The sequence below is a fragment of the Salvelinus namaycush genome, chromosome 5 (assembly GCF_016432855.1).
Source record: "Salvelinus namaycush isolate Seneca chromosome 5, SaNama_1.0, whole genome shotgun sequence".
Taxonomy (NCBI): domain Eukaryota; kingdom Metazoa; phylum Chordata; class Actinopteri; order Salmoniformes; family Salmonidae; genus Salvelinus; species Salvelinus namaycush.
The window spans coordinates 1447013-1519101 of NC_052311.1; the positions used below are offsets into that span (position 1 = coordinate 1447013).

Consider the following 72089-nt stretch of genomic DNA (forward strand, 5'->3'; position numbering starts at 1 on the left):
TCGTAAATAGGGGGCGCTGTAGCTAACAAACAAAAACAAGGAAAGCCATGTGCTCAGGGAGAAACAAAGCAACAACAAAGGACGAGGAGTTAGCTAAATAAGTAGCAATAACATATTCGTTTCACGTTTTAATGAGACAGGCATGCAACGTTACACTTCTATTTTCATTTACAGATGCATGGCTGAGATTCCATGATGCTAACGCATTTAGCCTCAAAAAGCACAAAGGCATTGCTTGCAATGGACACAGGCGCTAGCTAGCTGTTATATAAGCCAAGAAAGCCGTCCACTGTCAACCACATTTTTGTAGTGTGCGTGTTGCACAAAAGAATCAAGCTTTTCAAATCATATTTCGCAAATATGCTAGCTATCAATAGCCAAATGCATAAAAGGAACATGATTAGCGTGATAGCTAACCTGCCTAGCATCGTTAAATGTTTTCCATTTAGCTAACTGAGAATGTTTAACTAGCTAGCCACCTTAAGCGAACTTGCTTTAGTCTCAACTCAGAAGACTAGAGATGCACGGACTGAGGTTATATACCCTATGGCTAACTTAATTGGTTAACGTTCGCAGGCTGTGTTATGCTAGTGGATAGCCTATTTGCTATCTAACGTTATTGCACAGTCCGTCCAGGTGTCTAAATAAATACAAGCTGGTATATTATTTTTCTAACGAATGCTTCGTTTAGAATGATTAATTACGATAAATGTAATAGGCACCTTTCCTTCACGCGTGTTATTGTCACGGAGCGCCTTGGATAGCGTTGTTTTTGACGAAGCCACCTCTCTTCTGCCCGAGTGTTAAAAACACCAATCACAAACTGTAGGCGAGGCCGAAACCAAGTATGCTTTATAGCTACATTGTATCCCAAATAAACTATTCACATCCTGTGGGGATAGGAATTCTTGATCACAAATACATACAAATCAAAAAGACATATAGGTCTGGCACAGACACAACTTTGATGCTGAAAAACTAAACTAGGTACAGCTTTTAACCTCTTTAGGTTTTCCCTTTTTTTTCTCAAATTTTCGTCTGAAATGACATTCCCAAATCTAACTGCCTGTAGCTCAGGCCCTGGAGCAAGGTTATGGATATTCTTGGTACCATTTGAAAGGAGACACTGAGTTGAGTGGAAATGTGAAAGGAATGTAGGGTAATATAACACAATAGATCTGGTAAAATATTATACAAAGAAAATAAAAAAACTTTATTTTGTATTTTTTGTTAAATGCAAGAGAAAGGCCATAATGTATTATTCCAGCCCAGGTGCAATTTAGACTTTGGCCACTAGATGGCAGCAGTATATGTTTGTTTTTTAAAGACTGATCCAATGAACCATTGCATGTCTGTTTCAAATTTTGTATCAAGACTGGCCAAATGTGCCTAATTTTTATATTAATAACTTTTAATGTTCAAAATTGTGCACTCAAACAATAGCATGGTATTCTTTCACAGTAATAGCTACTGTAAATTGGACAGTGCAGTTAGATTAACAAGAATTTAAGCTTTCTGCCAATGTCAGATATGTCCAGGGACATTTTCTTGTTACTTACAACCTCATGCTAATTGCATTAGCCTACGTTAGCTCAACCGTCCCATGGAAGAGACACCGATCCCAAATAAGTTTTGAGAAGAACTAGACCACGTGTGTCAAACATTTGGTATTCAACGAGGTCTGGAGGACTGCACTGAAAATTTGTTTGATTTCCTCGCTGTCAAAATGTGCAAAATATTGTCCTCTACCCATTGTTTTTGGCATTTTCAATGCTCCCTGACTGTCTAGCTTTTATTTCAGTGATTATTAGCGAGTTGTACATGGTCAAGAAACAATGAATGTAGGTCGATTCTCATTTCTACACTGTTTCCATTTGTGATTTCTAAAATCAAATAAACTTTTGTCACATGCGCCAAATTCAAACAGGTGTAGACCTTACAGTGAAATGCTTACTTACAGGCCCTTAACAAACAATGTAGTTAATTAAACAAAAAAAAGTAAGAGATAAAAATAACAAATAATTAAAGAGCAGCAGTAAATAACAATAACGGGGCTAAATACAGGGGGTTCCGGTACAGAGTCAATGTGCGGTGGCACCGGTGTCGAGGTAATTTAGGTAACATGTAGGTAGAGTTATTAAAGTGACTATGCATAGATAATAACAGAGTAGCAGCAGCGTAGAAGGGGGGGGGGGGCAATGCAAATAGTCTGTGTAGACATTTGATTAGCTGTTCATGAGTCTTATGGCTTGGGGGTAGAAGCTGTTTAGAAGCCTCTTGGATGTAGACTTGGCGCTCCGGTACCGCTTGCCGTGCGGTAGCAGAGAGAACAGTCTACGACTAGGGTGGCTGGAGTCTGACAATTTTTAGGGCCTTCCTCTGACACCACTTGGTATAGAGGTCCTGGATGGCAGGAAGATTGGCCCTGGTGATGTACTGGGCCGTTCGCACTACCCTCTGTAGTGCCTTGCAGTCGGAGGCCGAGCAGTTGCCATACCAGGCAGTGATGCAACCCGTCCGAATGCTCTCGATGGTGCAGCTGTAAAACCTTTTGAGGATCTGAGGACCCATACCAAATCTTTTCAGTCTCCTGAGGAGGAATAGGTTTTGTCGTGCCCTCTTCACAACTGCCTTGGTGTGCTTGTACCATGTTAGTTTGTTGGTGATGTGGACGCCAAGGAACTTGATCTCTCAACCTGCTCCACTACAGCCCCGTTGATGAGAATGGGGGGTTGCTCGGTCCTCCTTTTCCTGTAGTCCGCAATCATCTCCTTTGTCTTGTTCATGTTGAGGGAGAGGTTGTTGTCCTTGTACCACACGGTTAGGTCTCTGACCTCCCTATAGGCTGTCTCATCGTTGTCGGGGATCAGGCCTACCACTGTTGTGTCAGCAAACTTAATGATGGTGTTTGAGTCGTGCCTGGCCGTGCAGTCATGAGTGGACAGGGAGTACAGGAGGGGACTGAGCACGCATCCCTGAGGGGCCCCCCGTGTTGAGGATCAGCGTAGGGGATGTGTTGTTACCTACCCTTACCACCTGGGGGCGGCCTGTCATGAAGTCCTGGATCCAGTTGCAGAGGGAGATGTTGAGTCCCAGGGGCCTTTAGCTTAGTGATGAGCTTTGAGGGCACTATGGTGTTGAACACTGAGCTGTAGTCAATGAATAGCATTCTCACATAGGTGTTCCTTTTGTCCAGGTGTGAAAGGGCAGTGTAGAGTGCAATAGAGATTGCATCATCTGTGGATCTGTTGGTGCGGTATGCAAATTGAAGTGGGTCTAGGGTTTCTGGGATAAACGTGTTGATGTGAGCCATGACCAGCCTTTCAAAGCGCTTCATGGCTACAGACGTGAGTGCTACGGGTCGGTAGTCATTTAGGCAGGTTACCTAAGTGTTCATGGGCACAGGGACTATGGTGGTCTGCTTGAAACATGTTGGTATTACAGACTCAGACAGGGAGAGGTGGAAAATGTCAGTGAACGCACTTGCCAGTTGGTCAGCGCATGCTCGGAGTACACGTCCTGGTAATCCTTCTGGCCCTGTGTAACTGATGTGAAATGGCTAGCTAGTTAGCGGTGGTGCGCGCTGATAGCATTTCAATCGGTGACATCACTCGCTCTGAGACCTTGAAGTAGTTGTTCCCCTTGCTCTGCAAGGGCCGCTGCTTTTGTGGCGCGATGGGTAACGATGCTTCGAGGGTGACTGTCGATGTGTGCAGAGGGTTCGAGCCCAGGTAGGGGCGAGGAGAGGGACAGAAGCTATACTGTTACACCTGCGGCTTTGTGAATGTTGACCTGTTCAAAGGTCTCACTCACATTGGCTGCGGAGAGCGTGATCACACAGTCGTCTGGAACAGCTGATGCTCTCATACATGTTTCAGTGTTACTTGCCTCAAAGCGAGCATAGAAGTTATTTAGCTCGTCTGGTAGGCTCGTGTCACTGGGCAGCTCGCGGCTGTGCTTCCCTTTGTAGTCTGTAATAGTTTGCGAGCCCTGCCACATCCAACGAGCGTCAGAGCCGGTGTTGTACAATTCGATCTTAGTCCTGTATATGTTTGATGGTTCGTCGGAGGGCATAGCGGGATTTCTTATAAGCCACCGGGTTAGAGTCCCACTCCTTGAAAGCGGCAGCTCTACCCTTAAGCTCAGTGCGAATGTTGCCTGTAATACATGGCTTCTGGTTGGGGTATGTACGTACAGTCGCTGTGGGGACAACGTCCTCGATGCACTTATTGATAAAGCCAGTGACTGATGTGGTGTACTCCGCAATGCCATCGCAAGAATCCCGGAACATATTCCAGTCTGTGCTAGCAAAACAGTCCTGTAGTTTAGCATCTGCTTCATCTGACCACTTTTTTATGACTGAGTCACTGGAGCTTCCTGCTTTAATTTTTGCTTGTAAGGAGGAATCAGGAGGAGACGAGTTTGATAAGGTCTCACCCCCTTCCTGTACAAAGGACCGAAGACAGCCGTTTAACAAAGTGACTTTAACATGTTTTGCATGTCTTAAATGTTTTACCTTTGTTAAATAATTTGTACACATTTTAAATGGCTTTTACAGAATTTTATGTTTTTTACAAGAAAAAGTACTTTTATTCATGGTTGTTTCTATTGTTTTTAACAACATGTACTTTTTAACAAATTTAAATGTAATATTCAAATACTGTGTTTTATGCTTTTTTGCCGTTTTTATGTGTATAAAATGATGTGCAAAAATATATGAGCTGTTTTAAAGGAAATGCAACAATAAAACTTTTCCAAAAGAAAAAAAACATGCAGTCCACAGAGCTACTATCTGCTAGTACTCATTGCTAGGTAGTCATGTTAGCACACCCTGCTAGGTTAGTCATGTTAGCACACCCTGCTAGGTAGTCATGTTAGCACACCCTGCTAGGTAGTCATGTTAGCACACCCTGCTAGGTTAGTCATGTTAGCACACCCTGCTAGGTTAGTCATGTTAGCACACCCTGCTAGGTTAGTCATGTTAGCACACCCTGCTATGTTAGTCATGTTAGCACACCCTGCTAGGTTAGTCATGTTAGCACACCCTGCTAGGTTAGTCATGTTAGCACACCCTGCTAGGTTAGTCATGTTAGCACACCCTGCTAGGTAGTCATGTTAGCACACCCTGCTAGGTTAGTCATGTTAGCACACCCTGCTAGGTTAGTCATGTTAGCACACCCTGCTAGGTTAGTCATGTTAGCACACCCTGCTAGGTTAGTCATGTTAGCACACCCTGTTAGGTTAGTCATGTTAGCACACCCTGCTAGGTTAGTCATGTTAGCACACCCTGCTATGTTAGTCATGTTAGCACACCCTGCTAGGTTAGTCATGTTAGCACACCCTGCTAGGTTAGTCATGTTAGCACACCCTGCTAGGTAGTCATGTTAGCACACCCTGCTAGGTTAGTCATGTTAGCACACCCTGCTAGGTTAGTCATGTTAGCACACCCTGCTAGGTTAGTCATGTTAGCACACCCTACTAGGTTAGTCATGTTAGCACACCCTACTAGGTTAGTCATGTTAGCACACCCTGCTAGGTTAGTCATGTTAGCACACCCTGCTATTTAGTCATGTTAGCACACCCTGCTAGGTAGTCATGTTAGCACACCTTGACACCTAGTCATGTTAGCACACCTTGACAGCTAGTCATGTTAGCACACCTTGACAGCTAGTCATGTTAGCACACCTTGACAGCTAGTCATGTTAGCACACCATGGGAGTTAGTCATGTTAGCACACCTTGCTAGATAGTCATGTTAGCACACCTTGCTAGATAGTCATGTTAGCACACCCTGCTAGCTAGTCATGTTAGCACACCTTGCTAGCTAGTCATGTTAGCACACCTTGCTAGCTAGTCATGTTAGCACACCTTGCTAGCTAGTCATGTTAGCACACCTTGCTAGCTAGTCATGTTAGCACACCTTGCTAGCTAGTCAGTAACATCAGGTTATGATGCTGCATATAACTAGTCAAATCACAGATAGACAAGGTAAAAATATGTTGTTCTGCCCCTGAATAAGGCAGTTAACCCACTGTTCCTAGGCGTCATTGAAAATAAGATTTTGTTTTTAACTAACTAACTTAAAATTAAAAAATTAAAAATGGAGCAAAACATTAGAATTTTCGAATCCGAGAGTAAATATTGATTGATGAAAGTCACCTTGTCCGAGAGAGATTTACATAGTTATCAAAACGGCACGCCAGGGTAAGCCTACACAAAGCACAGCCCTAATTTTAAGTGTGGGAAAAATGAATGGTGGAAAAACGATTGGAACAATTTCCTTGTTTGACCGCCAGGTGTTAAGGTTATTATGACTCACACTGTGGTACTCTATAGAGAGAGGCTTGCTTGGTGTTAGCACATGCGCAGATCAAATACACAGTTGGAACGCCATTTAGGGGGTTTTACATGTCCTAATAATTCGAAAGATTGTTCAGAAAATCAGGTGTTTTAATCGGCGTATGTTTACTTCGATTTTTGACCTTACACGGATTAAGATACACAGAGTAAGGCGTTTACATGACTATTACATAATCACTTTAATATCGAATTATTACTGTGCATGTAAAAGGTACTCACTATAGTGGTGCTTGCACAGGATATTTATCTGTGGAATAAAGTGAAGTGGGCCAGTAACGGGAGCGACAGACATTGAGAATTGCCTAAACCAAATAAATAAAGTATATATTTTTTAAGTATATTGATCCAGCATACATATATTTTGCCCAGAAACATTGCATCATGGATTATGTCTGAGCATCTGCACGTCAGGCCTGGCTGTCTGATTGCTTCACTGCAGATAAAAACACTGCAATGTTGCAGACGGGAATATTAATATAAGGGGGAAGGAGACCAATGCATCCTTATTGGGATGTTCTAACCATCTTTTACTGGACATAACACCGGTTCGGGAAGTGGGAGACAGCGTAAGGATAGACCCCGTTTCCTATGCCGAATGTAAACATTACTCTCTCCTAGCGAAATAGAAAACAAGGAGGGGCTCAAGGCAGGCTGGGGGGAAAAGACAGACAGCGAAGCCCAACGCAGTCCCTGGAAAAACTGCGACCCAGCTAAGCTAAACTAGCACGCAAACAGGAACAGAAAATCTATTCAAACTGTCTAGACAACGTGATAAATATCGTTACCTGGTTGTTAATTAGCAAACATTTGATTTAATGATACTCCTTGTAATCCTTCATATCTCGTTCATATTTTCGGTGCGGCATTGTCGTCAGCTGTTCCTATGTGGAACATTCCGTGGATTTCACCACTATTGTAAAGAAAGGTACATACATTATACCTTGTATTACAAAACACCTGAAACCAACATCCTACACGGGATTTATGACTAAACGCCGCAAAAATTGTAATCACAATATACTCCAGCTGATTGTACATAGCTGGTAGAGCACCCTGACACTTGTTTTGAGGGTTCGCAGTAAACGGTTTACCCCCATTTGGGCGCATTTGAGAGAGCGCACTCCATCCTGTCTGCTTTACCGTAATGACAGTATGAGTGTTTCAGCGTAATATCCCCAATGTCATGTGTCGGCTGTCAAGATCACTTGTCTATAAGTAGGTCAATGGCCTCATATCTAAGGGATTTTGACTTTATATGCTCCTTTGTTTTAGTTTGTACCAATGCAACTTCACTATCAGGTACACGATGGTCATTAGTATCCTTCCAAGAATGTTGTAGAACATCCCTATAGTATTACTACACCCAACGGAGGTGGTCGGGACTAGGAACCACACTTAGCCTTGTCTGAGACGAGACCTGAAGATTTAGGCTGGCTTCCCAAGTGAATGTCTAGGTTTTTGCTCATTTGGGGCAAACAAGTCAGGTGGCACACATGAGATCCAGGGTTTTGTCATTGGTTTGCGACACAAAACAGTGTGTGCTTTTGACTTCTGCCTTCCTCTAGTGGAAAGCAGGTATTCACTTTTGTCTTTCGTCTGCTCATCTCAATAAGGACTTGTATGAGAAGACGTGACATATTATTCGTAAAAGTCATTATTTTTTTTAAATATTTTTTTAAACTTTTTTTTATTGAACATGTATTTATCCAGGAAGTCTCATTGAGGTCAGAAGACAAGAGGGCACGTGATCATGAACAGATAGGCCTGTTGATCTAAAGCCTTATATTCCATAGTTATAACTGTAGGTTATATATAGAATGAATAGGTTAGTCAACAATTATTTTTACAAACCAAATGATTGGTTACATTTAGATGTATATGGTCTTTTAAGTAAATACAAATACAGTATACGGATCATATTGTAGCCATGACAATATGGTTTATTCTCTGGAAATGTTTACAGTCAGCTAAATATGATGACTGGCAGCAGCAGTTGTGTAATGATAGTGACTGTCTATTTCAGTCCACGTGTAACACCACAAAGCTGACCTCTGGACTCTTATTGAACAAACTGATTCGACTATGGATCTGTCATGTACAGCAGTAATAAAACAGCTAACGGTGGAATTGATGCACCCTCAGTTTTTAATCTCTTTCCTACGCCCATTTAAGATCCCACCCTGTGAGACACGTTGCTTATAGCTCATCACTGATGTCATACTCTCTCTGTCTCAGTCTCTCTGTCTCTCTCTCTCTGTCTCTCTCTCTCTGTCTCTCTCTGTCTCTCTCTCTCTCTCTGTCTCTCTGTCTCTCTGTCTCTCTGTCTCTCTGTCTCTCTGTCTCTCTGTCTCTCTCTCTCTCTCTCTCTCTCTCTCTCTCTCTCTCTCTCTCTCTCTGTGTCTCCCTGTCTCTCTCTCTCTCTCTCTCTCTCTCTGTCTCAATTCAAAGGGGTTTATTGGCATGGGAAACATGTTTACATTGCCAAAGCAAGTGAAACAAACAATAAATAAAAGTGAAAAGACACAAAACAAACATCATCAAAAAACGATTAGAATTGAACAGTAAATATTGCACTCAAAAAAGGTTTAAAAAATATAGACATTTCCAGTGTCATATTGTCAGGTACGTACGGTGTTTCAGAAATGTGCAAATAGTTGCAGTACGAATATACACAGAATTTATACGTTTCTACGTGGAATTTCTGATGCAATTTATTTAAACATATATACAGAGTTCTGATGATTCTGTTGAAATTAGATTGATGTAACAATCTGTTAATCAGGTTAAGTCAATGTATTTAAGGTAAAATTTTACCCTCATTTCAATGTTTACAACATTTTGGTGGAAATTAGAAAATTCGGTTGATAACTTCTTTCAAATCCGATGTATTTTCCACATTGGTTTCATGTCACAGTACATTGACAAATTACGTTGAAACAACATTTATTCAACCAGTGTGTGTCCAGTGGGAATATACATTTTTACACTACGCTACTGGCCAATCAGAAAACTACAATAGATTTAGTTACTTCTTGACACTTATGTTTAATTTGACAGGAATTTTGTCATTTTATTGCATAATTACTGCTTTGCTTTGCTAATACAGCCCTTGATATCATTACTGAAAACATTCACCACCTGACTACAGTATCTAGGGAAGGGTAGAGGCGACCTATGTTAAACTAGTCATAAACCAAAGTCTAAGAGGATAAGATTAGAGGGGAATGACTTGATTCCTGTTATATCATATAATTAATCCAGGACATTCTACTTTACTGAAATGGTTTGACTCTGTGCCACAAAATGACTAAGCGTATTCAAAGTTAAATCGTTTAACTAATCAATGTAGTGCGTGTATCATTCAGAAGTTGGTCATTTATATATGGGGCTTTAGTTGAGGATATTTTCGGTCTTTTCATCCACACTGTGCACCCACTCCCCCTTCTGCAATAGCACCCTTGTCCATATTAATACACTACTTTTAACCAGGGCCCAGAATCAGGGGACTCCAGAGTGTTTCAGACTATGTTCCATACACACAGTAAACTGGGAAGAGACAGAGAGATTACCTTCCCATGTAAACAAAAGGGTCAACAAATCCCCCCTTCCCTGTAAGTTGTTGATTAGCCTGGTTAAGAGGATAACAAATCCCCCCTTCCCTGTAAGTTGTTGATTGATTAGCCTGGTTAAGAGGATAACAAATCCCCCCCTTCCCTGTAAGTTGTTAATTGATTAGCCTGGTTAAGAGGATAACAAATCCCCCCCTTCCCTGTAAGTTGTTGATTGATTAGCCTGGTTAAGAGGATAACAAATCCCCCCTTCCCTGTAAGTTATTGATTAGCCTGGTTAAGAGGATAACAAATCCCCCCTTCCCTGTAAGTTGTTGATTGATTAGCCTGGTTAAGAGGATAACAAATCCCCCCCTTCCCTGTAAGTTGATTGATTAGCCTGGTTAAGAGGATAACAAATCCCCCCTTCCCTATAAGTTGTTAATTGATTAGCCTGGTTAAGAGGATAACAAATCCCCCCTTCCCTGTAAGTTGTTGATTGATTAGCCTGGTTAAGAGGATAACAAATCCCCTCTTCCCTGTAAGTTGTTGATTGATTAGCCTGGTTAAGAGGATAACAAATCCCCTCTTCCCTGTAAGTTGTTGATTGATTAGCCTGGTTAAGAGGATAACAAATCCCCCCCTTCCCTATAAGTTGTTAATTGATTAGCCTGGTTAAGAGGATAACAATTCCCCCTTCCCTATAAGTTGTTGATTGATTAGCCTGGTTAAGAGGATAACAAATCCCCCCCTTCCCTGTAAGTTGTTGATTGATTAGCCTGGTTAAGAGGATAACAAATCCCCCCTTCCCTGTAAGTTGTTGATTGATTAGCCTGGTTAAGAGGATAACAAATCCCCCCTTCCCTGTAAGTTATTGATTAGCCTGGTTAAGAGGATAACAAATCCCCCCCTTCCCTGTAAGTTATTGATTAGCCTGGTTAAGAGGATAACAAATCCCCTCTTCCCTGTAAGTTATTGATTAGCCTGGTTAAGAGGATAACAAATCCCCCCCTTCCCTGTAAGTTATTGATTAGCCTGGTTAAGAGGATAACAAATCCCCCCTTCCCTGTAAGTTGTTGATTAGCCTGGTTAAGAGGATAACAAATCCCCCCTTTCCCTGTAAGTTGTTGATTGATTAGCCTGGTTAAGAAGATAACAAATCCCCTCTTCCCTGTAAGTTGTTAATTGATTAGCCTGGTTAAGAAGATAACAAATCCCCCTCTTCCCTGTAAGTTGTTAATTGATTAGCCTGGTTAAGAGGATAACAAATCCCCCCTTCCCTATAAGTTGATGATTGATTAGCCTGGTTAAGAGGATAACAAATCCCCTCTTCCCTGTAAGTTGTTAATTGATTAGCCTGGTTAAGAAGATAACAAATCCCCCCTTTCCCTGTAAGTTGTTAATTGATTAGCCTGGTTAAGAGGATAACAAATCCCCCCTTCCCTGTAAGTTGTTGATTAGCCTGGTTAAGAGGATAACAAATCCCCCTCTTCCCTGTCAGTTGTTGATTGATTAGCCTGGTTAAGAGGATAACAAATCCCCCCTTCCCTGTAAGTTGTTGATTGATTAGCCTGGTTAAGAGGATAACAAATCCCCTCTTCCCTGTAAGTTGTTGATTGATTAGCCTGGTTAAGAGGATAACAAATCCCCCTTCCCTGTAAGTTGTTGATTAGCCTGGTTAAGAGGGTAACAAATCCCCCCCTTCCCTGTAAGTTGATTGATTAGCCTGGTTAAGAGGATAACAAATCCCCTCTTCCCTGTCAGTTGTTGATTGATTAGCCTGGTTAAGAGGATAACAAATCCCCCCTTCCCTGTAAGTTGTTGATTGATTAGCCTGGTTAAGAGGATAACAAATCCCCCCTTTCCCTGTAAGTTGTTGATTGATTAGCCTGGTTAAGAGGATAACAAATCCCCTCTTCCCTGTAAGTTGTTGATTAGCCTGGTTAAGAGGATAACAAATCCCCTCTTCCCTGTAAGTTGTTAATTGATTAGCCTGGTTAAGAGGATAACAAATCCCCCCTTTCCCTGTAAGTTGTTAATTGATTAGCCTGGTTAAGAGGATAACAAATCCCCCCCTTCCCTGTAAGTTGATTGATTAGCCTGGTTAAGAGGATAACAAATCCCCCCTTTCCCTGTAAGTTGTTAATTGATTAGCCTGGTTAAGAGGATAACAAATCCCCCCTTTCCCTGTAAGTTGTTAATTGATTAGCCTGGTTAAGAGGATAACAAATCCCCCCTTTCCCTGTAAGTTGTTAATTGATTAGCCTGGTTAAGAGGATAACAAATCCCCCCCTTCCCTGTAAGTTGATTGATTAGCCTGGTTAAGAGGATAACAAATCCCCCCTTTCCCTGTAAGTTGTTAATTGATTAGCCTGGTTAAGAGGATAACAAATCCCCCCCTTCCCTGTAAGTTGTTGATTGATTAGCCTGGTTAAGAGGATAACAAATCCCCCCCTTCCCTGTAAGTTGTTGATTGATTAGCCTGGTTAAGAGGATAACAAATCCCCCCTTTCCCTGTAAGTTGTTAATTGATTAGCCTGGTTAAGAGGATAACAAATCCCCCTCTTCCCTGTAAGTTGTTGATTAGCCTTGGAGGAGGGCTGCATGACATTTAGGCTTTATTGACCTTCATCCCTATCAGATCCTTATAGGACCAAGAGGTTCAAAGACCCCCCCCACCCCCCCCCCCCCAAAGTTTAAACCTTCTCCCAAACTCAGTGGCGCTGTCTGAAATGGCACCCTCTTCCCTATATAGTGCACTATAGCAGCGGTTCCCAACCTTTTCTGTTCCTGGGACCAGAGGTTCCACGCATCCCAGAAATCTGAGGGGGCACAAAGTAGTACCTGCCTTGACTGCATCAAACCGGGAGAAGCTAGTTAAGCTGACTAATGCAGTGCGTGCACTTTCACATCCTACAGTTTACAGATAACAACAACTCAAATCATATTATGAAGTATAGCAGCCTACTTGTTAGCTTTCGGTCGTTGTAGCCTATCCTTCTCCTTTAACTTTTAATTCAGTCATTATAATTCCATCTTTCATTCATTAGATATATCTCCTAACGTTTGCCCCATGGAATAGCCTATTGCTGCGTTGATGACTTCTGATTGGGCAACGACAAGCCACACGTTCCTTGCTTCCATAGCAAGATCAGCAGCATAAATTATCACGTTTCTCTCTCTATATTGCAGCGGTCGTGTTCGGATCTGTATGGGTCCTTCCGGACAAGTCAGGTAAATTTACACATACCCGAGACGCGTAAAAAATCATATCAGATCCAACCCAGACCTCTGACATTATTTAGAATTCTGGTTCCGGACCTCGGGTATTCGGGTATTCGGGTACAGGTGGATCCGTGATGACCTCTACTCCTGATAACCACCTGATGGTTTTTAGGAAAACAAAGTAGAGTTGTTGTACGAGATTACGTCCCAAATGTCAGCCTAAGTAGTGTGGTAAATAGGGAATAGAAAAATACAGACTAATTCTACAGTTGATGGTGTGAGTGTCGTCTAGATTTTACAGATCAACTCTAAATCTGTCCATCTTTCAGACACTTAAACTAGAGTATTCCCTTTATTCTGAACTATAGGGACCAGAATACATATTTGTCATTGTCGCTTTGTTGTTTACTGTTGCAGTGAGCACTAGAATACAGACTTGCTTTTGTTTTGGAGGCAGATCTGGGGTAATGAAGCCAGTGGAACGCGGAGGATGGTCATTCTTTGTCTGTCCGCTCCGTCTCATGGTGATTGAGCAGAGCAGCCCGGTGGGTGGAGGGAGGGAGGGAGGGAGGGAGGGAGTCTTATTGGAACGAGCTCATCAGTACCCTACAGTAGGATGGGTCTCTCTCACTGGCCCAGAGACACAGAGGCTATCTGTGTCCCAAATGGTACCCTTTTTCCCTATATAGTGCACTACTTTTTGACCAGGACTCTATAGGGAATAGGGTGCCATTTGGGACGAAGAGCCACTGGTCAATGCCAATTACAGTGTCACACCGGAATTACGGTACAGTGGAATGTCTCTCCACCTCCTGACCCAGTAATGGTCGCATTGCGGTCATGTAATGTTCAGCCGGTCGAGGTGATCATTCAGCCGGGTTGAGGTGATCGTTCAGCCGGTCGAGGTGATCGTTCAGCCGGTCGAGGTGATCGTTCAGCCGGTCGAGGTGATCGTGCCATGGAAGGACCCTCTAGGCACAGACGTCAGTTCAACGTCTAGTTTTGATCTACATTTGGTTGACTAGTGAATTCAATGTGAAATCAACAAAGAAATTAACCATGTCATTGAATTTAGGTTCAAAGTTGGGTAGAAAAAAAAAATAGATAAAATTCCCTTAAAAAAAAAATCCAAATCAGTTTTCCACATTGATTGACCGTCATCATATTTTGAGGGGGTCGTTCATTCAACCAATTTTTGCCCAGGGAGGAGGCTCCTCGCTGGACAACAGAGGGTTCCAGTAGGTTCTGCTCGGAGGGAGGGAGGGAGGGAGGGGGGGAGGTTCCTCTCTGGACCACAGAGAGTTTCAGTAGGTTCTGCTCAGAGGGAGGGAGGGATGGAGGGAGGGAAGGGGCTCCTCGCTGGACAACAGAGGGTTTCAGTAGGTTCTGCTCGGAGGGAGGGAGGGAGGGAGGGAGGGAGGGAGGGAGGGAGGGAGGGGAATCCTCGCTGGACAACAGAGGGTTTCAGTAGGTTCTGCTCCGCTGGTATGTGATGTATCATCGCTCGGACACCGGTGAGTGACCCGTGACACAACATGTCACACTATCGTCTAGTGCATGTAGCGGGGATGTAGAGATCAAGGGAGGGAGGAGAGGGGATGGACGCTTTCCCTGTTTAGAAAGAGAGATGGGGAGAGAGACGGAGAGAAAGACTATCATTCTTCTTTATGCCTGCATTAGTGTTGTCTGAACTTGTCGCTGTTGTATATTTAAAATATTCAAAACTCTTTTGAGAGAAACAAGGTTTGTTTGTAGTTCATCTGATGCTGAGAGTATGATCTTCTGATCTTCTGGTCACTGTAGCCCGGTTACTGTGGCCTGGTTACTGTAGCCTGGTTACTGTAGTTATCAGCATTTTAATTTACTGCACGAGACTCCTCACCTATGCTCCTGGCTGTCCGTATGCTATAGGCTACACCTAGCTGTCTTTAGCATGGGTGTACACATACACACACACACAACACACACAACACACACACACACACACACACACACACACACACACACACACACACACACACACACACACACACACACACACACACACACACACACACACACACACACACACACACACACACTGTAAGGAGGCTGCTGCATCGGTCCATCCAGGCCATATTGTTCACTGTGTTTCTCAATGTGTGTTAATCATTAACATTTACAGCCTAAAGGAGAGGAGATAATCACAAGAGAGAGAGAGAGAGAGAGAGCAGTAGTCACAGCAGCAGGATAAGGTCTCACCTAGACTCCAGTTCAGTCCTCTCCACATCCCTCTGGAACAACCACCTGTTACCTGTCTCTCTCTCTCTCTGTCTGTCTGTCTCTCTGGCTCTCTGTCTATACCCAACTAAGGAACGTGGGCCGGTAAGTCTGAGCTTTGAACACTTGTTTGTGTTCATTAGAATATATATTTATTTATTTATTTTCTTCTTCACTTGGATGTGTTGATGTGATTTGTGAGTAATGTGAATAAGGTCATTAGGGTTTTAGTGGGAGAGTAATATTCAGAGTAATGTGAATAAGGTCATTAGAGTTTTAGTGGGAGAGTAATATTCAGAGTAATGTGAATAAGGTCATTAGAGTTTTAGTGGGAGAGTAATACTCTGGTCATCGTCATGTGGTGGATTGTGGGATTGTTCTGTGATACAGTAGATAAACATAGTAGTTCTAATTGAGCGTCATCGTTGATACACTCCTCTTGGAGAATAACAAATTCATCAATTTAACCAGGCAAGTCAGTTCAGAACAAATTCTTATTTACAATGGCGGCCTTCCAGGGAACAGTGGGTTAACTGCCTTGTTCAGGGGCAAAACGACAGATTTATACCTTGACAGCTCAGGGATCTGTCTAGCAACCTTTCGGTTACTGGCCCAACGCTCTAACCACTAGGCTACCTGCCGTCCCTACACTCTAACCACTAGGCTACCTGCCGCCCCTACACTCTAACCACTAGGCTACCTGCCGCCTCTACACTCTAACCACTAGGCTACCTGCCGTCCCTACACTCTAACCACTAGGCTACCTGCCGCCTCTACACTCTAACCACTAGGCTACCTGCCGTCCCTACACTCTAACCACTAGGCTACCTGCCGCCCCTACACTCTAACCACTAGGCTACCTGCCACCCCTACACTCTAACCACTAGGCTACCTGCCGTCCCTACACTCTAACCACTAGGCTACCTGCCGCCCCTACACTCTAACCACTAGGCTACCTGCGGCCCCTACACTCTAACCACTAGGCTACCTGCCGCCCCTACACTCTAACCACTAGGCTACCTGCCGCCTCTACACTCTAACCACTAGGCTACCTGCCGTCCCTACACTCTAACCACTAGGCTACCTGCCGTCCCTACACTCTAACCACTAGGCTACCTGCCGCCCCTACACTCTAACCACTAGGCTACCTGCCGCCCCTACACTCTAACCACTAGGCTACCTGCCGCCACTACACTCTAACCACTAGGCTACCTGCCGCCCCATCGGCTGATATGGTTAACACACAGGCATATACAGAAATACTGTATCCAAATAGACTAACAATTTGGACAGTTTTTATTACCATGTAAATTACACATTTGTATTTATACTGTAAGCATGTACGTTATTATTTAGAACAAGTAATGACGCATGTACACAAAGCATTGTTTTCACATCTGAATTTACGACAGGATACAGAACATGGGTATCATTACATCTCTGTGGTTAAACATTGACTCCCGTTCCTGTAATGACAGCCTTATTTTAATGCCTGGCAATTCAGAGTCTCAGATACGCTGTGTTTCCAGTCTTATCTGTTTTCTCTCGGTTTTATATGTGTTGCAGGGAATAGCAGTCATATCGGACTACTTCCTTACAGTAAATAAGTTTACTTTTTTTTTTGGAGTAAGACTCGTTTTGGTTGTTATTTTGCCTATTTCTCCTTTTATGTTATTAACTTGTTTCCTCAAAAATAATTCAATACTGTCTTATTAATAGAATGTGACTTATAACGTTTAGTTTAGTGTTGAGTATAGGTCGTTATCAATACACCGTTTAGTTTAGTGTTGAGTATAGGTCGTTATCAATATAACGTTTAGTTTAGTGTTGAGTATAGGTCGTTATCAATAAAACGTTTAGTATAGTGTTGAGTATAGGTCGTTATCAATACAACGTTTAGTATAGTGTTGAGTATAGGTCGTTATCAATATAACGTTTAGTATAGTGTTGAGTATAGGTCGATATCAATATAACGTTTAGTTTAGTGTTGAGTATAGGTCGTTATCAATACAACGTTTAGTTTAGTGTTGAGTATAGGTCGTTATCAATACAACGTTTAGTTTAGTGTTGAGTATAGGTCATTATCAATAAAACGTTTAGTATAGTGTTGAGTATAGGTCGTTATCAATAAAACGTTTAGTTTAGTGTTGAGTATAGGTCATTATCAATAAAACGTTTAGTATAGTGTTGAGTATAGGTCGTTATCAATACAACGTTTAGTTTAGTGTTGAGTATAGGTCGTTATCAATACAACGTTTAGTATAGTGTTGAGTATAGGTCGTTATCAATACAACGTTTAGTATAGTGTTGAGTATAGGTCGTTATCAATACAACGTTTAGTATAGTGTTGAGTATAGGTCGTTATCAATACAACGTTGAGTATAGGTCGTTATCAATAAAACGTTTAGTTTAGTGTTGAGTATAGGTCGTTATCAATAAAACGTTTAGTATAGTGTTGAGTATAGGTCGTTATCAATACAACGTTTAGTATAGTGTTGAGTATAGGTCGTTATCAATAAAACGTTTAGTATAGTGTTGAGTATAGGTCGTTATCAATAAAACGTTTAGTATAGTGTTGAGTATAGGTCGTTATCAATACAACGTTTAGTTTAGTGTTGAGTATAGGTCGTTATCGACACAACGTTTAGTATAGTGTTGAGTATAGGTCGTTATCAATACGTTTAGTATAGTGTTGAGTATAGGTCGTTATCGACACAACGTTTAGTATAGTGTTGAGTATAGGTCGTTATCAATACAACGTTTAGTATAGTGTTGAGTATAGGTCGTTATCAATACAACGTTTAGTATAGTGTTGAGTATAGGTTGTTATCAATAAAACGTTTAGTATAGTGTTGAGTATAGGTCGTTATCAATACAACGTTTAGTTTAGTGTTGAGTATAGGTCGTTATCAATAAAACGTTTAGTATAGGTCGTTATCAATAAAACGTTTAGTTTAGTGTTGAGTATAGGTCGTTATCAATAAAACGTTTAGTATAGTGTTGAGTATAGGTCGTTATCAATACAACGTTTAGTATAGTGTTGAGTATAGGTCGTTATCAATACAACGTTGAGTATAGGTCGTTATCAATAAAACGTTTAGTTTAGTGTTGAGTATAGGTCGTTATCAATAAAACGTTTAGTATAGTGTTGAGTATAGGTCGTTATCAATACAACGTTTAGTATAGTGTTGAGTATAGGTCGTTATCAATACAACGTTTAGTATAGTGTTGAGTATAGGTCGTTATCAATACAACGTTTAGTATAGTGTTGAGTATAGGTCGTTATCAATACAACGTTTAGTATAGTGTTGAGTATAGGTCGTTATCAATACAACGTTTAGTATAGTGTTGAGTATAGGTCGTTATCAATACAACGTTTAGTATAGTGTTGAGTATAGGTCGATATCAATACAACGTTTAGTTTAGTGTTGAGTATAGGTCGTTATCAATAAAACGTTTAGTATAGTGTTGAGTATAGGTCGTTATCAATACAACGTTTAGTATAGTGTTGAGTATAGGTCGTTATCAATATAACGTTTAGTATAGTGTTGAGTATAGGTCGTTATCAATATAACGTTTAGTATAGTGTTGAGTATAGGTCGTTATCAATACAACGTTTAGTATAGTGTTGAGTATAGGTCGTTATCAATACAACGTTTAGTATAGTGTTGAGTATAGGTCGTTATCAATACAACGTTTAGTATAGTGTTGAGTATAGGTCGTTATCAATACAACGTTTAGTATAGTGTTGAGTATAGGTCGTTATCAATACAACGTTTAGTATAGTGTTGAGTATAGGTCGTTATCAATACAACGTTTAGTATAGTGTTGAGTATAGGTCGTTATCAATACAACGTTTAGTATAGTGTTGAGTATAGGTCGTTATCAATACAACGTTTAGTATAGTGTTGAGTATAGGTCGTTATCAATACAACGTTTAGTATAGTGTTGAGTATAGGTCGTTATCAATACAACGTTTAGTATAGTGTTGAGTATAGGTCGTTATCAATACAACGTTTAGTATAGTGTTGAGTATAGGTCGTTATCAATACAACGTTTAGTATAGTGTTGAGTATAGGTCGTTATCAATACAACGTTTAGTATAGTGTTGAGTATAGGTCGATATCAATACAACGTTTAGTTTAGTGTTGAGTATAGGTCGTTATCAATAAAACGTTTAGTATAGTGTTGAGTATAGGTCGTTATCAATACAACGTTTAGTATAGTGTTGAGTATAGGTCGTTATCAATATAACGTTTAGTATAGTGTTGAGTATAGGTCGTTATCAATATAACGTTTAGTATAGTGTTGAGTATAGGTCGTTATCAATACAACGTTTAGTATAGTGTTGAGTATAGGTCGTTATCAATACAACGTTTAGTATAGTGTTGAGTATAGGTCGTTATCAATACAACGTTTAGTATAGTGTTGAGTATAGGTCGTTATCAATAAAACGTTTAGTATAGTGTTGAGTATAGGTCGTTATCAATAAAACGTTTAGTATAGGTCGTTATCAATATAACGTTTAGTATAGTGTTGAGTATAGGTCGTTATCAATATAACGTTTAGTATAGTGTTGAGTATAGGTCGTTATCAATACAACGTTTAGTATAGGTCGTTATCAATATAACGTTTAGTATAGTGTTGAGTATAGGTCGTTATCAATATAACGTTTAGTATAGGTCGTTATCAATATAACGTTTAGTATAGTGTTGAGTATAGGTCGTTATCAATATAACGTTTAGTATAGTGTTGAGTATAGGTCGTTATCAATACAACGTTTAGTATAGGTCGTTATCAATACAACGTTTAGTTTAGGTCGTTATCAATACAACGTTTAGTATAGTGTTGAGTATAGGTCGTTATCAATACAACGTTTAGTATAGTGTTGAGTATAGGTCGTTATCAATACAACGTTTAGTATAGTGTTGAGTATAGGTCGTTATCAATAAAACGTTTAGTTTAGTGTTGAGTATAGGTCGTTATCAATACAACGTTTAGTATAGTGTTGAGTATAGGTCGTTATCAATACAACGTTTAGTATAGTGTTGAGTATAGGTCGTTATCAATAAAACGTTTAGTATAGTGTTGAGTATAGGTCGTTATCAATACAACGTTTAGTATAGTGTTGAGTATAGGTCGTTATCAATACAACGTTTAGTATAGTGTTGAGTATAGGTCGTTATCAATACAACGTTTAGTTTAGTGTTGAGTATAGGTCGTTATCAATACAACGTTTAGTATAGTGTTGAGTATAGGTCGTTATCAATAAAACGTTTAGTATAGTGTTGAGTATAGGTCGTTATCAATACAACGTTTAGTTTAGTGTTGAGTATAGGTCGTTATCAATACAACGTTTAGTATAGTGTTGAGTATAGGTCGTTATCAATACAACGTTTAGTATAGTGTTGAGTATAGGTCGTTATCAATACAACGTTTAGTATAGTGTTGAGTATAGGTCGTTATCAATACAACGTTTAGTATAGTGTTGAGTATAGGTCGTTATCAATACAACGTTTAGTATAGTGTTGAGTATAGGTCGTTATCAATAAAACGTTTAGTTTAGGTCGTTATCAATACAACGTTTAGTATAGGTCGTTATCAATAAAACGTTTAGTATAGTGTTGAGTATAGGTCGTTATCAATAAAACGTTTAGTATAGTGTTGAGTATAGGTCGTTATCAATAAAACGTTTAGTATAGTGTTGAGTATAGGTCGTTATCAATACAACGTTTAGTATAGTGTTGAGTATAGGTCGTTATCAATACAACGTTTAGTATAGTGTTGAGTATAGGTCGTTATCGACACAACGTTTAGTTTAGTGTTGAGTATAGGTCGTTATCAATAAAACGTTTAGTATAGTGTTGAGTATAGGTCGTTATCAATACAACGTTTAGTATAGTGTTGAGTATAGGTCGTTATCAATAAAACGTCACAATAAGGTGCCGAGCGTTCGATTTGTCCGTTGGGGGCAAGAAGCCCCCCGGCTCCGCTAAAACCAAACCGTGTACCGTTTTCACGGGAATGTTTAATACGTGTTATCTATTTGGTTGTAATATCAAGAGCATAGTCAGAACTACACATTGTCAATTACAGTTGGCTGAACATAGTGGTAAGTAAACCTAATGTACTATTTTCTCTCCAACCAACGTACAGTGGCCTTCAGAAAGTATTCCTACCCCTTGACTTATTCCACATTTTGTTGTGTTACAGCCTGAATTCCTCACACATCTACACACAATTTAAAGGCAGACTCAAAGCTGTAAAGGCAGACTCAAAGCTGTAAAGGCAGACTCAAAGCTGTAAACGCAGACTCAAAGCTGTAAATGCAGACTCAAAGCTGTAAACGCAGACTCAAAGCTGTAAACGCAGACTCAAAGCTGTAAACGCAGACTCAAAGCTGTAAACGCAGACTCAAAGCTGTAAACGCAGACTCAAAGCTGTAAAGGCAGACTCAAAGCTGTAAAGGCAGACTCAAAGCTGTAAAGGCAGACTCAAAGCTGTAAAGGCAGACTCAAAGCTGTAAAGGCAGACTCAAAGCTGTAAAGGCAGACTCAAAGCTGTAAACGCAGACTCAAAGCTGTAAAGGCAGACTCAAAGCTGTAAACGCAGACTCAAAGCTGTAAACGCAGACTCAAAGCTGTAAACGCAGACTCAAATGTCACGTTCGTCGTAATGTGGAAGAGAGGAGGACCAAGGCGCAGCGTGAAGTGAATACATTCTTCCATTTATTTAAGAAGAAACACTAACCAAACTAATACAAAACAACAAAACGAATGTGACGCTATATATAACAGTGCAGACGCAGGCAACTAACACATAGACAATCACCCACAACCCACAATGACAAAACAGGCTACCTAAATATGATTCCCAATCAGAGACAACAACAAACACCTGCCTCTGATTGAGAACCATATCAGGCCAAACACATAGAAATAGACAAACTAGACATACAACATAGAATGCCCACTCAGATCACACCCTGACCAAACAAAACATATAAACATACAAAGCAAACTATGGTCAGGGCGTGACATCAAAGCTGTAAACGCAGACTCAAAGCTGTAATCTCAGCCAAAGTGCTTCTACAAAGTATTGACTCAGGGGTATGAATAGTTATTTAAATTAGATATTTAATTTTCTATAAATAAAATAAAACATCTAAATACAGGTTTTCACTTTGTCAATATGAGACAAAGTGAAAACGTGTATTTAGATTTGTATTTATTTATAGAAAATTAAATCTCTTTTTCCCACCTGTGTTTTGTGGGTCGTTGTTTTCCGTTTAGTATCTGTGCCTGACGGAACTGTTCGCGTTCGTTTTTGTATTCGTTATTCGTTATTTTTGTTTTGAGTGATTCTTGACAGTAAAGATCATGAACACTTTCCACGCTGCGCTTTGGTCCACTCTTCCTTACGACGACGAGCGTTACACACAGCCCTAGGTGGGAGTACTTTCTGAAGGCACTGTAGGACTAACGTTACCTAGCAAAGTTAGATAACATTATCCCCTTTTCAACATTGTTTTTTGTTTAAAAAAAAAAAAAAGGGTTTAATTATGATTGCTGCTCACAAACATAACAGGCAATATTTATTTGATGGACCACGTCAAATTGGCTAGCTAGCTAATAACAGATCACGTCAATATTACTAGCTAACAAGCTAACGTTCAAGGGATAAGCTAGATGGTTATGTCCAAATATTGTTTGATTTGCTTGTCATCTATAGTGGTGATGACAGTAGTCCAACGGACATGTCGAGCTCTTTCAAAAAAAACATAATCTCTGATGAAGCAAGCTAAATGACACATGTTGTTTGCTTAGCTAGCTAGCTACATGCCAAATGGATAGGCTACCCGCACACATCCGAAAATACATGATCATTTGATGTTTACTGATCATGAAAACATGCAGTTAAGGCCAACTTGCTGTGTAACTCTGATGATAGAGCTAAATGTAGAATAATGGGACATGTGTAGTTGTGACTCTGCTCTTCAAGAGGGAATGATATTACAACCAAATAGATAGCATTTATTTATCAAAATGGCACGTAGTTGTAAATGATTTTAGTGAAGCTGGGGGTCTCCCTGCCCCCCAGCAGGCAACTATAACCAACTGTATATGGTTCTGTAAACACTATATTTTAAATAGTTATATTGGCCGCACAGGCAGCCAATTCAGATTTTTGGCAATTATTTGCATATCTGATACTCAACCTAATGTGTAAACAGCAAAAACACACATTGAATCTGAACATTTGACTTCTGATTTATACCACCTCACATGTGGATCTGAATCCTGACACAAACCCCATCCTCCATATGTGACCTCTGTCGGGATTCTGAGATCAGATTTATTTGCTCTGATGTGTGTGTGTGGGGGGGGGTACAATACCTGCTGTTACCACGACAACCACCCCAAAATGTAAGGGCACAGTGACAGGAAAATGAACAATGCGTCTGTGTGCCACTTCAGAGTCTACATCAGTGTGAATGCAACAAATCCGATATAGGTCACATGTAAAACTGACTGTGGACAGTCAGAAAAAAAAGATTGGATATAGAAATCAGATTTGAGTTCTTAGAGGCGGCAGGTAGCTTAGCAGTTAAGAGCGTTGGGCCAGTAACCCCCCGTTGGGTTCGAACCCCTGAGATAACTAGGTGAAAAATATGTTGATGTACCCTTGAGCAAAGCACTTAACCCTAATTGCTCTCTGGATAAGTGTCTGCTAAATGACTAAAATGTCAAACGTTAGTGTGGCTGTGTAAACACAGCCACCGATACCTATCTGATTGACTGAGAAGGTGTTTTGAGTTGTAAAATGTACTTCTAAGGTGTTTTGAGTTGTAAAATGTACTTCTAAGGTGTTTTGAGTTGTAAAATGTACTTCTAAGGGGTTTTGAGTTCTAATAATAAGAAAAATGGCACTTACATCACATAAGTGGTGTTGTTATCATCTAGTCACTTTAATAACTCTACCTACATGTACATTTTACCTCAACTAACCGGTGCCCCCTTGTATATAGCCTCCACATTGACTCTGTACCGGTACCCCCTGTATATAGCCTCCACATTGACTCTGTACCGTAACACCCTGTATATAGCCTCCACATTGACTCTGTACCGTAACACCCTGTATATAGCCTCCACATTGACTCTGTACCGTAACACCCTGTATATAGCCTCCACATTGACTCTGTACCGGTACCCCCTGTATATAGCCTCCACATTGACTCTGTACCGGTACCCCCTGTATATAGCCTCCACATTGACTCTGTACCGTAACCCCCTGTATATAGCCTCCACATTGACTCTGTACCGGTACCCCCCTGTATATAGCCTCCACATTGACTCTGTACCGGTACCCCCTGTATATAGCCTCCACATTGACTCTGTACCGGTACCCCCTGTATATAGCCTCCACATTGACTCTGTACCGGTACCCCCTGTATATAGCCTCCACATTGACTCTGTACCGTAACACCCTGTATATAGCCTCCACATTGACTCTGTACCGTAACACCCTGTATATAGCCTCCACATTGACTCTGTACCGTAACACCCTGTATATAGCCTCCACATTGACTCTGTACCGGTACCCCCTCTATATAGCCTCCACATTGACTCTGTACCGTAACACCCTGTATATAGCCTCCACATTGACTCTGTACCGGTACCCCCTCTATATAGCCTCCACATTGACTCTGTACCGGTACCCCCTGTATATAGCCTCCACATTGACTCTGTACCGGTACCCCCCTGTATATAGCCTCCACATTGACTCTGTACCAGTACCCCCTGTATATAGCCTCCACATTGACTCTGTACCGGTACCCCCCTGTATATAGCCTCCACATTGACTCTGTACCAGTACCCCCTGTATATAGCCTCCACATTGACTCGGTACGGTACCCCCTGTATATAGCCTCCACATTGACTCTGTACCGGTACCCCCCTTGTATATAGTCTCACTATTGTTATTTTAATGCTGTTCTTTAATTACTTGTTACTTTTATTTCTTATTCTTATCCTTATTTTTTGAAACTGCATTGTTGGTTAAGGGCTCGTAAGTAAGCATTTCACTGTAAGGTCTACTACACCTGTTGTATTTGGCGCTTGTGACAAATTTGATTTGATATATGTCATTTTACAAGGTCAGCCAAAGTTGTACAGTGCCCATTTTGAGTTATAATATGTAATTCTATGGTGTTTTGAGTTATAATATGTAATTCTATGGTGTTTTGAGTTGTAATATGTTATTCTACTGTATGGTGTTTTGAGTTCCACAGTAATATGTAATTCTAGGATGTTTTGAGTTGTAATATATAATTATATGATGTTTTGACATATAATATGTCATTCTATGGTGTTTTGTGTACTAATAAGTAATTCTATGGTGTTTTGTGTGTTGTCTGAGTTAGCAGGCCTGTGAAGGATGGAGGTCAGTTTCCTGCTGTTGTGTCTTGTGAGCCTCTTCGCTGGAGGTGAGTACCTACCTGGGTCTCTAACCTCTCTCTATCCCCAATGGAGGTGAGTACCTACCTGGGTCTCTAACCTCTCTCTATCCCCAATGGAGGTGAGTACCTACCTGGGTCTCTAACCTCTCTCTATCCCCAATGGAGGTGAGTACCTACCTGGGTCTCTAACCTCTCTCTATCCCCAATGGAGGTGAGTACCTACCTGGGTCTCTAACCTCTCTCTATCCCCAATGGAGGTGAATACCTACCTGGGTCTCTAACCTCTCTCTATCCCCAATGGAGGTGAATACCTACCTGGGTCTCTAACCTCTCTCTATCCCCAATGGAGGTGAATACCTACCTGGGTCTCTAACCTCTCTCTATCCCCAATGGAGGTGAATACCTACCTGGGTCTCTAACCTATCTCTATCCCCAATGGAGGTGACTACCTACCTGGGTCTCTAACCTCTCTCTATCCCCAATGGAGGTGACTACCTACCTGGGTCTCTAACCTATCTCTATCCCCAATGGAGGTGAGTACCTACCTGGGTCTCTAACCTCTCTCTACCTGGGTCTCTAACCTCTCTCTATCCCCAATGGAGGTGAGTACCTACCTGGGTCTCTAACCTCTCTCTACCTGGGTCTCTAACCTCTCTCTATCCCCAATGGAGGTGAGTACCTACCTGGGTCTCTAACCTCTCTCTATCCCCAATGGAGGTGAATACCTACCTGGGTCTCTAACCTCTCTCTATCCCCAATGGAGGTGAGTACCTACCTGGGTCTCTAACCTCTCTCTATCCCCAATGGCACTTTGTTCCCGAAGTAGTGCCCACAGGGAATACGAGCCCTGGTCAAAAGTAGTACACCATACTACCGTGCTGCCGTGCTGCCGTGCTGCCGTGCTGCCGTGCTACCGTGCTACCGTGCTACCGTGCTACCGTACTACCGTGCTACCGTGCTACCGTACTACCGTACTACCGTGCTACCGTACTACCGTGCTACCGTGCTACCGTACTACCGTGCTACCGTGCTACCGTACTACCATGCTACCGTACTACCGTGCTACCGTGCTACCGTACTACCGTGCTACCGTACTACCGTGCTACCGTACTACCGTGCTACCATACTACCGTGCTACCGTACTACCGTACTACCGTGCTACCGTACTACCGTGCTACCGTGCTACCATGCTACCGTACTACCATACTACCGTGCTACCGTACCACCGTACTACACCATAGGGTGTCGTTTGGGAAGCATTCCAAGGCTCACGTTGCACTGGCTATTTAAACGCATTAACTTTACGTGTAATAATGCCACGCCTAGTCATACAGTGATACTGGTTGTTTAATGGCAATTTCACAGATAAAGTGAGGAAGTTTAAACTCAATGTCAAATCTTGTCAATATTTTTGTAAAGTGGGACTCATTTTGCTTGGACTTACAGGTTATGTGATTAAACTTTCTCTGCTTTTTTTTCCAACAGCTCAAAGCAAAAACCAAATGCCGAGCATTACGACAAGTTATGCCCAAATAAAGGAAGACACTCCAATAAGTATGTATTTCTTGTACTCAGTAAATACAAACGTTTTTTATCACAAAATAGTATGTCAATTCATTGCATGCTCTTCACTACGTAGTGGTTTTGGACTCACCTTTTGTTAACCCACCACTCTCTCCCTTCAGATGGATTTGCATTTCAAATAGAAACATATGATCCTGATCCTGTTCCTGACCCACTGACATACATGATTACTGGGCCTAAAGCAAGCTACTTTAATTGCAACGCAAACACAGGAAACGTAACCATCCGGACCCCCTTGGAGAGAGATGATGATGTAAGTCCTCGTCTCCCATTTTAGTATTTCAGTATTATTTCAGCCATTTTAGAATTATAAGCAATTTTAGTATTTCAGTATTGTTTCAGCCATTTTAGTATTTCAGTATTGTTACATCCATTTTAGTATTTCAGTATTGTTTCAGCCATTTTAGTATTTCAGTATTGTTTCAGCCATTTTAGTATTTCAGTATTGTTACATTCATTTCAGTGTTTCAGTATTATTTCAGCCATTTTAGTATTTCAGTATTGTTACATCCATTTCAGTGTTTCAGTATTATTTCAGCCATTTTAGTATTTCAGTATTGTTTCAGCCATTTTAGTATTTCAGTATTGTTTCAGCCATTTTAGTATTTCAGTATTGTTACATTCATTTCAGTGTTTCAGTATTATTTCAGCCATTTCGGTATTATTTCAGCCATTTCGGTATTATTTCCGCCATTTCGGTATTATTTCAGCCATTTTAGAATTTTCAGTATTTTATCTTTTATTTTTCCTGACCTGATTCTCTAATTGATTGGCTTGTATTTGTTTAGGACAAGGGTGTATTCACCATCGAAGTTGTGGTTTCTGACGCTGATTATACAGTAAGTTCACAATAAAGCCTCTAACTATTTTCACAGTCCCCAAATTCAGAACAAATTCAAGAAAACGTACAGTATTATATAGAGCCTTTTATTGTATGGAACTCTGTTCCATCTCATATTGCTCAAAGGAACAGCAAACCTGGTTTCAAAAAACAGATAAAGCAACACCTCACGGCTCCCATATTTGACCTGGATAGTTAGTGTGTATGCATTGATATGTAGGCTACGTGTGCCTTTTTAAAAATGGATGTAGCTCTGTCCTTGAGCTGTTCTTGTCGAATGATGTTCTGTATTATGTCATTCTGTATTATGTCATTCTGTATTATGTTTCATGTTTTGTTTTCTGTGTTCTGTGTTTTGTGTTCTGTGTGGAACCCCAGGAAGAGTAGCTGCTGCTTTTGCAACAGCTAACGGGGATCCTAATAAAATACCAAACATAAAAAAAATTTAACTATATTTTTTAAATGTATTTTATTGTTTTTAACAAATTAATGTTTTATAACATGCACAATATATCATGTCATCTTTTTTTAGGTTTCCAAAAACATTCAGATCATCATAATAGATGCAAATGATAACCGACCCATATTTGAAAATGCACCGTACAACGTAAATGTCGATGAAGTAAGTACAATTACTAATTTTACATTCCTTTAATAAGAATTTCATTTATATGGCACGTTCAATTAATTTCCAGCCATAATTAAGAAATTGTGGGAAAATTTATGAGCCTGTGAAATCATCTAAACAGACAATGGTTTCAAAACCTTTCAGAAAATCAGGTGATTTGGGAAATCTATAGAAACTTTAGTAATTTAATAATAATAATAATAATATTATAATTTATAATAACGTTTTAGAAGAGTATTTATATTGTTTTCATAATTTTTACAGAAAGTGTTCTTATCCTTTGACTTAGGATGTATTTTGTTGTTACAGCCTCATTAAAAAATTCACACACAATAAAAGTGAAATAAAGTGAAAACATGTTTTTAGAAATCTTTGCTAATTTATTGAAAATTAAATACAGAAATATTTAATTTACATAAGTATAAACATCACTGAGTCAATACATGTTAGAATCACCTTTGTCAGTGATTACAGCTGTGAGTGTTTCTGGATAAGAGTGTGCAAAGCTGTCATCAAGGCAAAGGGTGGCTATTTGAAGAATCTCAAATATAAAATATATTTTAAATTGTTTAACACTTTTTTGATTACTATGTAACTCAATATGTATAATTTCATAGTTTTGATGTCTTCACTATTATTCTACAATGTAGATATAACAATATATATATATATGTATATACTGTGCCTTAGAAAACTATTCAGACCCCTTGACTTTTCCCACATTTTGTTACGTTACAGCCTTATTCTAAAATGGATTAAATAAAACAATTCTCACACAATACACACAAACTAATAACAAAGGGAAAACAGGTTGGTAGAAATTTTTGCACATTTTAATAAAAAATTTAAAACAGAAATAACTTATTTACATAAGTATTCAGACCCTTTGCTATGAGACTTGAAATTGAGCTCAGGTGCATCCCAAAGAAGATAGTGGCCTCCATCATTCTTAAATGGAAGAAGTTTGGAAACACCAAGACTCTTCCTAGAGCTGTCCGCCTGGTCAAATGAGCAATCAGGGGAGAAGGGCCTTGGTCAAGGAGGTGACCAAGGACCCGATGGTCACTCTGACAGAGCTCCAGAGTTCCTCTGTGGAGATGGGAGAACCTTCCAGAAAGACAACCATCTTTGCAGCACTCCACCAATCAGGGAATTATGGTAGAGTGGCCAGACGGAAGCCACTCCTCAGTAAAAAGGCACAATACAGCCTGCATGGAGTTTGCCAAAAGGCACCTAAAGACTATCAGACCATGAGAAACAAGATGCCTAGTCTGATGAAGCCTGAATGCCAAGCGTCACGTCTGGAGGAAACCTGGCACAATCCCTAAGGTGAAGCATGGTGGTGGCAGCATCATGATGTGGGGATGTTTTTCAGTGGCGGGGACTGGAAGACTAGTCAGGATCGAGGGAACAATGAACAGTGCATCCAACAGGACAACGACCCTAAGCACACAGCCAAGACAACACAGGAGTGGCTTCGGGACAAGACACTGAATGTCCTTGAGTGGCCCAGCCAGAGCCCAGACTTGAACCCGATCGAACATCTCTGGAGAGACCTGAAAATAGCTGTGCAGCGACGCTCCCCATCCAATCTGACAGAGCTTGAGAGGATCTGCAGAGAAGAATGGGAGAAACTCCCCAAATACAGGTGTGCCAAGTTGGTAGCGTCATACCCAAGAAGACTTGAGGCTGTAATCGCTGCCAAAGGTGCTTCAACAAAATACTGAGTAAAGGGTCTGAATACTGATGTAAATGTAATATCTGTTGTTTGTTTGTTTAATAGATTTGCAAAAATGTCTAAAAACCTGTTTTTGCTTTGTCTTTACTGGGTATTGTCTGTAGATTGACAATTTAAAAAAATATATTTAATACATTTTAGAATAAGGCTGTAGCGTAAACAAAATTAAGAAAAAGTCAAGGGGTCTGAATGCTTTCCGAATGCACTGTAATGTAAGAGGAAAATCACTTGTTTGACTTCACTGCCCCTTTAAATGTGCTACAGGCCTGCTGATAGCAGTGATCTTTTAGCCTACTGGTCATTCTGTATGTAGTTTGCTGGTAATCCTCAGTGATTTAATTCTCACTTCATCCTATAAGACTTAGTATGGAAAATCGACATCTTACCGGGTCCCTTGCTAGTAGTGTTTAGTCAGGAATTCATTTTTGTGCTATACATTTGAAAGTGACTTTTCTAAATGATGATGAAAAAAGTACTATTGTGCCTTCTACTTCCTTGCCCCCCTCTGTCTGTTTTTTGTTCTTAGAATACTGCCTTGGACACCGTTCTGTTTCAAGTGTATGCCAAAGATGCAGACGCTGGACTTGCCGCTGTTGTAAAGTACCGCATTGATGAGGTAAGCATTGCTTTTGGACACAAACCACATTTTTGTATTGATTGATAAGTGAACCTGACTCAAAACATCAACAGTGAACTTAGAACCAAGTTACACCCCCATTAGAACCAAGTTACACCCCCATTAGAACCAAGTTACACCCCCATTAGAACCAAGTTACACCCCCCATTAGAACCAAGTTGCACCCCCCATTAGAACCAAGTTACACCCCCATTAGAACCAAGTTACACCCCCATTAGAACCAAGTTATACCCCCATTAGAACCAAGTTATACCCCCATTAGAACCAAGTTACACCCCCATTAGAACCAAGTTACACCCCCATTAGAACCAAGTTACACCCCCCATTAGAACCAAGTTACACCCCCATTAGAACCAAGTTACACCCCCATTAGAACCAAGTTGCACCCCCCATTAGAACCAAGTTACACTCCCATTAGAACCATGTTACACCCCCCATTAGAACCAAGTTACACCCCCATTAGAACCAAGTTATACCCCATTAGAACCAAGTTACACCCCCATTGGAACCAAATTACACCCCCATTAGAACCAAGTTACACCCCCATTAGAACCATGTTACACCCCCCATTAGAACCAAGTTACACCCCCATTAGAACCAAGTTATACCCCATTAGAACCAAGTTACACCCCCATTGGAACCAAATTACACCCCCATTAGAACCACGTTACACCCCCATTAGAACCAAGTTGTACCCCCATTAGAACCAAGTTATACACCCATTAGAACCAAGTTATACCCCCATTAGAACCAAATTACAGCCCCAACATTAGTCATGTAGCAGATAATAATAAAAGCCCTTCTCAACAGACATTGAAGGAGAATTAGAAAGGACCATATGCCTTGAGATTGTTATATGGACTCCATGTATTTAAACCCAACTCTCTCCTCGTTTCTAGGCGAGTCCAAGTGATGGACTAAATCATTTTACTATCAATGAGAATAATGGCCAAGTCAAACTGGTTAAACAACTGAATTTTACAAGTTTGAGCACTTTCTATAGGCTGAAGATCAACGCCACGGTAAGTAGCCCATCTCAACACTTCTCTAGTCACTGTTGGATCTTCGCTAGTCACTTATTGGAAGTTTTTTTTTCTGTATTCCTGACTAACAAGCATGTTCTTTCTGGAATTTATCATGTTTTTCAGATCCAGTTGTGGGCTTAATCTGAGAAACGGTCCTATTAAATGTGGTTTTGTGTTTCTGATTGTGTTTCCCCTCACAGGATGGTGGAGGCCCTGTGTATAATGAACCTAACCCTGTTCATCAATCCAGCCTTGCCTTTGCTTTCATCACTGTGGTGGACGTCCCAGACCTGGATCCACGGTTTCTCAGTACTCCTTACGCGACTACTGTCACTGAGCATTCTCCCGTGGTGAGTCTGGTGTTGCCAAATAGGCACTTTCCTTTTAGTTCATAGTTCAACCGACCAAAGAATATCAAACAACATTCACATCGTGTTTTCTACCAACAGCTAAGTCCTTTTACAATTTGTTTATTGTTGTTGCTAGTTGCTGTATTGTCGTACACATACATCTTCCTAAATAGATAAACAATTGTAAAAGTAAAGGTATGGACCAATAAAGTTCCAAATGGTACCATTTTCCCTACTTGGTGTACTACTTATAATCAGATCCATTTACTACTTATGATCTGGGCCATTTACTACTTATGATCTGGGCCATTTACTACTTATGATCAGGGCCATTTACTACTTATGATCTGGGCCATTTACTACTTATGATCTGGGCCATTTACTACTTATGATCAGGGCCATTTACTACTTATGATCTGGGCCATTTACTACTTATGATCTGGGCCATTTACTACTTATGATCCGGGCCATTTACTACTTATGATCTGGGCCATTTACTACTTATGATCTGGGCCATTTACTACTTATGATCTGGGCCATTTACTACTTATGATCCGGGCCATTTACTACTTTTGATCTGGGCCATTTACTACTTATGATCAGGGCCATTTACTACTTATGATCTGGGCCATTTACTACTTTTGATCAGGGCCATTTACTACTTATGATCAGGGCCATTTACTACTTATGATCTGGGCCATTTACTACTTATGATCTGGGCCATTTACTACTTATGATCAGGGCCATTTACTACTTATGATCTGGGCCATTTACTACTTTTGATCAGGGCCATTTACTACTTATGATCAGGGCCATTTACTACTTATGATCAGGGCCATTTACTACTTATGATCTGGGCCATTTACTACTTTTGATCAGGGCCATTTACTACTTTTGATCAGGGCCATTTACTACTTATGATCAGGGCCATTTACTACTTATGATCTGGGCCATTTACTACTTATGATCAGGGCCATTTACTACTTATGATCAGGGCCATTTACTACTTTTGATCAGGGCCATTTACTACTTATGATCTGGGCCATTTACTACTTATGATCTGGGCCATTTACTACTTATGATCAGGGCCATTTACTACTTATGATCTGGGCCATTTACTAATTTTGATCAGGGCCATTTACTACTTATGATCTGGGCCATTTACTACTTATGATCTGGGCCAATTACTACTTTTGATCAGGGCCATTTACTACTTATGATCTGGACCATTTACTACTTATGATCAGGGCCATTTACTACTTATGATCTGGGCCATTTACTACTTATGATCAGGGCCATTTACTACTTATGATCTGGGCCATTTACTACTTATGATCTGGGCCATTTACTACTTTTGATCCGGGCCATTTACTACTTATGATCTGGGCCATTTACTACTTATGATCAGGGCCATTTACTACTTATGATCAGGGCCATTTACTACTTATGATCAGGGCTATTTACTACTTATGATCAGGGCCATTTACTACTTATGATCTGGGCCATTTACTACTTATGATCTGGGCCATTTACTACTTATGATCAGGGCCATTTACTACTTATGATCAGGGCCATTTACTACTTATGATCAGGGCCATTTACTACTTATGATCAGGGCCATTTACTACTTATGATCAGGGCCATTTACTACTTATGATCAGGGCCATTTACTACTTATGATCAGGGCCATTTACTACTTATGATCTGGGCCATTTACTACTTATGATCTGGGCCATTTACTACTTATGATCAGGGCCATTTACTACTTTTGATCAGGGCCATTTACTACTTATGATCAGAGCCATTTACTACTTTTGATCTGGGCCATTTACTACTTATGATCAGGGCCATTTACTACTTATGATCAGGGCCATTTACTACTTATGATCAGGGCTATTTACTACTTATGATCTGGGCCATTTACTACTTATGATCTGGGCCATTAACTACTTATGATCTGGGCCATTTACTACTTATGATCAGGGCCATTTACTACTTATGATCAGGGCCATTTACTACTTATGATCAGGGCCATTTACTACTTATGATCAGGGCCATTTACTACTTTTGATCAGGGCCATTTACTACTTATGATCAGGGCCATTTACTACTTTTGATCAGGGCCATTTACTACTTATGATCAGGGCCATTTACTACTTATGATCAGGGCCATTTACTACTTATGATCTGGGCCATTTACTACTTATGATCCGGGCCATTTACTACTTTTGGGGTGCCAAAGGGGAGAAAGCCTTTGTTGACGTCAGCCTTTAACTGAACTCTACCGTCTCCCTTTCATTTCAGGGCCAGTCTGTGTTTAAAGTGACTGCAATAGATCAGGACACAGGAATCAACGATGCCATCACCTACAGCATTGAAGGTGAGCATAACTACATCTCTGAACGTCTGCTGAACGTCTGCTGAACGTCTCTGAACGTCTGCTGAACGTCTCTGAACGTCTCTGAACGTCTGCTGAACGTCTCTGAACGTCTGCTCGTTTTAGGTTGTTAACGGAACATCAGCATAAACGTTGTCCGTTGCCATTTTGCTGACAACTCTTGAAAAGATAAAAGATATTTTTTGTTTTTAATTCTAAATTGTTGGAATAATGATGAAGATTGGACTCTGATATATTTTTTGTTATTTTGCAGGGCCCGATGACCTGTTTAAAATCACAGCCAATGATGGAATCATATCTGTCAAAAGTGATATTGACAGAGAGGCTTTGTTGGACACCAATTATGTTGTGGCCTTTAATGTGACGGTATACTCTTATTGCTTAAATCCTTTACATCATTTCCAAAAATGAATTTATCCAAAGGACAATATTTAATTTCAAGATGACCTACTGTTAATAAAAAACTACAATTCCAGGCAACGGAGGTGCATCCAAGCATCCTGGGGACCCAAGCCCACACCTCCACTGAGGTGCGGATTACCATCAGTGACGTCAACGACAACAAGCCTAGATTTTATGACTGTGTTGTGGAGCCCTGCGTGGAGGCCAGCAGCTTCACGGCCAACATCTTTGAACACTCCTCCATGGGTGTTCCGGTCGACGATCTCGACATCGAAGCCAAAGATTTGGATCAGGTCAGTCCTTTCTAAGAAATAGGGTTGCAAAAAATGTTGGGATTTTCTGTAACTCGTGGTTGGAAGATTCCCAGAGTTAGGAGGGGGAAAGGAATAATGAAAAACGAAATCTGAAATCCTCCAACCAGGATTACTTGAAAATGTACTGGAACTTTGCAACCCTAATCACAAAATATTTTTTGGTGGGACCTAAGTTTACTCAGGCCAGAAAATTGATCAACATCTGTATTCTGATGTAGGGAGATAATGGAAAATTCGAATTAAGTCTTGCTGGACCAGACAAGGATGCGTTCAGTGTGTCGCCACTGATTGCCTACTCAAAAAGCCAAGTTCAGATCACGGTCAAGAACTCCCAGGCTGTGGACTACGAGACCAAAACATCAATGGTCATCCAGGTACGCGTCTCAAATGGGAACCCCCAGTCCATATTTAGTGCACTACTTTTCACCAGGGCCCAATAAGGACCAAGGTCAAAAGTAAGGTACTATGTCCACGTAAATGTAGGAAATGTCTTCACTATAATTTGACTGACTGAAACCAAAGACAAAACACCATTGTCAAAAAATCATCAAGAACCACCTTGTTATCATAATCATTCAAATACATTTGACAATATTTTCAAAGAAGATGTGTGACAAGTTGATTGAAGATTTCAACCAGACAAACTAAGTGGTTTGGAGTGTGGACAATGCCAGAATTATCCTAGCTTAGCTGAAACAGGTTTTGTGTAGTTTTAATAAGACGGCAAGCAAACACACTTAGGATCCATTACAAACAGGTTGATTACTTATGCTAAAAGGGGATAACATTGCACCCTTCACACGGTATAGCCAGGTGAACTGCGGACACGCAAGAGACATTTAACGGTCTCTACCAGGACGGTTGCCAAGCTGCAGAACGTGAATAATGACATCGCATGATCAACAATACATCGTACCCAAAAGTTTTGTTTTGACGATCATATCACCATTTTCAAAAACCAGCGTTTTTTTTGTCTCAAATGGCACTCTCTTCACCAACCAGTGCACAGCTGTTAACCTGACGTTTACGTACTGATACTCACCACAAAGAACAACATTCTTACTCCGTCCGAAAGTCTGTGTTTAAAACCGAGATAAATCGTGGTTGTTTTCCTGTACAGATTATCGCCAAGGATCCCTCCAATACAGAAGACTGCTGTTCCACGGCTACAGTCACCATTCAGATCAAAGACATTAATGACAACAGCCCCACGTTCCCCAAAGAAGTCTATAACCTCAAGGTTGATGAGCACAGTCCTGATGGAACCACTGTGGACACGATAACAGTAGGTCCATGTTATTGTTACCATTCTAACAGTAGGTCCATGTTATTGTTACCATTCTAACAGTAGATCCTTGTTATTGTTACCATTCTAACAGTAGGTCCTTGTTATTGTTACCATTCTAACAGTAGGTCCATGTTATTGTTACCATTCTAACAGTAGGTCCTTGTTATTGTTACCATTCTAACAGTAGGTCCATGTTATTGTTACCATTCTAACAGTAGGTCCTTGTTATTGTTACCATTCTAACAGTAGATCCTTGTTATTGTTACCATTCTAACAGTAGGTCCATGTTATTGTTACCATTCTAACAGTAGGTCCATGTTATTGTTACCATTCTAACAGTAGATCCTTGTTATTGTTACCATTCTAACAGTAGGTCCTTGTTATTGTTACCATTCTAACAGTAGGTCCATGTTATTGTTACCATTCTAACAGTAGGTCCTTGTTATTGTTACCATTCTAACAGTAGGTCCATGTTATTGTTACCATTCTAACAGTAGGTCCTTGTTATTGTTACCATTCTAACAGTAGATCCTTGTTATTGTTACCATTCTAACAGTAGGTCCATGTTATTGTTACCATTCTAACAGTAGGTCCATGTTATTGTTACCATTCTAACAGTAGGTCCTTGTTATTGTTACCATTCTAATAGTAGGTCCATGTTATTGTTACCATTCTAACAGTAGGTCCTTGTTATTGTTACCATTCTAACAGTAGGTCCATGTTATTGTTACCATTCTAACAGTAGGTCCATGTTATTGTTACCATTCTAACAGTAGGTCCATGTTATTGTTACCATTCTAACAGTAGGTCCTTGTTATTGTTACCATTCTAACAGTAGGTCCATGTTATTGTTACCATTCTAACAGTAGGTCCATGTTATTGTTACCATTCTAACAGTAGGTCCATGTTATTGTTACCATTCTAACAGTAGGTCCATGTTATTGTTACCATTCTAACAGTAGGTCCATGTTATTGTTACCATTCTAACAGTAGGTCCTTGTTATTGTTACCATTCTAACAGTAGGTCCATGTCATTGTTACCATTCTAACAGTAGGTCCATGTTATTGTTACCATTCTAACAGTAGGTCCATGTTATTGTTACCATTCTAACAGTAGGTCCATGTTATTGTTACCATTCTAACAGTAGGTCCATGTTATTGTTACCATTCTGCCTGGAATTCAACCAATGCGCTCTGTGTTTAATTTGAACAGCTTCTTGAAGTATCGAGTGTTAACTCACTCAACCCGGGACACACTGCTATGTAAATCAAACACACCTGTAATAAAATGTGAATCAAAAGTCCTTTGATTGTTGCTGCTAAATGTATTGGAAGTACAAACACAATACTCTACATCTCTCCAGGCAACCGATCCTGACACTATGGATGTTGGTAACATCAGATACAGACTTCTTCCTGACAGCATGTACGTACACTACACACCATTATTACTGTATGTTGTATTGTAATCCAGTCCAGAGTTTTCTTATGTTTATAGGATACTTCATTAATTTAGTTTGCTTTATAAGAGGCTTTCATACAACATAAAACATAAACAATACACAGTATATCAACTTTGATGTTGTCTGACATGAGGTGCTAAAGTTTGTGAAACGAGACCCAGTACATGAGAACTAAATACTAAAAGAGATTTCTGGTTTTCAGACTAAAGTATTTCGATGTGAATGCAACGACAGGGAGGATCTTTGTAACAAACAGCAAACTGATCGACCGAGAACTCACCTCCCTCTATTCTCCAACTCTGCAAGCAAGAGACCAGGCCAACAACACAGGGAACGCTGTGTTAGAAATCACACTGACAGACATCAATGACCAGACACCACAGTTCAACAGAGAATCCTACGTTGACTATGTGAAAGAGGGCTCAGACCTAAGAATTCAAGTACAGGTCAATATCTGTCTCTATACAAGTGGATTTCAAACCTCTCCGCAGGGACACCCCTAGACGTTTTATGATTTTGTTGTAGCCCTGAACGAGCTCAGCTGATTCACCTAATCAAGGACTTTATTATTAGTTGACAAGATGAATAATGTGTGGAATAATCATTGTAAATAAGAAATAGTTCTTAATTGACCCCTTGTATAAAATAAATAAAAACATGGAACGCCTGAGGAACCCAAGGATCGGTTTGAAAAACATCCTACTCTACACCACGGGTGTCAAACTCATTCCATGGAGGGCTGAGAGTTTCCAGGTTATCACTCCTTCCTCGTTTGATCAATGAAGGTCACTGATTAGTTAGGAACTCCCCTCACCTGGTTGTCTAAGACTTCATTTGACAAAGATGGAAAGGAAATAGCCACAACCAGCAGCCCCTGGGCCCTCCATGGAATGAGTTTGAGACCCCTACTCTACACACAGTAACCAAAGGGTTAAAACTGCTCTACAGCTGACCCTTATGCTAGTCTATGGCAGACCCGTAGACCCGGGAAATTCTAGTAACTATCCAAAAATTCCCAGGTTTTCGAAAAATCCAGGTCAGAGGATTCCAGATTTCCTGTTTATTCCAGGAAATATTCCAGGAATTTGGGGGAAAGTTACCAGACTTTTGCTACCTAGGTAGACCTCTGTGCTGCTTCTAGTTGTTGGTGATTTTTTTCCTTCTTCTCGTTTGCAGGCTACTGACAGAGATGAACCACCCAACAGCGAGATTGTGTATGGAATAGTTAGCAGTAACTACAGTGCCAAATTCACCATTGACCCCACCACAGGCTGGTTGGAGAACAAAGGCCCGCTAGACAGAGAGGCCATGCAGGCCAAGGATAATGGGCAGGTTAAGTTAAATGTGACAGCAACTGACAAAGGCAGTCCACCACTGTCCACCTGGGTGCCAGTCATCATCAATGTGGAGGTAAGATCACTGTCCATCCCTCACAAACCTTTGACAAGTGCACAGACAGGGTGTATTGGTACCTGGGCCCATATTCACAAAGCGTCTCAGAGTAGGACTGTTGATCTAGGATCAGATCCCCCTTGGCAGCTCTGTTACTAGGTCCTAAACAACTTTGCATTTATGTTTTATTTAAAAAATATATATTTCTTATATTATTATCCCAGAAAGTTCTTTTGCGTTATTACATACAGCCGGAATTAACTTCTGGATATCAGAGCGACGATACCTCACCAGCGTTATGACCAGAAATACGACTTTCCCGAATTGGATCCTTTGTTCGTACTCCCCAATGCAATTTAACTTATCCCTGAGGCTGTTTCAAGACGCCGCCAACGGAGAAGAGGTATTTAGAGTGGACTTCTAGTCTGTCTCAGGAGGCATGCACACCATCCACTGCTTCCGAATATATTACTCGCTAATGTTCAGCCCCTGGACAATAAAGTAGACGAGTTCAGGGCGAGGATCTCCTTCCAGAGAGACATAAGGGACTGTAACATACTCTGTTTCGCAGAATCATGGCTCTCTCCGGATATACTGTCCCCATCCATACAGCCAGCTGGGTTCTCAGTTCATTGTGCATACAGGAATAAAGAACTCTCCGGGAAGAAGACAGGCGGGGGTGTATGTTTCATGATTAACTACTCATTGTGTGATTGTGGTAATGTACAGGAAGTCAAGTCCTTTTGTTCAACCAACCTAGAATACCTCACAATAAAATGCCGACCGCATTACCTCCCAAGAGAGCCGTGTATATTACCCCTCAAGCCGATACCACAACGGCCCTCAAGGAATTACACTGGACTTTGTGCAAACTGGAAACCACATATCCTGAGGCGACATTTATTGTAGCTGGGGATTTTAACAAAGCAGTTCTGAGGAAAACGCTACCAAAGTTCTATCATTGACTGTAGTACTTGCGCTTCAAAAACTCTCGACCACTGTCACTCTCCCTTCCGGGATGGCTACAAGGCCCTCCCCTGCCCTCCATTCGGGCAAATCAGATCACGACTCCTCCCTTCAAACAGGAAATACCCGTTCTAAGGAAAATTCAACACTGGTCTGACCAATCTGAATCCACGCTTCAAGATTGTTTTGATCACGCTGACTGGGATATGTTCCGGGTAGCCTCTGAGAATAACATTGACGTATACACAGACACGGTGACCAAGTTCATAAGGAAGTTTATGGGGGATGTTGCTCCCACTGTGACGATTAAAACCTACCCAAACCAAAAAACTGTGGGACATTTAAGCATGTTAACCCTCGCAAGGCTGCAGGACCAGACGGCATCCCTAGCCACGCCATCAGAGCATGCGCAGACCAGCTGGCTGGAGTGTTTACAGACATATTCAATCTCTCCCCATCCCAGTCTGCTGTCCCCACTTGCCCAAGATGTTCACCATTGTTCCGGTACCCAAGAAAGCAAAGGTAACTGAACTAAATAGCACTCACTTCTGTCATCATGAATGGCTTTGAGAGGCTAGTTAAGGATCATATCACCTCTACCTTACCTGACACCCTAGACCCACCGCATTTTGCAATAGATCCACTGACGATGCAATCGCCATCGCACTACACCCTGCCCTATCCCATCTGGACAAGAGGAATACCTATGTGAGAATGCTGTTCATTGACTATAGCTCAACCTTCAACCCTCCAAGCTCATCATTAAGCTTGGGACCCTGGGTCTGAACCCCGCCCTATGCAACTGGGTCCTGGACTTCCTGATGGGCCGCCCCCAGGTGGTAGAAAGTAGAATACAACACCTCCACCCCGCTGATCCTCAACACAGGGACCCCACAAGGGTGCATGCTCAGCCCCCTCCTGTACTCCTTTGTCACCCGTGATGGTGTGGCCACCACGCACGCCTCCAACTCAATCATCAAGTTTGAAGACAACACAACAGTGGTAGGCCTGATTATCAACAACAACGAGACGGCCTACAGGGAGGAGGTGAGGGCCCTGGCAGAGCGGTGAAGGAAAAAAACCTCTCCCTCAATGTCAGCAAAATGAAGGAGCTGATCGTGGACTTCGGGAGACAGCAGAGGGAGCGTGCTCTCATCCACATCGCCGGGGCCGCAGTGGAGAACGTGAAAAGGCTTCATGTTCCTCGGCGTGCACATCACTGATAAAATGGTCCACCCGTACAGACAGTGTGGTGAAGAAGGCACAACAGCGACTTTTATCTTTAGATTCAGAAGGAAATACTGATCCTCGATCACCGTTCTTAATCTGAGAAGCTTTACGCATATGGACCCAGACCTTGTATCTCTTTTTCGACTGGATAGACCTTTCGACAGATTGTTTAATGTGTAAGTGTGTCGTCTTCTTGACGTGATCAGAAGTAAGAGGAAGGCTTCATTTCCTTGTATCTTTGTCAACTTCGTGAACATAAATTGTAAATTGTAAAGCTTCACTGGTCTTCTACTTTCCAACCTAGGATATCAACGACAACACACCGAAGTTTGAAAAAACTTCTTACAAATTCTTAGTGGAGGAGGGGAAGAAAGGTAAGCACATTTCTTTTTGTTGAATTCAGACATTTTGCCGCCAGTACCCTGATAAACATCCTGGAGGATGTGGTTTAGTCCCTACTTCTCCTCAGAAAAACATTGATCATCGCCTCAAACATAATCTATCTCCCGCCAAAAAAAACATGCCTCTCGCCACTTACCATGCCGTCATTGTGGAATTTGTTCTTAACTGACTTGATAATAAACGTTTAATAATTTACCAAAAAAACATCTAGATAATCATGAATTCAAAAACCTAAGGCCGTCTCTTTCTGTCTTTCTCTAACAGCTGCATTTGTGGGCTCCGTCCAGGCAGTGGATTTGGACCAAACTATCGACCACAGCCGCATCTCCTTCAGCATCGTCAGCGGAAGCTTCGGACAATTCATCATCCGAACCTTCAACGACGAACCCAATGGTTACATCGGTAACATCACGGTCGACCCGGACATTGAGCTAGACTACGAGAGCAGCTTCAAGACCTTCAGCCTGGATGTGGAGGCCATGGACCTGGGATCGAGGAAGGACACTGTAAAGGTGGAGGTGATTGTGCTGGATGTGAATGACGAGAGGCCTGAGTTCAAGCCCGTCGCCCCGTTGTACATAAAGGAAAACACCACTATCACTGGAGTCGTGGGGAATTTCGAAGGGGTGGACCTGGACAACAATCACTCTCTGGTCTACCAGCTGGTCGCCACTAAGTGCCGCTGTAACGGCTCCCTGACTCACGGAACCTGCCCAGAGGACTGGTTCATCCTGCAGCCCACAGGGGAGATCATGCTCAACGAGGAGTTTGTGATCGACTTTGAGAAGTGTGACCAGGTTGAGCTGGAGGCCCAGGTGGAGGATGAGTGCACCCAGAAAGGGGAGAACAACAGTGCAACATCAGGTCGGTTTAACTGGGTTTGATCGGGTACCTCTGTTTGGTTCTGGCTCTGTTTGGGTTGTAAAATTCCCAGGTTGAAAGATTCCCTGGAAAATACCCTGGGGATGAGGCGGGAATAATCAGGAACTCCCAAGAATCCTGCAATTGGTATTTCTGAAAAACCTGGGAATTCTGGGAATTTTACCAGAAATGTTTAACCCTATATTGTAGCATTACTATCGTTAATATCTACGTTTGATATTTAATATAATTTAATATCTATCCTTTAATATCTTTCAATGTTTTCTAACAATTCAAATGAATTTCAGGGCACATTGTGATCAACATCGAAGACATCAATGACAATGCCCCTGATTTCGATACATTAGATTCCTTATATGGTAAATATGTTTCCTAAATTTCAGCACGTTGTATGGTATATCTGAATATCGTATTTTTTTTTATATATATGATAATTCAATTTTTACTTTATGATATGAATCTATATAGCTACAGATTGACTTAATAGTGTTCTTACCGACCTCACCTTCTCTACAGTTGTGGTGTCAGAGACGGCCTCTGTTGGCTCAGTAATCGCCAGTGTCACTGTGAGTATAACTGTGTAAAATGGACAACGTCAGTTGCAGGGGCAGCGGGACATCTCCTTCGTTTTTTTGTATCTCAAAATTTAGCTTTTAAAGGTAGACTTAGCAATATGCCATCATTATACATAGTAGGGACTGCATGCATGTTATGCAGAAAAAAATGAACTTTTGAATCTAATATAAAGTACATTTAATACATTTAACTTGACGACTTGCTGCGAGATAATGAGTTGCTATGAAATACAGTCATCCTTTCCCCCCCCTTCCATATAGGCTACAGACCGTGATTCTGGGAAAAATAGGCAAATGACATTTTCGATAACAAGTGTACAATTCTGGGATGACGTCAACAATAAAACGAACGACTTGGGTAGTCGAGTGTTTCGAATTGTCACCACACAGGAAGACGATAAATACGTCGGAAATATTCAGTGAGTATATAAATGCTGTCCGGGCAAGTCATATTTTAAATTTCTGATTTCACTATAATTAATAGCCATTAAGAAACACAATGATTTGTTAGGTTTCATAGTTGACACTATTGCAATGGATGAGGTAGATACAACGAAAATGACTTACAGAAGAATAACAGGTCTTTTTAAACTTTGTAGTAACATCGAAGTGCTGAATATTAACGTGAAAGGTAAGTATTTGGTGACAGTCGGGGCAGCTAACACTGAAGAACCCAAACTCTTCTCCGAAACCAAACTGGAGGTAAAACTCACTGTGATTCATACAAAAATGTGAATTGATGGTTGCATTAGTGAACATATTTCATTCTCTGTTGGCTCTTACTGTTCTCTCTTACCCTCTGCCTGTCTGTCTGTCTGTCTGTCTGTATGTCTGTCTGTCTGTCTGCCTGCCTGTCTGCCCGCCTGTCTGTCTGCTTGTCTATCTGCCTGCCTGCCTGTCTGCATGTCTGTCTGTCTGTATGTCTGCCTGTCTGTCTGTCTGCCTGTCTGTCTGTCTGTCTGTCTGTCTGTCTGTCTGTCTGTCTGTCTGCCTGCCTGCCTGTCTGCCCGCCTGTCTGTCTGCTTGTCTATCTGCCTGCCTGCCTGTCTGCATGTCTGTCTGTCTGTATGTCTGCCTGTCTGTCTGTCTGCCTGTCTGTCTGCATGTCTGTCTGCCTGTCTGTCTGCATGTCTGTCTGCCTGCCTGCATGTCTGTCTGTAAGTCTGTCTGTCTGTCTGCCTGTCTGTCTGTCTATCTGCCTGTCTGTCTGTCTGCCTGCCTGCCTGCCTGCCTGCCTGCCTGCCTGCCTGCCTGCCTGACTGTCTGTCTGTCTGTCTGTCTGTCTGTCTGTCTGTCTGTCTGTCTGTCTGAGTAACACTTTGTTTCATGTTTCCCTCCAGATCTTCACAGTTGACAAGAGCTTAAAAGTCGAGCTTTTGTTTTCAAAGACAGTGGCAGAAGTCCAAGCGGTCCAAAGTCAGATTGTACAGTAAGATATCTTTCTTCACTGCATCTATTAACTATATTACATATATAGCATAATAATGTACTAACTTAATAAACTAGAATAAAAAATTGTTTTTTGTATTTGTTCATTTATACGTTTAACAATTAATGTGGCTGTACCTATAGGAAGACTTTCAGATTGAGATTACATAGGCCATCCCCGTTGACAAGTGTTTTAACCACAGCATGGGGTAATACATGAATTCATTAACTTTATAAATGTTTCCTATGCAGGCTTCTAACCACAGCAACTAAGACGAAAGTGGAAGTAGTTAATATTAGGGCTGATTCAGCCAGTACGGAAACCAGGTAATAAATATCACATGGCTACCAGGATTCCAGTCAATTCCACTTCAGTTCCAGTCCATTCAGAAAGTCAAACAAATTCAATTTCCACATTTTCTTTCCTCATTTAAAAGCATTGCTGGGAATTGGAATTTCAATGTACTTCCAAAAACTGACTGGAATTTAAATGTAATTGTCTCCAACCCTGACTACTATTGTGTGTGTGTGTGTGTGTGTGTGTGTGTGTGTGTGTGTGTGTGTGTGTGTGTGTGTGTGTGTGTGTGTGTGTGTGTGTCTGTCTGTCTGTCTGTCTGTCTGTCTGTCTGTCTGTCTGTCTGTCTGTCTGTCTGTCTGTCTGTCTGTCTGTCTGTCTGTCTGTCTGTCTGTCTGTCTGTCTGTCTGTCTGTCTGTCTGTCTGTCTGTCTGTCTGTCTGTCTGTCTGTCTGTCTGTCTGTCTGTCTGTCTGTCTGTCTGTCTGTCTGTCTGTCTGTGTGTGTGATCTGTAGATCTGTAGATCTGTGTCACTGCTCAAGTAGTTTAGAAATCCATAATATATATATATATTAAATTTTGTTTAAAAAAAAAACGTCTTAATTCTTTTGCAGGGCGGCTGACGATACCGTAATGGAGGTGTACTTTGTAAATGCCAATGGAACGGCTCTCGACTCTGACACTGCCGAGACTATTCTGTCCAAGAGTAAGGAACGGTACAAATTACAGACTGAATTTGGCCTGAAAGATATAGTAAGTTTACTATAGGAAACTATTATTAAACTATCCCCCCCCTCTCGTTACCATACACATACAATACACATCTATTTCAAGAAACATGCCACTTTTCATTTATTGGATTTTAAATCTCAAGTAATCTCCTGATCTCACTGCATTTCATTTGAATGGTCTCCAACCCGGCCTTGTACATGCTAAACGAATATTTGTCAGTGTCAGAAATGACTCCCTATTCCTGATGTTGTACACTATTTTTGAACAGGGCTCTGGTGAAAAGTAGTGCACTATATAGGGAATAGGATTCCTATAGGGCAGAGTACACCAAATGGTGGCCCTTGGGCCGGATTTTGCCCGCGGGTGGTTTTATTTGCCCCCATGTTTTCTGAGCAAAAAAATAAAAAATAAAGTTCAGTTTTTTATTGTTGGACAAAAAATACTGTTAAAACACCAGGAAATCAGCTCCAAGTGATTTTAATTTAAAGAAATCTGTTCCCAAGTATTCCCACGCATAATAGAGAGACAAGGGATGTGTTCAAATGTCGCAAGGTTTGAAATGATTATGTTTTAGTCAAACATTATATCTGTTTGGGGTTCCTGCGGTCAATTTGCAGTGTAAAAATGATTTGTAATTATGTTCCGGCTCCTCGACCATCCGCTCAAGAAAAAAATCGTCACACACCTGAATCTAGTTGATGATCTCTGGTATAGGTACTTCCACATGAATTGTTAAACGAATAAATATAAATAAATGTCCACTAGCTATTAGTATGTTACTACATTATTATGCTTATATTAGTAATATAGTGAAAACATGCAGTGAAGATCTGTTACAGTACGATCTGACTTTGGTCCACTAAAGGAATGTTCCCCTGAGCTAAGGTTGCAAAAATTACGGTAATTTTCCCCCAAAATTCCCACATTTTCCAGAAATCCTTATTGGAAGATTCACGGAATCGGGAGGAAATAAGAAAGAATACTGAATCCCTCCAACCCTGATTTCTGGAAAACTAGGGAATTTTAAGGGGAAAATTACCGTAATTTTTGCAACTCTACTCTGAACTCAGTGTGTGTGCTGTTGCAGGGGGGGACTGTGGTGACAGAGAAACAGGTGAATCCATTCATGTTCGGTCTGTTGGGATTGGTGGCAGGCCTCATCATCGTCCTGGCTGTCATGACAACATCTCTCGTCTGCACCCGCAGGAGGTAAGCTGAGACCTGGGCACGTATGTATAAAAACATCTCAGAGTAAAAGCGCTGATCTGGGATCTGTTCTGTCCTTTAGATTATAATGGATTGAAGTGTGTGTGGACATAGGTACCTGATCCTAGATCAGTATTCTGACATGTTTGATACATATGATTCACACACAAAAAAAAGTCACGTTTTATTTGTCACATGTTATGGTACTGAGTCAATGTGGAGGCTATACACAAGGGGTACCGGTACAGAGTCAATGTACCGGTAACTAGTATGGGTTATTTAGTATGTGTAACTAGTATGGGTTAGTAAGTATGGGTAACTAGTATGTGTAACTAGTATGGGTTATTTAGTATGTGTAACTAGTATGTGTAACTAGTATGGGTTATTTAGTATGTGTAACTAGTATGGGTTATTTAGTATGTGTAACTAGTATGGGTTAGTAAGTATGGGTAACTAGTGTGTGTAACTAGTATGGGTTATTTAGTATGTGTAACTAGTATGTGTAACTAGTATGGGTTATTTAGTATGTGTAACTAGTATGTGTAACTAGTATGGGTTATTTAGTATGTGTAACTAGTATGGGTTATTTAGTATGTGTAACTAGTATGGGTTATTTAGTATGTGTAACTAGTATGGGCTAGTAAGTATGGGTAACTAGTATGGGTTAGTAAGTATGTGTAACTAGTATGGGTTAGTAGGTATGGGTAACTAGTATGGGTTAGTAAGTATGTGTAACGAGTATGGGTTAGTAGGTATGGGTAACTAGTATGGGTTAGTAGGTATGGGTAACTAGTATGGGTTAGTAAGTATGTGTAACTAGTATGGGTTAGTAAGTATGTGTAACTAGTATGGGTTATTTAGTATGTGTAACTAGTATGGGTTAGTAAGTATGGGTAACTAGTATGGGTTAGTAGGTATGGGTAACTAGTATGGGTTAGTAAGTATGTGTAACTAGTATGGGTTATTTAGTATGGGTAACTAGTATGGGTTAGTAAGTATGTGTAACTAGTATGGGTTATTTAGTATGTGTAACTAGTATGGGTTAGTAAGTATGGGTAACTAGTATGGGTTCGTAGGTATGGGTAACTAGTATGGGTTAGTAGGTATGGGTAACTAGTATGGGTTAGTAAGTATGTGTAACGAGTATGGGTTAGTAAGTATGGGTAACTAGTATGGGTTAGTAAGTATGTGTAACTAGTATGGGTTAGTAAGTATGTGTAACTAGTATGGGTTATTTAGTATGTGTAACTAGTATGGGTTAGTAAGTATGGGTAACTAGTATGGGTTAGTAGGTATGGGTAACTAGTATGGGTTAGTATGTGTAACTAGTATGGGTTAGTAAGTATGGGTAACTAGTATGGGTTAGTATGTATGGGTAACTAGTATGGGTTAGTAAGTATGTGTAACTAGTATGAGTTATTTAGTATGGGTAACTAGTATGGGTTAGTAGGTATGGGTAACTAGTATGGGTTAGTAAGTATGTGTAACTAGTATGGGTTAGTAAGTATAGGTAACTAGTATGGGTTATTTAGTATGTGTAACTAGTATGGGTAACTAACCTATGGACGGTGAAATGTTACAGCTACAGAACGAAGCTGAAGGCAGCTAAAGCCATGAACTCAGCAGCCATGGTGGTGACTGGTGGAGATCAGAAGAGTAGGCCTGTCGTGCCTGGAACCAACAAGTACACCATGGAGGGGTGAGTCCTGTCCTCCACACATAGGCTGCATCCCAAATGGCACCCTATTCCTTGCATAGTGCACTAGTTTTAACCCGGGCCCATAGGGTGCATCCCAAATGGCACCCTATTCCTTGCATAGTGCACTAGTTTTAACCTGGGCCCATAGGGTGGATCCCAAATGGCACCCTATTCCTTGCATAGTGCACTAGTTTTAACCTGGGCCCATAGTGTGGATCCCAAATGGCACCCTATTCCTTGCATAGTGCACTAGTTTTAACCTGGGCCCATAGTGTGGATCCCAAATGGCACCCTATTCCTTGCATAGTGCACTAGTTTTAACCTGGGCCCATAGTGTGGATCCCAAATGGCACCCTATTCCTTGCATAGTGCACTAGTTTTAACCTGGGCCCATAGGGTGGTTCCAACTCCCTACGTGAAATGTACATGTACAATAATTACACAATAACACACAGTGCATTCTGAAATTATTCAGACCCCTTGACTTTTTCCACATTTTGTTTCGTTATTATTATAAAAATGTATTAAATAAAATGTTTTCCTCATCAATCTACACTCAATACCCCAGGTAGAGATGCTTGCAAAATTATTACAAATATAACACTGAAGTATCACATATGATTCTGCCACCACCATGATTCACCGTAGGGATAGCGCCACAATATCCCACAATGACAAAGCAAAATCTGGTTTTTGTTAGACATTTTTGCAAATGTATTAAAAACAAAATTATCTTATTTAAATAAGTATTCAGACTCTTTGCTATGAGACTCGAAATTGAGCTCAGGTGCATCCTGTTTCCATTGATCATCATTGAGATGCTTCTACAACTTGATTGGAGTCCACCTGGTGGTAAATTCAATGAATTGGACATGATTTGGAAAGCCACACACCTGTCTATATAATGTCCCATAGTTGACAGTGCATGTCAGAGCAAAAACCAAGCCATGAGGTCAAAGGAATTGTCTGTAGAGCTCTGAGACAGGATTGTGTCGAGGCTCAGATCTGGGGAAGGGTACCAAAACATTTCTGCAGCATTGAAGGTCCCCAAAGAACACAGTGGCCTCCATCATTCTTAATTGGAAGAAGTTTGGAACCACCAACACCGCCCGGCCAACTTGAGCAAACAGAAAAAACCTGTTTTTGTTTTGTCATTATTGGGTATTGTGTGAAGATTGATGATGTGAGGGGGGGAAATAATTTAATCCAGTTTTTGAATAAGACTGTAACGTACCAAAATGTGTAAAAAGTCAAACGGGTCTGAATACTTTCCCGAATGCACCGTATTTCTTTATGGTTCCACCCTGTCTTTGCTTTCACAAAAACCTGAGAAGATATTTTGGACCGCAGTTTTAAACACCTGTTTAGTTTTTAGCACAAAGCACATTTCAAATGCAGTGTAAACAGGTTGTCAAATCATTTCACTTGTCAAATGTGCCAAGGGAATAGGGAAGTAGGGTAGCCTAACAGTGTTTTCTCTGCCTCTGTGTTTTTGTCTAGGGCTAACCCTGTGCTCAACTTGAACATCGACACAGCCACAGACCTGGGCTTCGACGAAGAAGGCTCTAACGCTGACAGAGTCAGGTAGAAACCACCTATTGATGATGACGATGATGACAATAAGAACAATATGTGCAGACCGTGTGGTCTAGTAGTAATACTCACGGCCATACGATTCGATTTGAACACTACACTACAGAGTCATGTGAACACTACAGAGTCATGTGAACACTACAGAGTCGTGTGAACACTACAGAGTCATGTGAACACTACAGAGTCATGTGAACACTACACTACAGAGTCATGTGAACACTACAGAGTCATGTGAACACTACACTACAGAGTCATGTGAACACTACAGAGTCGTGTGAACACTACACTACAGAGTCATGTGAACACTACACTACAGAGTCATGTGAACACTACAGAGTCATGTGAACACTACACTACAGAGTCATGTGAACACTACAGAGTCGTGTGAACACTACACTACAGAGTCATGTGAACACTACAGAGTCATGTGAACACTACACTACAGAGTCATGTGAACACTACACTACAGAGTCATGTAAACACGTTATTACAGAGCCATGTAAATATGTGTAGATGTGGGTGTCATCTGAGACACTGACAAATACATGTGTATTTACGCATCGCCATTACATCTAGCATTCCTCTGATTGTCCTATCATGCAACCAAGAACACTGTTTCAAAATGTTTATACTGGTAATGTTCTTTGCTATTTTTTCTCCATTGGACAGTATTGAGATGTTATTGCTGACATTAATTAAGGTGTCATCGTCATGGACTCCTCTTTGTATGACTCTAATTTAGTGCATTTCTTTTTAAATTCAAGCCTGAATTCCTTGGACTACAACATAGACATGGTCATGTCTGACAAGGATACGATGCCCATGATGGTAACGTTATAGTTCATTATAGTTATTATTATTACTAAGTTATTATCATTATTCTGGATGGTCATGGCTGCCGTCTCCCTGTGTAGATGATCCAGGAGGAGGATGAGGAGGAGTGGGGAGCAGATAACCCCTACGTCGAGCCTCTGGGTGAAGCCTTGGCCCAGCGTGGCAAGAAGAGAGACAACAACAGCCCTAGTTTTACCTTCGCTAACCCTTCACTCAGCACCACAGACCTGTGAGTGGCTGCCATCTTGGGGCAGTATCACTGACCTGTGACGGCCATTTTGGGATCTATGATACTGACCGCGGGTTCATAAAATGGACCCCGTAAAATGGACCTTGCTTCCTGGAAAAGGATAGATGCCAAACTCTGTGCTAGAAAGACAATGTGACTTTTGAGATTAAATCAAGTTCAAATCTAATCTTTTTGTTGGTGTTGAACCACTCGATTGCATGCTATTATTTGATTCAATTTAGGGAATATTTCCGTGTAAACATTTATCACAACACATAGTACAGTGATGTTAGATTAGCCGGCTTGCTATTTGCTGCAACAGTATATCACATCGTTTCTGTTGTTGTTGAAGAACATCAACCTAAAGCAAAAAACATGACACTTTGGGATGAAAAGCAAAAATTACAAATGTTTTTCATTGTGAATCATTTTATTAGTAGTATTTTTCTAAACGTGTAAAGATTTGATTGATATTTTTAATACATTATGCTTTGCGAAGTTGACGTTTTTATATTCATTTCGTTCCAGTTTTTTTCCCCTCCGTTTATTATGAAACTCAACACTTGTATCTGGAATCCTGTGTTGTTTTTGAGTACGGCCCCTTCAAGAGTACGAACATCTACCAACGGTTGATTGGACTCTTTCTAATACGACCTCCACAGTATTTTATTGAACTAAAAAAAACAATGTTTTTTTCATATATATAAAACTCATTATAAATATACAGGTTGGCCAAATGCTGTACCTTCTAAACATGTCTCTATATTTCTACTTAACGTACTGTATAATTAGTGCCTGGGGGTTTTGAGAGGGTGTAAGTATGGTGTGTGTGTTAGCTGAGGCCAAACCTAAGGCGATACAGGAATGGCGGAGAGAGAGAGTGTGTTGAATCATTTCAGTTGTGTTTTTGCAGATATTCAAATTGGCTGTATTTAAATAAACGTATGGTAAATGCAATCATCCAATAAAAATGGGTTTTCTTCAAATATTCATTCTTGAAACAATGTTATTGGTTTACAGAAATATTAACATATATGGTACTTAAAGGGACAGTGTGAGATTCTGGCAATGAAGCTCTTTTTCTACTTACCCAGAGTCAGATTAACCATTTCTATGTTTTCTTTTGGTGCAGTTTGAAGGAGGTTGCGGTTATTTTCGTGAGCCATTGTTTAAACCGGAACAGTTAGCATGCTAACTAGGGCTTAATTGCCAGAATCACACTATTCCTTTAAGGGATGAATTACCATTAACTTAAAACACACACAAAATGTACATAGTCTCATGTCTCACATCACAATCAACGAGATATAACTATCACAAAATGTGATTATCAATGTAGCTGGCAAATAAATACATTTGGCTGTAGGAATTATTACTTTTGAAAAATTACCTTGAATGTACAATTGCCATTGAACACATTTTTCAAAAAGTAACATTTACACAATAACACAAAGAGATAATGGAATAAACGCAATAACACAAAGAGATAATGGACTAAACACAATAACACAAAGAGATAATGGAATAAACACAATAACACAAAGAGATAATGGAATAAACACAATAACACAAAGAGATAATGGAATAAACACTATAACACAAAGAGATAATGGAATAAACACAATTAACACTATAACACAAAGAGATAATGGAATTAAAACAATAACACAAACAGATAATGCAAGAAACGCAATTAACACAATAACTGAAATTAACACTTTGCACCAATCACAACATAACAACCAGCATTTAGGGCCTCTGAAAACAAGTTAAAGACAACATTAAAAAAAATGCTACCCATATTATTTTTTTAAACCAAAGAAGAATGTTTTTAAAGTCTTGAAAATAAGTGACAGGTTGTCATGTTTTCTTCTTGAATGCATCATAGATTGAATCTGCTGGCACAACATCCATGACCAAGTTCCTCTCGCAGCTGCCGGCATTTAACAAACATGAAAAAAAAGTGTGAGAAAAAAAGCGAGCGATGTATTGGATTTAAAAAAATAAAAAAAATTGTTTGGCTTATATGAACTGTTGATATGAGGGCTGGACTAAGAGATGACCAAAATAATGTTATCAGTCCAATGGCTATGGTAATGTTGTTAGCTTGCCTTGCAGCCCTAAGAAGTTGGCCCAAAGTCCTTCAGTTTAGGGATAATTTAGTTAACCTTATGTTGCTGTGGTAATGTAGGTAGCCTGCTGTCCATTGACTGAGAGAATTAGCCTGTGGTAGTCGTGTGGTAATGTAGGTAGCCTGCTGTCCATTGACTGAGAGAATTAGCCTGTGGTAGTCGTGTGGTAATGTAGGTAGCCTGCTGTCCATTGACTGAGAGAATTAGCCTGTGGTAGTCGTGTGGTAATGTAGGTAGCCTGCTGTCCATTGACTGAGAGAATTAGCCTGTGGTAGTCATGTCGTAATCATAAGATAATGTAGTTGAAACTGAAGTCCAAGAGTCAAACATGCTGGTCAAGTTAGCCTGTATGGCTGCTAACACAGTACAGGTATGACTGAAGCATTTTGGCCATGTGGTAGTCATAAAATAATCCCAGCTAGCACATTTGGTTCCTTGGAAGGTGTGGGAACGCTTGTTTTTTGCATTCACGTTGGTTGTGGGAACGAAGCAATACGTTTCCTGACTGGTAAAACTGAAAGTCTTTTTTTATCAGTGGTGTAAAGTACTTAAAGTAAAAATACTTTAAAGTACTACTTAAGTAGTATTTTTGGGGTATCTGTATTTTACTTTACTATTTATGTTTTTGCCAAATTTTACTTTTACTTCACTATATTCCTAAAGAAAATAATGTACTTTTTACTCCTTACATTTTCCCTGACACCCAAAAGGTCTCGTTACATTTTGACAGGAAAATTGTCCAATTCACACACTTATCTAGCGAACATCCCTGGTCATCCCTACTGCCTCTGATCTGGAGGACTCACTAAACAGAGAACATCCCTGGTCATCCCTACTGCCTCTGATCTGGAGGACTCACTAAACAGAGAACATCCCTGGTCATCCCTACTGCCTCTGATCTGGAGGACTCACTAAACAGAGAACATCCCTGGTCATCCCTACTGCCTCTGATCTGGTGGACTCACTAAACACAAATACTTTGTTTGTAAATTATGTCTGAGTGTTGGAGTGTGCCACAGGCTATCCATCAATATATATATATATATATATAAATGTATATATAAGCTTAATAAAAGGAATTTGAAATGGTTTATACATTTACTTTTGATACTTAAGTACATTTCAAACCAAATACTTTTAGACTTTTACTCAAGTAGTATTTTACTGGGCGACTTTCACTTTTGAGTCATTTTCTATTAAGGCGTCTTTACTTTTACTACAGTATGACATGTTAGTACTATTTCCACCAGTGCTTTTTATAGGTTATTTGGAGGTTTTCGAATGACTTCCTTAAAACAATCACTGAATGTTTCAATAAGACTTTTAAATAACACTGCTAGCTTCTTTTGGGTTAACTATTTTGAACGGCAAGCACAAATGAGACACATGGAAATTCATTTCATTAGGCATTAATCATGCAAATACATTTATTTATTTTATTGTGACACGGCATCGGTAATCTTCGGTTCTCCATAGGATTAGTCCATCGCCCCTCCAGGATGGCCACGTTTTTCTTTACGCATGCAAAGTTGTTCACTTTAGTCGATTCAAACAATCCCAATTTCACATGAAACAAGCGCTCATCAAGACACATAGACGATAGAGACAGTTTTGATGATGCTCAGAACTGAATGGTTTAAAAAAAATACGTTTTCTTGTGGTTTTTATGAGAAGTTTTGTTTAAAAAAAAAAAGTAAAAAAAAAAATCTGCTTCATATTCATCATCGTCAGAGCCACCCCAAAATGGAGCTTTTCTATGTTTTCTATTAAAAAAGATAGAGAAAGATAAACGTTTCTAATGGCATCATCAACCAATTAGTAGACAATTAGTAGGCAATTTATTAGGAAAATAGTAGGCAATTAGTAGGCAATTAGTAGGCAATTAGTAGGCAATTAGTAAGCAAATAGTAGGCAATTAGTAAGCAACTAGTAGGCAATTAGTAGGCAATTAGTAAGCAAATAGTGGTCAATTAGTAGGCAATTAGTAAGCAAATAGTAGTCAATTAGTAGGCAATTAGTAAGCAAATAGTAGTCAATTAGTAGGCAATTAATAAGCAAATAGTAGGTAATGCCTACTCACAATTGATCAAAATCACACGATGTACACCGATGATGTCATTGTAAACACTTATCTTCCTCTATCTGTTTTACTTATCAAAACATAGAAACACACCATTTTCACATATGTTGATGTTGGAGTGGTGCTGGAGATGATTTATATGAAGTAGAAAAATTGTGAAGTTTCCCCTTTAAAGTTTTGAGAAGGGAATGTATGTTTTTAAATAACATCCTTAGAACATTCTCAGAATGTTACTACATTTTCTTGTGGTTTTTATCTACGGTTTTCCTAACATTCTCGGAGCAATTTGAGAACATGACTTTTAATAAAACCACGAGGAAAACCTGTAGGAAACGCTATGCTGAAGTACTGAAAATTCCCACAGAAAAACATTGTTTCTTAACGTTCTCTGAACTATTCGATGAAAATTCCCAACGTCAAACCAGTTGGAGAACGTTCCAAGAACAGGAAACGTTCTGTTAAAGTAATGAACTACCAAATAAATTATGTTTTTTTGGTCAAGTTTTTAAATGTGCTGAGAATGTTCCAAAGCCAAGCAACTATCCTGCCACATTCCCAGATAGTTGTGGGAAAGTGGTACACATAATAACCATAGGATAACCACACTCTCACCAAGCTCTAAAAAACAAAAGGTACATTGGGAAAGTATTCAGACCCCTTGGCTTTTTACACATTTTGTTACGCTAGAGCCATATTCTAAAATTGATAAAATAATTTTTTCCCCTCATCAATCTACACACAATAACCCATTATGACAAAGCAAAAACAGCTAAACATTTTATTTAATTTTTTTACAAATGTATGTAAAAAATTAACTGAAATATACAATTTGCATAAGTATTCAGACCCTTTACTCAGTACTTTGTTGAAGCACCTTTGGTAGCGGTTAAAGCCTTGAGTCTTCTTAGGTATGACGCTACAAGCTTGGCACACCTGTATTTGAGGAGTTTCTCCCATTCTTCTCTGTAAATCTTCTCAAGCTCTGTCAGGTTGGATGGGGAGTGTCGCTGCACAGCTATTTTCAGGTCTCTTCAGAGATGTTTGATCTGGTTCAAGTCCGGGCTCTGGCTGGGCCACTCAAGGACATTCAGAGATTTGCCCAGAAGCCACTCCTGCGTTGTCTTGGCTGTGTGCTTAGGGTCATTGTCCTGTTGGAAGGTGAACCTTGCCCCCAGTCTGAGGTCCTGAGCACTCTGGAGCAGGTTTTCATCAAGGATCTCTCTGTACTTTGCTCCGTTCATCTTTCCATCGATCCTGACTAGTCTCCCAGTACCTGCTGTTGATAAACATCCACACAGCATGATGCTGCCACCACCATGCTTCACCATAGGGATGGTGCCAGGTTTCCTCCAGACGTGACGCTTGGCATTCAGGCCAAAGAGTTCAATCTTGGTTTCATCAGACCAGAGAATATTGTTTTTCACGGTCAGAGAGTCCTGACAGCCCAACTCCAAGTGGGATGTCATGTGCCTTTTACTGAGTAGTGGCTACCGGTTGTCCTTCTGGAAGGTTCTCCCATATCCCCAGAGAAACTCTGGAGCTCTGTTAGAGTGACCATTAGGTTCTTGGTCACTTCCCTGACCAAGGCTATTCTCCCTCGATTGCTCAGTTTGGCTGGGCGGTCAGCTCTAGGAAGAGTCTTGGTGTATACAAACTTCTTCCTTTTAAGAATGATGGAGGCCACTGTGTTCTTTGGGACCTTCAATGCGGCAGAAATGTTTTGGTACCCTTCCCCAGATCTGTGCCTTCCCACAATCCTGTCTCAGAGCTCTCTGGACAATTACTTTGACCTCATGGCTTGTTTTTTGCTCTGACATGCACTGTGAACTGTGGGACCTTATATAGACAGGTGTGTGCCTTTCCAAATCATGTCCAATCAATTGAATTTACCACAGGTGGACTACAATTAAGCTGTAGAAACATCTCAAGGATGATCAATGGAAACAGGATGGACCTGAGCTCAATTTCAAGTCTCATAGCAAAGGGTCCGAATTCTTATGTATATAAGGTATTTCTGTTTTTATTTTTAATACATGTGACCGACCGGCTAGATTCGGTCTAATGTAGAAAAATATGAAATTGTGTTTTTTACATTGGATAAAAGTAGAGACTCAGAGCTAGAAAATGGTATATCATACACTACAGTTGAGGAACAATTGGAAAGTAATTCTGCTTTGAAAGTTGATAAACTTGTAACCTCACTTTTGAGAAAATAGCCTTTGAATGTTTTGGTACACCTACATTTTTGTCTACACCCATTCAACATTGTTCACACCCTCTTAAGCTTTTGCCCCACCCATCTCTTCAAGGATTTGCATGTACGGTCGAGGAGTAGGGTTTATCCGAGAGTTCTGTCCTTACAACAGCAGCTAATTGGCTAACGTTAGATAGCTTGCTAGCTACTTCCAATTCAAATGAGAGAACAGCTCACTCTGATCATTTTACTCACCCTAGCAGAGCTGTTAGGCTGTTTTCATGTTATCCAGAGCGTTGGTGACTGTAATTGTGTTGCTGGCGGCAATTTAATTACGCTTTTTTTTGCCAACGTTTACCAACACCAGCCATATTTAATGGGTGTTGAGCGTTCATAAATTCGTTAGTAATTCTGCACTCGAGCACACTCAGACGAGAGTGTTCTGAAGCCAGAGCGAATTTACCAGCCAAGTCTATCAACATTTATCGCAGTGACACCTTGAACATTCTATTGAAATGGTTACTTGCATATTGGAGTAGTTTGTTAAGACATATAGCTAGCTAGCTAAACCATTAACCATAATCCCAAATCATGATGTTACTACCCTGCATGAATCTGCAGGTAGCTAACCAACAAGGTTCAATGTTAGCTAGATAAAATGAGGCTATAACTAGCAAACCAAATGGCTCTAATATTACTACACAAATCATACACGTAACAATAGCTAGTGAGCCAGCCAGCTAACGTTAGAGAGGCTAGCTAACAGTACACTTTAACTTGAAATTAAAATGACTTTCTGACAAAATTAGAAACGTATAACATCTGAAGATTTAGCTAGCCAGACTATCTTACCCGTATACATGGATGGACGCTTCTCCCTCTCTGTCACGGATGCCATAGTTGCCCTTAGTTTGAACATGTAATCCGGAGACAAGTATTTTTTCCATCTCCTTAGTTATCAGACTCTAATTCCACTGATTTCAAAACTCGGTCCTTCAGAAATTAGAGAGGAACACTTATGCAGTTCTCATATGTGATATCTTAAAAAAAAAAAAGCTGCGATAGGAAGGATTACCTACACATACTGACCAGCTCAAATAAACAGAAGCGTGCTACATGGGAGACCAATCCGAACTCATCTCTCAGCATGTCCAGCCCATTCATTATCTCAGCCAATCATGGCTAGCAGGAAGGTTGCTGTCTTTTTGTGTGGCTGAACCAACTAGGCTGGTAATTGAACAATTTTATTCGTATTTACAGATGGAATACAAGTATGTTATTAAGGCACATGAAAGTTCACGTTCCAGAAGGCATTTCTGCCAAAAAACACATTTTGATTTAAAAAAACGTCTCTCCTGTGAAGTAGAAACGTGCGAAATACGCCTCGTTTCTTCAAACAAGTCACAAATTAGCAACAATGTCTACAAAAACCTGTTTTCGCTTTGTCATTATGGGGTTTTGTGTGTAGATTGATGAGAAACATTTTTTATTTAATCCATTTTAGAATAAGGCTGTAAAGAAACATTTTGCAAAACGTCAAAGGGTCTGTAAACTTTCCGGATGCACTGTATGGTTCTCAGAACGTTATGTGCTAGCTGGGACGTAGTTAAACTGAAGTCCAATAGTCAAACAGGCTGCTAAAGTTAGCCTGCATGGCTGCTAACATAGTCTAGGTATGGCTGAACTATTTTGGCTTAGATGATGCATTAATGTTGCAGTCCAGTGGCTTGGGAGATGGTGTAAAGATAATTGTAACAGTTAACTGCAGTCCAGTGGTTGAGGGAGCAGAGGAAGTGGTAAGGCCATGAAGTAATGTAGTAAGTGAAGGAAGGGGTAAGCCCATGATGTAATGTAGTAAGTCCAGGAAGGGGTAAGGCCATGATGTAATGTAGTAAGTGAAGGAAGGGGTAAGGCTATGATGTAATGTAGTAAGTCCAGGAAGGGGTAAGGCCATGATGTAATGTAGTAAGTGAAGGAAGGGGTAAGGCTATGATGTAATGTAGTAAGTGAAGGAAGGGGTAAGGCCATGATGTAATGTAGTAAGTGAAGGAAGGGGTAAGGCCATGATGTAATGTAGTAAGTCCAGGAAGTGGTAAGCCCATGATGTAATGTAGTAAGTGAAGGAAGGGGTAAGGCCATGATGTAATGTAGTAAGTCCAGGAAGGGGTAAGGCCATGAAGTAATGTAGTAAGTGAAGGAAGGGGTAAGCCCATGATGTAATGTAGTAAGTCCAGGAAGGGGTAAGGCCATGATGTAATGTAGTAAGTGAAGGAATGGGTAAGGCCATGAAGTAATGTAGTAAGTGAAGGAAGGGGTAAGGCCATGATGTAATGTAGTAAGTGAAGGAAGGGGTAAGGCCATGAAGTAATGTAGTAAGTGAAGGAAGGGGTAAGGCCATGAAGTAATGTAGTAAGTGAAGGAAGGGGTAAGCCCATGATGTAATGTAGTAAGTGAAGGAAGGGGTAAGGCCATGAAGTAATGTAGTAAGTGAAGGAAGGGGTAAGGCCATGATGTAATGTAGTAAGTGAAGGAAGGGGTAAGGCCATGAAGTAATGTAGTAAGTGAAGGAAGGGGTAAGGCCATGAAGTAATGTAGTAAGTGAAGGAAGGGGTAAGGCCATGATGTAATGTAGTAAGTGAAGGAAGGGGTAAGGCCATGATGTAATGTAGTAAGTGAAGGAAGGGGTAAGGCCATGAAGTAATGTAGTAAGTGAAGGAAGGGGTAAGGCCATGATGTAATGTAGTAAGTCCAGGAAGGGGTAAGGCCATGAAGTAATGTAGTAAGTGAAGGAAGGGGTAAGGCCATGATGTAATGTAGTAAGTCCAGGAAGGGGTAAGGCCATGATGTAATGTAGTAAGTGAAGGAATGGGTAAGGCCATGAAGTAATGTAGTAAGTCCAGGAAGGGGTAAGGCCATGATGTAATGTAGTAAGTGAAGGAAGGGGTAAGGCCATGATGTAATGTAGTAAGTCCAGGAAGGGGTAAGGCCATGAAGTAATGTAGTAAGTGAAGGAAGGGGTAAGGCCATGATGTAATGTAGTAAGTGAAGGAAGGGGTAAGGCTATGATGTAATGTAGTAAGTGAAGGAAGGGGTAAGGCCATGATGTAATGTAGTAAGTGAAGGAAGGGGTAAGGCCATGATGTAATGTAGTAAGTCCAGGAAGGGGTAAGGCCATGATGTAATGTAGTAAGTGAAGGAAGGGGTAAGGCCATGATGTAATGTAGTAAGTCCAGGAAGGGGTAAGGCCATGATGTAATGTAGTAAGTCCAGGAAGGGGTAAGGCCATGATGTAATGTAGTAAGTGAAGGAAGGGGTAAGGCCATGATGTAATGTAGTAAGTGAAGGAAGGGGTAAGGCCATGATGTAATGTAGTAAGTGAAGGAAGGGGTAAGGCCATGATGTAATGTAGTAAGTGAAGGAAGGGGTAAGGAAGGTGGTTATGGATGATGTTCCTGCAGTGTCACTCAGTGGAATGAGCTCGAGAGCAACATTTGTGCTGCTGCATGTTCTTCAACAGCAAACGGAAAGGGTTCCTCCGGCGCCTGCCTCTCTTCCCCTCCGGCTCCCCTCTCTTCCTGGCCGAGCCCTTACCTGACAACACCTGGGTGGTCCCAGAGGCTGGAGGAGGGGTGGTGGGCAGAGGCATGGCGGCTGGGTTTAGGGGAGGAGGGGTGGAGTGCAGGGGCATGGTGGCTGGGTTGAGGGGAGAAGGGGTGGTGGGCAGGGGCATGGCGGCTGGGTTTAGGGGAGGAGGGGTGGAGTGCAGGGGCATGGTGGCTGCCTTGAGGGGAGGGGTGGTGGGCAGGGGCATGGCAGCTGGGTTGAGGGGAGGAGGGGGAGGCAGGGCAGGAGAGGGATGCTTTCTGAGCTTCTGAACCTGTTTCTCCAGGTGTTTCTGTATGGCTGAGCCCAGGACGGCTACCTCTACCACCGCCCCATACACCTCCCACGTCATCCCCCTTTCGTCCCACCTCACGTCCTGCACCAGCTCGTCCGACCTCACTTCCTGCACCAGCTCGTCCGACCTCTTCTCTTCCTTTGTCTGCTTTAGATGCTCCTTTGCTTTTGATTCAGTTTTCTCTTCCGTTGTCTCCTTCGATTTTTCCTCCTTATTTTTCTCCTCTGTTTGCTTATCAGGTTCCTCTTCCCTTCTCTCCTCCTTCTTCTCTTTTGTACTCTCCTCCACCTTTCTCTCCTTAGCCCTTTTCTCCTCTTCCATTCTCTCCTCTTTCTTCTCCTCCCCCTCTCTTCCGCTGAGCTCTGGGAAGGCTGCGGGGGCGGCGGGAGCCGGTTTTGGAAACATGGGTGCCGTGGAGACAGAATGGAACTCCACCTGCCGGCCCACTTGCAGCTCAGTGTCCTTAAACTCCACCCCCATCCTCCTAGAGGATGATGGGAGGAGGAAGGCGTCGGCGCCGACCCCCTGGGGCGGGGTCATGGGGCTGGTGGCTACAGAGTGGTACTGAACCACCTCCAGACTCCTAGAGGCTGCTGGGAAGAGGAAGGCGTCGGCGTCGGCCCCCTGGGGCGGGGTCATGGGGCTGGTGGCTACAGAGTGGTACTGAACCACCTCCAGACTCCTAGAGGCTGCTGGGAAGGGGAAGGCATCGGCACCGGCCCCCTGGGGCGGGGTCATGGGGCTGGTGGCTACAGAGTGGTGCTGAACCACCTCCAGACTAACCTGGGTCTGCTGCTGCAGGGCCAGGGAGCCAGGGACTGGAGGGCCAATTAGAGGGGGCTGGAGCTGTTCTGTCTGGTTGGGTTGAGGAGTTCCACTACTGTCCACTAGGCTGCGCTGTTCTGTCTGGTTGGATTGGGCAGTTCCACTACTGTCCACTAGGCTGCGCTGTTCTGTCTGGTTGGATTGGGCAGTTCCATTCCTGTCCACTAGGCTGCGCTGTTCTGTCTGGTTGGATTGGGCAGTTCCACTACTGTCCACTAGGCTGCACTGTTCTGTCTGGTTGGATTGGGCAGTTCCATTCCTGTCCACTAGGCTGCGCTGTTCTGTCTGGTTGGATTGGGCAGTTCCACTACTGTCCACTAGGCTGTGCTGTTCTGTCTGGTTGGATTGGGCAGTTCCACTACTGTCCACTAGGCTGCACTGTTCTGTCTGGTTGGATTGGGCCGTTCCACGCCTGTCCACTAGGCTGCACTGTTCTGTCTGGTTGGATTGGGCAGTTCCACGCCTGTCCACTAGGCTGCGCTGTTCTGTCTGGTTGGATTGGGCAGTTCCACTACTGTCCACTAGGCTGCGCTGTTCTGTCTGGTTGGATTGGGCAGTTCCACGCCTGTCCACTAGGCTGCGCTGTTCTGTCTGGTTGGATTGGGCAGTTCCACTACTGTCCACTAGGCTGCGCTGTTCTGTCTGGTTGGATTGGGCAGTTCCACTACTGTCCACTAGGCTGCACTGTTCTCTCTGGTTGGTTTGCTCCTCACTAAAGCGGAGCTTCGATTCTTCTCCTATGTGTTCTGGGTGCTTGTTTTTAGTCAGAGATTGTGGTGATGTCATCTGCTTCGTTTCTGTTCGGATGTCTTCACCGGATGGAGGGAGAGAATCTTCCTGTCTGTTTGCGTGTGAGTGTAGGTTCATGACAGTCCCTGTGGTTTTGGGTTGAGCTGTGTCGTCACTCCTCCCATCGTCCAGGCTGTTTTGGGGCACTGGAGGAACGACTTTCACCCCCTCACTGTTGTCAACCTCCACAGACCCTTCAGGCTCAGTGCAGTGAATAAATGACATAATATCCTCCCTTCTCTCCTCCCCCCTTCTCTCCTCCTCCTCTTCCTCCTCCTCTTCTTCCTCAACTCCAAAGCTGTCATGATGGGTCACCAGAATGGTGATCTCTTGATTGACAGCGTCCCCAGTCGCCCCATGTCGCCCTCTCCTTTTAACCTCCACTGGTGCTGGTTCATCAGCGTAGTTGTGACAGAGTCCGTCAGTCTGAGAATCTGAGTAAACAGAGCTATCTGGAGGGATGTTGGACTGTGACTTTGTCTCTTCAGCCACCTCCTCTTTCAGAGCGCTACATTTCAGTACCGGGGCTAACATCAGACGAGGAGTAACTACAACAGAGTCTGATGTAGATTCCCTCTCGTCCCTCCCCTGTTTCTCTCTCCTCACCTCCTTCCTCTCCTCGTCTTCTCTCCTGCTGAGCTCTGGGAAGGCAGCGGGGACTGTGGGGGTGTTGTTTGAAGTCATGGATGCTGTGGTAACAGAACAGAACTCCAGCTGGTGCCCCTCTTGCAACTCTGCATCTTTAGTCTCCACCCCCGGCCCCATAGAGGCTAATTGGAAGAGGAAGACCGGAGCGCCGGCCCCCTGGGGTGGGGTCATGGGGCTGGTGGCTACAGAGTGATACTGGACCACCTCCAGACTCCTAGAGGCTGCTGGGAAGGGAAAGGCGTCGGCGCCGGCCCCCTGGGGTGGGGTCATGGGGCTGGTGGCTACAGAATGGTACTGAACCACCTCCAGACTCCTAGAGGCTGCTGGGAAGGGAAAGGCGTCGGCGCCGGCCCCCTGGGATGGGGTCATGGGGCTGGTGGCTACAGAGTGGTACTGGACCACCTCCAGACTCCTAGAGGCTGCTGGGAAGAGGAAGGCGTCGGCGCCGGCCCCCTGGGGTGGGGTCATGGGGCTGGTGGCTACAGAGAGGTGCTGAACCACCTCCAGACTAACCTGGGTCTGCTGCTGCAGGGCCAGGGAGCCAGGGACTGGAGGGCCAATTAGAGGGGGCTGGAGCTGTTCTGTCTGGTTGGGTTGAGGAGTTCCACTACTGTCCACTAGGCTGCGCTGTTCTGTCTGGTTGGATTGGGCAGTTCCACTACTGTCCACTAGGCTGCGCTGTTCTGTCTGGTTGGATTGGGCAGTTCCACGCCTGTCCACTAGGCTGCGCTGTTCTGTCTGGTTGGATTGGGCAGTTCCATTCCTGTCCACTAGGCTGCGCTGTTCTGTCTGGTTGGATTGGGCAGTTCCACTACTGTCCACTAGGCTGTGCTGTTCTGTCTGGTTGGATTGGGCAGTTCCACTACTGTCCACTAGGCTGCACTGTTCTGTCTGGTTGGATTGGGCCGTTCCACGCCTGTCCACTAGGCTGCACTGTTCTGTCTGGTTGGATTGGGCAGTTCCACGCCTGTCCACTAGGCTGCGCTGTTCTGTCTGGTTGGATTGGGCAGTTCCACTACTGTCCACTAGGCTGCGCTGTTCTGTCTGGTTGGATTGGGCAGTTCCACGCCTGTCCACTAGGCTGCGCTGTTCTGTCTGGTTGGATTGGGCAGTTCCACTACTGTCCACTAGGCTGCGCTGTTCTGTCTGGTTGGATTGGGCAGTTCCACTACTGTCCACTAGGCTGCACTGTTCTCTCTGGTTGGTTTGCTCCTCACTAAAGCGGAGCTTCGATTCTTCTCCTATGTGTTCTGGGTGCTTGTTTTTAGTCAGAGATTGTGGTGATGTCATCTGCTTCGTTTCTGTTCGGATGTCTTCACCGGATGGAGGGAGAGAATCTTCCTGTCTGTTTGCGTGTGAGTGTAGGTTCATGACAGTCCCTGTGGTTTTGGGTTGAGCTGTGTCGTCACTCCTCCCATTGTCCAGGCTGTTTTGGGGCACTGGAGGAACGACTTTCACCCCCTCACTGTTGTCAACCTCCACAGACCCTTCAGGCTCAGTGCAGTGAATAAATGACATAATATCCTCCCTTCTCTCCTCCCCCCTTCTCTCCTCCTCCTCTTCCTCCTCCTCTTCTTCCTCAACTCCAAAGCTGTCATGATGGGTCACCAGAATGGTGATCTCTTGATTGACAGCGTCCCCAGTCGCCCCATGTCGCCCTCTCCTTTTAACCTCCACTGGTGCTGGTTCATCAGCGTAGTTGTGACAGAGTCCGTCAGTCTGAGAATCTGAGTAAACAGAGCTATCTGGAGGGATGTTGGACTGTGACTTTGTCTCTTCAGCCACCTCCTCTTTCAGAGCGCTACATTTCAGTACCGGGGCTAACATCAGACGAGGAGTAACTACAACAGAGTCTGATGTAGATTCCCTCTCGTCCCTCCCCTGTTTCTCTCTCCTCACCTCCTTCCTCTCCTCGTCTTCTCTCCTGCTGAGCTCTGGGAAGGCAGCGGGGACTGTGGGGGTGTTGTTTGAAGTCATGGATGCTGTGGTAACAGAACAGAACTCCAGCTGGTGCCCCTCTTGCAACTCTGCATCTTTAGTCTCCACCCCCGGCCCCATAGAGGCTAATTGGAAGAGGAAGACCGGAGCGCCATTCCCCTGGGGTGGGGTCATGGGGCTGGTGGCTACAGAGTGATACTGGACCACCTCCAGACTCCTAGAGGCTGCTGGGAAGGGAAAGGCGTCGGCGCCGGCCCCCTGGGGTGGGGTCATGGGGCTGGTGGCTACAGAATGGTACTGAACCACCTCCAGACTCCTAGAGGCTGCTGGGAAGGGAAAGGCGTCGGCGCCGGCCCCCTGGGATGGGGTCATGGGGCTGGTGGCTACAGAGTGGTACTGGACCACCTCCAGACTCCTAGAGGCTGCTGGGAAGAGGAAGGCGTCGGCGCCGGCCCCCTGGGGTGGGGTCATGGGGCTGGTGGCTACAGAGTGGTGCTGAACCACCTCCAGACTAACCTGGGTCTGCTGCTGCAGGGCCAGGGAGCCAGGGACTGGAGGGCCAATTAGAGGGGGCTGGAGCTGTTCTGTCTGGTTGGGTTGAGGAGTTCCACTACTGTCCACTAGGCTGCGCTGTTCTGTCTGGTTGGATTGGGCAGTTCCACTACTGTCCACTAGGCTGCGCTGTTCTGTCTGGTTGGATTGGGCAGTTCCACGCCTGTCCACTAGGCTGCGCTGTTCTGTCTGGTTGGATTGGGCAGTTCCATTCCTGTCCACTAGGCTGCGCTGTTCTGTCTGGTTGGATTGGGCAGTTCCACTACTGTCCACTAGGCTGCACTGTTCTCTCTGGTTGGTTTGCTCCTCACTAAAGCGGAGCTTCGATTCTTCTCCTATGTGTTCTGGGTGCTTGTTTTTAGTCAGAGATTGTGGTGATGTCATCTGCTTCGTTTCTGTTCGGATGTCTTCACCGGATGGAGGGAGAGAATCTTCCTGTCTGTTTGCGTGTGAGTGTAGGTTCATGACAGTCCCTGTGGTTTTGGGTTGAGCTGTGTCGTCACTCCTCCCATCGTCCAGGCTGTTTTGGGGCACTGGAGGAACAACTTTCACCCCCTCACTGTTGTCAACCTCCACAGACCCTTCAGGCTCAGTGCAGTGAATAAATGACATAATATCCTCCCTTCTCTCCTCCCCCCTTCTCTCCTCCTCCTCTTCCTCCTCCTCTTCTTCCTCAACTCCAAAGCTGTCATGATGGGTCACCAGAATGGTGATCTCTTGATCGACAGCGTCCCCAGTCGCCCCATGTCGCCCTCTCCTTTTAACCTCCACTGGTGCTGGTTCATCAGCGTAGTTGTGACAGAGTCCGTCAGTCTGAGGATCTGAGTAAACAGAGCTATCTGGAGGGATGTTGGACTGTGACTTTGTCTCTTCAGCCACCTCCTCTTTCAGAGCGCTACATTTCAGTACCGGGGCTGACATCAGACGAGGAGTAACTACAACAGAGTCTGATGTAGATTCCCTCTCGTCCCTCCCCTGTTTCTCTCTCCTCACCTCCTTCCTCTCCTCGTCTTCTCTCCTGCTGAGCTCTGGGAAGGCAGCGGGGACTGTGGGGGTGTTGTTTGAAGTCATGGATGCTGTGGTAACAGAACAGAACTCCAGCTGGTGCCCCTCTTGCAGCTCTGCATCTTTAGTCTCCACCCCCGGCCCCATAGAGGCTAATTGGAAGAGGAAGACCGGAGCGCCGGCCCCCTGGGATGAGGTCATGGGGCTGGTGGCTACAGAGTGATACTGGACCACCTCCAGACTCCTAGAGGCTGCTGGGAAGGGAAAGGCGTCGGCGCCGGCCCCCTGGGGTGGGGTCATGGGGCTGGTGGCTACAGAATGGTACTGAACCACCTCCAGACTCCTAGAGGCTGCTGGGAAGGGGAAGGCATCGGCGCCGGCCCCCTGGGGTGGGGTCATGGGGCTGGTGGCTACAGAGTGGTGCTGAACCACCTCCAGACTAACCTGGGTCTGCTGCTGCAGGGCCAGGGAGCCAGGGACTGGAGGGCCAATTAGAGGGGGCTGGAGCTGTTCTGTCTGGTTGGGTTGAGGAGTTCCACTACTGTCCACTAGGCTGCGCTGTTCTGTCTGGTTGGATTGGGCAGTTCTACTACTGTCCACTAGGCTGCGCTGTTCTGTCTGGTTGGATTGGGCAGTTCCACGCCTGTCCACTAGGCTGCGCTGTTCTGTCTGGTTGGATTGGGCAGTTCCATTCCTGTCCACTAGGCTGCGCTGTTCTGTCTGGTTGGATTGGGCAGTTCCACTACTGTCCACTAGGCTGCACTGTTCTGTCTGGTTGGTTTGCTCCTCACTAAAGCGGAGCTTCGATTCTTCTCCTATGTGTTCTGGGTGCTTGTTTTTAGTCAGAGATTGTGGTGATGTCATCTGCTTCGTTTCTGTTCGGATGTCTTCACCGGATGGAGGGAGAGAATCTTCCTGTCTGTTTGCGTGTGAGTGTAGGTTCATGACAGTCCCTGTGGTTTTGGGTTGAGCTGTGTCGTCACTCCTCCCATCGTCCAGGCTGTTTTGGGGCACTGGAGGAACGACTTTCACCCCCTCACTGTTGTCAACCTCCACAGACCCTTCAGGCTCAGTGCAGTGAATAAATGACATAATATCCTCCCTTCTCTCCTCCCCCCTTCTCTCCTCCTCCTCTTCCTCCTCCTCTTCTTCCTCAACTCCAAAGCTGTCATGATGGGTCACCAGAATGGTGATCTCTTGATCGACAGCGTCCCCAGTCGCCCCATGTCGCCCTCTCCTTTTAACCTCCACTGGTGCTGGTTCATCAGCGTAGTTGTGACAGAGTCCGTCAGTCTGAGGATCTGAGTAAACAGAGCTATCTGGAGGGATGTTGGACTGTGACTTTGTCTCTTCAGCCACCTCCTCTTTCAGAGCGCTACATTTCAGTACCGGGGCTAACATCAGACGAGGAGTAACTACAACAGAGTCTGATGTAGATTCCCTCTCGTCCCTCCCCTGTTTCTCTCTCCTCACCTCCTTCCTCTCCTCGTCTTCTCTCCTGCTGAGCTCTGGGAAGGCAGCGGGGACTGTGGGGGTGTTGTTTGAAGTCATGGATGCTGTGGTAACAGAACAGAACTCCAGCTGGTGCCCCTCTTGCAGCTCTGCATCTTTAGTCTCCACCCCCGGCCCCATAGAGGCTAATTGGAAGAGGAAGACCGGAGCGCCGGCCCTCTGGGGTGGGGTCATGGGGCTGGTGGCTACAGAGTGATACTGGACCACCTCCAGACTCCTAGAGGCTGCTGGGAAGGGGAAGGCGTCGGCGCCGGCCCCCTGGGGTGGGGTCATGGGGCTGGTGGCTACAGAGTGATACTGGACCACCTCCAGACTCCTAGAGGCTGCTGGGAAGGGGAAGGCGTCGGCGCCGGCCCCCTGGGGTGGGGTCATGGGGCTGGTGGCTACAGAGTGGTACTGGACCACCTCCAGACTCCTAGAGGCTGCTGGGAAGAGGAAGGCATCAGCGCCAGCCCCCTGGGGTGGGGTCATGGGGCTGGTGGCTACAGAATGGTACTGGACCACCTCCAGACTCCTAGAGGCTGCTGGGAATGGAAAGGCATCGGCGCCAGCCCCCTGGGGTGGGGTCATGGGGCTGGTGGCTACAGAGTGGTACTGGACCACCTCCAGACTAACTTGGGTCTGCATGTGTTGTCTCTCACTCTGCTCCTCTCTCTTCTTCTCTTTCTCTCTGTCTTTGTCTTTATTTATTTCTCCATCTGTCTCTTTATCTTCACTTAACTCCTTCTCTTTATCTCTCTCTCCATATTTCTTTCTGACATCCTCTATCCCTCTCTTCTCCACTTTCTCTCTCTCCTCCTCCTTCTCCAGGGAGAATTCTCTGTGTTTTGATGTGTTTAAGAATGAGTCCTCCTCTGTTGCATGGTCCTGTACTGAGGGGAGTATTTGAACAGTAGGTGTTTCAAACTCAGCACGCCCTGTAATCTGAGTACTTTCCACCACAGGGTGTGAGTCCAGCTGAACAGCAACATCACCTGAGTCCACTCCTCTAATAGCTGCGATAGGTATGATAGTTGTGTCTCCGTGCTCCAACGACTCCCCATCCACCCCCACACCAATCATAGTGTGCCCGTGAGGTTTTGGCTGACAGTCTTGATTAACAGACTGGTGACTGGTATCCATACGAGGCTCCTCAGGGGCAGTGGTGATGTCAGAGGTTCCTGTGCACACAGTGGTGATGTCAGAGGTTCCTGTGCACACAGGGGTGATATAGGAAACATCTACAGTAGTACAGTGATGCTCTACGGATATCATTTCAGATTTAAGGCATGTGAATCAAGATACCATTTCAGATTTAAGGCATGTGAATCAAGATACCATTTCAGATTTAAGGCATGTGAATCAAGATACCATTTCAGATTTAAGGCATCTGAATCAAGATACCATTTCAGATTTAAGGCATGTGAATCAAGATACCATTTCAGATTTAAGGCATCTGATTCAAGATACCATTTCAGCTTTAAGGCATCTGATTCAAGATACCATTTCAGCTTTAAGGCATCTGATTCAAGTTTCCCTTTTCAGTCAATCAACGTTGGTACAACATACTCTGGAGAGTCGCACTATCCTGACTTCGATTGAAGGATCTACAATCACGCCCGACAACGACAATGAAATCTTCACCTCACTGGAATCCCCCGCCTGCAACAGGTGATAAGCATGAGCCTCGGATTCATTCCTTCAATTATTTCCGCTCTTCACCTTGGTGTGAACAGGAACGATTCTCACCTCTAAACTGTCCCGTAGTGGTAGAACACGCTCACCTCTAAACTGTCCCGTAGTGGTAGAACACGCTCACCTCTAAACTGTCCCGTAGTGGTAGAACACGCTCACCTCTAAACTGTCCCGTAGTGGTAGAACACGCTCACCACTAAACTGTCCCGTAGTGGTAGAACACGCTCACCTCTAAACTGTCCCGTAGTGGTAGAACACGCTCACCTCTAAACTGTCCCGTAGTGGTAGAACACGCTCACCTCTAAACTGTCCCGTAGTGGTAGAACACGCTCACCTCTAAACTGTCCCGTAGTGGTAGAACACGCTCACCTCTAAACTGTCCCGTAGTGGTAGAACACGCTCACCTCTAAACTGTCCCGTAGTGGTAGAACACGCTCACCACTAAACTGTCCCGTAGTGGTAGAACACGCTCACCTCTAAACTGTCCCGTAGTGGTAGAACACGCTCACCTCTAAACTGTCCCGTAGTGGTAGAACACGCTCACCTCTAAACTGTCCCGTAGTGGTAGAACACGCTCACCTCTAAACTGTCCCGTAGTGGTAGAACACGCTCACCACTAAACTGTCCCGTAGTGGTAGAACACGCTCACCTCTAAACTGTCCCGTAGTGGTAGAACACGCTCACCTCTAAACTGTCCCGTAGTGGTAGAACACGCTCACCTCTAAACTGTCCCGTAGTGGTAGAACACGCTCACCACTAAACTGTCCCGTAGTGGTAGAACACGCTCACCACTAAACTGTCCCGTAGTGGTAGAACACGCTCACCACTAAACTGTCCCGTAGTGGTAGAACACGCTCACCTC

General features: G+C 42.7%; 2 protein-coding genes and 1 long non-coding RNA gene across 4 annotated transcripts in view; 2 read left to right on the top strand and 1 right to left on the bottom strand.

Moving 5' to 3' along the window:
* LOC120047844 (RING finger protein 44-like) overlaps positions 1-7435 on the bottom strand; it is a 47634-nt gene extending 40199 nt beyond the window's left edge. For both annotated transcript variants that reach the window (XM_038993391.1, XM_038993390.1), the window contains exon 1: positions 7145-7435. The gene's annotated coding sequence lies outside the window, so the exon portion shown is untranslated. The remainder of the gene's footprint in view (positions 1-7144) is intronic.
* Positions 7436-27542: 20107 nt separating this feature from the next.
* On the top strand, positions 27543-28867 carry LOC120047805. The gene is made up of 3 exons (XR_005476929.1): positions 27543-27687; positions 28223-28273; positions 28808-28867. It is a non-coding gene; the product is annotated as an uncharacterized LOC120047805 (long non-coding RNA).
* A 1974-nt stretch (positions 28868-30841) lies between these two features.
* On the top strand, positions 30842-52970 carry cdhr2 (cadherin related family member 2). The gene is made up of 26 exons (XM_038995216.1): positions 30842-30853; positions 31168-31257; positions 32178-32300; positions 32504-32653; positions 34958-35033; positions 35305-35417; positions 35528-35746; positions 35986-36141; positions 36888-37052; positions 38420-38481; positions 38721-38964; positions 39695-39928; positions 42411-42480; positions 42773-43372; positions 43678-43749; positions 43907-43956; positions 44227-44384; positions 44565-44667; positions 45306-45394; positions 45646-45720; positions 46302-46440; positions 47507-47628; positions 49208-49324; positions 50825-50908; positions 51682-51745; positions 51832-52970. Exons 1-26 carry the CDS (start codon positions 30842-30844, stop codon positions 51982-51984), a joined length of 3540 nt encoding a protein of 1179 aa, XP_038851144.1. The 3' UTR covers positions 51985-52970.
* The last annotated feature ends 19119 nt before the right edge of the window (positions 52971-72089 follow it).

Coding starts and splice junctions, on each gene's coding strand:
- cdhr2 (XM_038995216.1), top strand. Junction 32,301..32,503: donor GGCTGAAGATCAACGCCACG/GTAAGTAGCCCA, acceptor TTCCCCTCACAG/GATGGTGGAGGCCCTGTGTA. Junction 42,481..42,772: donor AGTGGAGGAGGGGAAGAAAG/GTAAGCACATTT, acceptor TTTCTCTAACAG/CTGCATTTGTGGGCTCCGTC.